The sequence below is a fragment of the Carya illinoinensis genome, chromosome 12 (genome assembly GCF_018687715.1).
Source record: "Carya illinoinensis cultivar Pawnee chromosome 12, C.illinoinensisPawnee_v1, whole genome shotgun sequence".
In the NCBI taxonomy this organism is placed as follows: Eukaryota; Viridiplantae; Streptophyta; class Magnoliopsida; order Fagales; family Juglandaceae; genus Carya; species Carya illinoinensis.
The window spans coordinates 17,559,212-17,631,300 of record NC_056763.1 but is presented as its reverse complement, the minus strand read 5'-3'; the positions used below and the strand labels follow the sequence as shown (position 1 = coordinate 17,631,300).

The following is a 72,089-nucleotide window of genomic DNA, read 5'->3' as shown; positions in this document are numbered from 1 at the left end:
CACCTTTGGCAATGTGTTCCCATTGATATTTGGCATCATCGCCTTGGTCATGCCTCCTATCACACAATTCAATCTATTATATCTAAGCATGCTCTACCTGTTTCCTCAAATAAAGTTAATGATGTTTGCACTTCATGCCAACAAGGAAAGTGTCATCACCTTCCATTTTGTCAATCGTCCACTATATCTAGTTTTCCTTTGGAACTTATATGTTCTGATCTTTGGGGTCCTGCTCCTATAATGTATTCTAATGGAAATAAATATTACGTTTCTTTTGTGGATCATTTTAGTAAGTATCATTGGCTAGATCCTATCACAAAAAAAAAAAAAAAAAATCTGATGTGTTCTCCATTTTTCTTGCCTTCCAAAAACTTGTTGAGAGACAATTTAATCGAAAAATTGTTGCAATTCAAACTAATTGGGGTGGTGAATTTCGTTCCCTACATACTTATTTCACCTCTCAAGGGATTCAACATAGACTTACTTGTCCTCATACCTCTCGGCAGAATGGTTCTATTGAAAGGACACATCGCACTATGGTTGAATCTGGTTTGTCTCTTTTGGCCCATAACTCAGTTCCACTTCATTACTGGGATCATGCTTTCCTCATGGCTACATATACTTTTAATTGCCTGCCTACCTCATCTCTGGGGTCTCTTACACCTTTTGAAAAAATATTCAATCAACCTCTAGACTTTTCTCTCTTTCGTGTGTTTGGGTGCACTTGCTACCCCTTCCTTCAACCTTTCAACAAACACAAATTTGATTTTAGATCTAAGCTTTGTGTCCTTTTTGGTATTACTAATATCCATAAAGAGTTAAAATGTCTTCCTCAAATTGGGCGTGTATTCATCTTGTGTCACGTTGTTTTTTATGAGACTTTTTTTCCCTTCAAAACAATGTCCTCCTTTTCATCTTCAACTCCTTTATGTAGTCATGTTTGTACTTCCTTCCTCTCTCACCACACCAACTTCACTCCCTTCAGATACTTTAAATCCGACCCTTAGCCCTTCTGAGACTCTTACATCTCATCACCATCTTGCCTCACATGCCCCTATGGATACTATTAGTAATCTCTACATTTGCTTCAATAGTTACAGCACTGTTGCCTCATCAACACACCATGCAAACTTGCTCTCAGCATAACATCTTCAAGCCAAAGCAGCGCTTTGATGGTACAGTTCGATATCCACTTCCAAAGGCCTTACTTGCTACTACTTCATGTCCAAAAGAACCTACCTATTTCATCCAAGCTCATAAGCATCTTGAATGGTGCCATGCCATGGATGCTAAATTTTCAGCTCTTATGAAAAATGGGACATGGACATTGGTTCCCTTCACTGATCAAATGAATGTAGTTGGGTGTCGTTGGGTTTATAAACTCAAACATCGAGCAGATGGTTCTCTTGAGCACTATAAAGCATGGCTAGTGGCTAAGGGGTATCACCAACAACCTAGCCTTGATTTTGAGGACACTTTCAGTCCTGTTGTGAAGCCTACAATAATCCGTGTTGTCCTCAGCTATGCCATCTCTCAGAATTGGAGTCTTCGTCAGATTGATGTCCAGAATGCTTTCTTACATGGCTCTCTTAAAGAACCAGTCTATATGCAGCAGCCGCAAGGATACATTCACCCTTAATTTCCTCAGCGTGTTTGCAAGTTACAGAAAGCATTATATGGCCTCAATCACCTTGTGCCTAGTACTCTCAGTTTAGTGAAAAACTTCTCACTCTTCGTTTTCAAAATTCTCGTAATGACACCTCGCTAATCTTTATGCATACTACCAACACTCAAATCTTCGTTTTAGTCTATGTTGATGATATTATAATAACTGGTTCACATGACCAAGCCACTGCCTCTGTTATTGCCTCATTAAGCTTGGATTTTGCTATTAAAGAGCTTGGCAATCTTCATTATTTTCTAGGTGTGGAAACATGCCCTACACCTGATGGCCTTCTTCTTTCACAGAGTCGTTACATTGTTACTTTATTGAAACACACTAAGATGGATATTGTGAAACCAATAACTTCTCCAATGTCCTCCTCCACACAGCTCTCCCTATATTCTGGTGCGTCATTTTCTAATCCTTCTTTGTATAGCAGTGTTGTAGAACGCTTACAATATTTATTATTTATATGCCCAAATTGTTGTGCCTAAACTTTGACTCAAACTAGAGAACAAAAAATTTAGTGCAGTTTTACCTGCAAGTATACATGTGTTGTAGTACCTAACATGGTCGAATCCACAGGGATTGACTTATGTGGTGAAGAAAATAAACTCAAACAAAAAAAATAAATTACTAAAATGAACATGCACTCAAATAGATAAGAAAATTAATGAGATGAAGATTTTTAAAGTAATAGAATAAAACTAAAATGATAAAGTAAATCGATATGGAGAATGACTAAGGTTTTCAGGATCCATAAAATAATTTAGAATATTGTTTACGATCGATTTATTTCAATTAAACTATAATAATGATTCCATTTAATTGGAAGATTTAACATTTAAGGTCGAGAAAAATAGTCACTAATGATTAAACATGAACGATTGATGACTATAACATTTACAAACTCATTTGAATATCACAGACATTTTTTCAAGTACACTCTGTATTGAACCCAAGATTTTAAATTTCGTGTAATTATATATCTACACATGGATTTTGATGATAACAAATAAATTCAAAGAATAAAGGAGTTTCAAGCTCAAGTTGTCTACACAATGGAGTCAAGCACATCAAGGAACCAAGCATGAGTAAGAAGAGAACAAATTTACATTAAAGTCATAGCGTAATGTTATAAATCTCTTAAAAATTTGAAATTAGGATTAAGGCTCAAAATTAATATATTATCATAAAGCATTAAAATACATTTTCCACATGTGTATGAATATTTTGAAAATTAAATCTGAAAATTTTGAAAGATGATTGATTGTCATCTTTCACATGTGCATGACATGATTAAATATTTGAATTTTGAAAATATTAAAGATGATTGATTGTCATCTTTCACATGTGCATGTTTTATTTGAATATTTTCAAAAATGATTGATGCTCTTTTTGACTTATGCAAAAAGTAGATGATTTTGTTTGAAAATCTTGAAAATATTAAAGATGATTGATTGTCATCTTTCACATGTGCATGTTTTATTTGAATATTTTTAAAAGTGATTGATGCTCTTTTTGACTTATTCAAAAGGTAGATGATTTTGTTTGAAAATTTTGAAAAGTAAAGTACTTTTGTCATACGCAAAAAGTAAAAAGATTAGGTTTGAAATGTTTGAAAAATGAATGATGTTGTCTTTGACATGAGAATCTTTTTAAATTTGAATATGAAGTCTTATATGCTTATAAATATATCATTTGAGAGCTTCACATTTACAATACCAAGAGTATATAACATTCATTAAAAACTTTCATTCTCTCTTCTCTAAGCATTAAGCCTTAAACCTTATTCATTTTGAGAGAGATATAGTTTGCGTTGTATTGTTCTTATTTCACTCATTGAGGAGTGTTTTCTGATAACCTACCCACTATCAGTTCTTGTATCAGTAAAAGGGTATGTATAACCCTCATACTTGTAGAAAGTGTTGTACACAGGGAATAGTTGAATCACCACGTATAAGGTGATTGCAAGTATATAGGGTGTTCTATACGGATCCTTTGTAGCGGTATTATTCAAAGGTATAATAGATTTCTATCTCCACCTAAAGGAGGTTGAATAGTGAATTTGGAGATCCTCAAATGGTAGCTTAAGGCGAGGACGTAGGCAGTGGGACCAAACCTCGTTAACATACTGAGTTTGCTTCTCTCTTACCCTTACACTTTATATTTATTGTTGTTTTATATTTTATTTATATTTTATATTGTGTATTTGATTGATAATTGTTAATTTTTTAATACAACTCAATTCACCTCCTTCTTGTGTTAGTCATTTGGGCAACAATTGGAATCAGAGCAAGTGCTCTGTTATAAAATTAATGAGATTAACGATCTTTTGAGTTAAGATCGTATGACTAACATCGCAGTTTCATTCGGTGAAGATTAATATAGCAACCGGCCACCACTCTTTTGTGGAGATAATTACTCATTCTTGAAAGTTAAAATGAGAATATTCCTTCAGGCTCAAGGTTAAGAAATCTGGAAATGTATTATAAATTGACCTTATATTCTAACAAAAGTTGTTGATGGAGTAAAGGTCAAAAAAGAAGAAGAAGAGTTTGATCGTGAAGACGATAGACTCTATAGTTTGAATTTAACTACTATGAATTTATTATATAATGCTCTCAATAGAAATGAGTTTAATAGAATAATGACTTGCACTACGGCAAAAGAAATTTGGGATAACTTGAAAGTTACTTATGAAGGAACTTCACAAGTCAAGAAATAAAAAATTTATATTCTTACTCATGAATATGAAATGTTTAAGATGCATGATGATGAATCTATTTCTAGTATGTATACTCATTTTACTAACATCATAAATAGCTTGATAGCTCTTGGCAATGTTTATTCTAATGTGGAGATAGTAAGAAAAATTCTAAACTCTTTATCAAAATGCTGAGAATCAAAAGTGACAACGATTCTTGAAGCTAGAGATCTTAAGAAACTCAAAGTAAATGAACTCATTGGGTCACTTATCACCCGTGAGTACCCGTGAGTACACATTGAAAATAGGAGAAGAAGAAGGAAAGCCAAAGAAGAGATTGACACTTAAAGCTGTTCCCCATGAAAGTGAAAGTGATGAAGATGAGGAAAATGACGACAAAAATAAAGAAGTTGCGATGATAACAAGAAGAATTAAGAGGTTCTTAAAAAAAAATAAAGCACCTCTGAGAAAATCATTCAAAAAGTTTTCCAAGAAATATTCAGGTAAAAATAACACTTTAATTTGTTATAAATGTAATAAGCATGATCATATCAAGCTAGATTGTCCTCTACTAAAGAAAGATTGAAATAAGGGCAAGAAAGCAATGAAAGCTACATGAGATGATAATTCAAGTAGCTCAGATAGTGAAACAAGTAATGAAGAATCAGCAAATCTTTATCTTATGGCTAATGATAATATTAAGGTAACAAATCTTGATAATATTGAAGATCCTTCATATGAAGAATTGCAAAATATTTTAGAAGAGATATATGAGGAATTTGAAAAATTGGATATCAAGTATACTGCTTTAAAAAGAAAATTCTTTTTTAACAAATGAAATTAATATTTTAAGAAAAGAAAACATCATTTTGAAAGATAAAAATCTTGAGTTAAAGAAGAAGAAAACTGATTTAAAAAATATTGTTGAAAACTTTACAAATGGAAAAAGAAATTGTGAAAAATTTATTCGTAGTCAAAGATGTGTTTTTGACAAGGCAGACTTGGGATATATGCCAAAACAAAAATATAAATCTTATAAAAACTTCTTTGATAATTTTTCTACATCAAAGTCCAATATTCAAATTTTTTTTCATAAAAATAATTTTGTTAAAAAAAGATACTATTATAATTACTCAAGTTTTTCATATATGCCACATGCTATTTGCAATTTTTATAATAGGAATGGTCATAATTATCATGTTTGTCCTATTAAGAAAAGCATATAATGACTATTAGGACCATATGGATATCTAAAACTCTTATTTCTTCTAATACTAATAAATGAAGGACCTAAAAAACTTGAGTACCAAGAAAAATTATTTTAATTATTTTTATAGGTATGCATGAAGTTCTCCACAAGTAAAAACAATGATTTTTAGATAGTGGATATTAAAGACATATGACGGGAGATAAGACTGAGTTCTTTGATATTAAATCTAAAGAAGAAGGACACGTGACATTTGGAGACAACTCGAAATTGAAGATTGTGGGAATAAGTAAAATTGGTATTGAATCTTCGCTTATAATTGAAGATGTTTTACTTGTTAAAAGTCTAAAACATAATCTTTTGAGCAGAAGTCAATTATATGATAAAAGATTTACAGTTACTTTCAAAATAGATAAGTGCATTATTTTGAATGATTATGATTGCAATGTTTGTTTTATTGCTTCTAGAAGTAATAATGTTTATACACTTGATTTTGAAGAAATTACGTCACAAGATACTATTTGTTTTTTCAGCAATGCTACATATAGTCGTGGAATTACAAACGCCGCACAATCGCTTTGAAAAAGAGTGGGGTCCAGGATTGAAAAGTTAGTTTTTTTTCATGTAAATCCCATATTAATTCATTTTTTTCAAAACGACTGCACGCCGCTTGCATAACCACGACTGCAAATATCATTTCTCTTGTTTTTTAGCTCAAAATGAAACTAGTTGGCTATGGCATAGAAGACTAGGTCATGCTAATATGGAACTTATTTTCAAACTTTCAAAAAATGATCTTGTGAGAGGTTTACCAAAGATAAATTTTCTTAAAGACAAAATTTGTTATGCATGCCAATTTGGTAAACAAACAAAAATTTCTTTTAAAACCAATAAACATATTTCCACTACTAGACCATTGCAACTGATACACATAGATCTTTTTGGACCAAATAGAGTTGCAAGTCTAGGAGGAAAATATTATGCATTTGTTATTGTTGATGATTTCTCTAGATTTACTTTGGTCATTTTTCTTACTCATAAAGATGAGACACATAATGCACTTATCAAGTTATGCAAGAGAATTCAAAATGAAAAGGGTTATACTATTTCAAGTATCTGGTGTGATAGGAGAAAATAGTTTGTTAATAAAAATATTGAAACTTTTTGTGATGAAAATGGTTTTGTGCATAATTTTTCTGCTCCTCGAACTCCTCAACAAAATGGGATAGTAGAGAGGAAAAATAGATCACTTCAAGAGTTGACAAAAAGAATGCATGAGAACAACTTGCCTAGTTATTTTTTGACCGAAGTGGTAAGTATTGCATGTTATGTTATAAATACAGTTATGCTAAGGTCTAAGTTAGATAAAACCCCATATGAGTTTTGGAATGAGAAAAAGTCCAACATTGGTTACTTTCATGTATTTGGATGCAAATATTTTATTTTGAATGACAGGGATAATTTAGATAAGTTTGATGCAAAATCTGATGAAAGTATCTTTTTCGGGTATTCTACTAATAATAAAGCTTATAAAGTATTCAATAAAAAGATTTTGACTGTACAAAAATCTATGCATGTAGTATTTGATGAATCTAATTCTCTACTCTCCAAGAAATCCATTGATGAAGAAACAGGAGGTATAAATAACACAGAAAGTCTCAATCTCAATAAACAGAACACAATAGAGGAAGTCCAACATAGTGACATCAGGAAAGATCATCAAAATTTAATATAAGATGCAATCAAATAGTGGAAATTTGTGAAAAATCATCTAGTGGAATAAATTCTGGGAGAACCTTTATGAGGTGTAAGAACTCAATTATCTCTTAGAAATATTTCCAATCATACTGCTTTTCTATCTCAAATTGAACCCCAAAATATTGATGATGCACTTCTTGTTGAATCTTGGATTCTAGCTATCCAATAAGAGTTGAATCAATTTGAAAGAAATGATGTTTGAATACTTGTTCCTAAATCCAAAAATCATACTATTATTAGAGCAAAATGGGTTTTTAGAAACAAGAAAGATTAGTCCGGAATTATTACTAGAAATAAGGTTCGACTTGTAGCTCAAGGTTTCAATCAATAAGAAGGAATTGATTATAATAAAATATATGCACTTGTCGCAAGATTAAAAGTTATTCGAATGCTACTTGCATATGCTTGTTATAAAGATTTCAAATTTTTTCAAATGGATGTTAAAAGTGCTTTCTTAAATGGTTTTATAAATGAAAAGGTATATGTTAAGCAACCTCCAAGTTTTGAAAATCATATTTTTCCAAATCATGTTTTCAAACTCATAAAAGTACTATATGGACTCAAACAAGCTCCTAAAGTTTGGTAGGAGAGACTCTGTAGTTTTTTGATTGAAAGAGGTTTTTCAAGAGGAAAAATCGACACAACTCTTTTCATTAAACACAAAAATAATAATATTCTTTCAATTCAAATTTATGTTGATGATATAATATTCGATGCTACTAATGAAAATATGTGTCACGTTTTTACTAAGACGATGCAGGAAAAATTTGAAATGAGCATGATGGAAGAACTTACATTCTTTCTCGAATTGCAAATTAAGCAAGTAAAAAGTGAAACATTCATCAATTAATCAAAATATATTAAGGAATTACAGAAGAAGCTTGGGATGGAAGGAAATTAGAATACCAATGACCTCATCCACTAAACTTGATAAAGATGAATCCATTAAGTCAGTTGACTCGAAGATATATCGAGATATAATTGGTAGTTTATTATATTTGATAGCTAATAGACCAGATATTATGTTTAGTGTGTGCTTATGTACACGCTTTCAATTATCTCCAAAAGAATCATATTTAATTGCAGTTAAGCGCATTCTTAGATATCTTAGTGGTACAATTGACCTAAGGTTATGGTATCCTAAGCACATATCTTTCGATCTAATCAGTTACACAGATGCAAATTATGTTGGTTGTAAATAGATCGAAAAGGCACAAGTGGAGCATGTCATTTCTTAAGTCATGCACTAGTTTCCTGGTTTAGTAAAAAGTAAAATTCTGTTGTATTATCTATTGCTGAGGCAAAATATGTTACTATGGGTAGTTGTTGTACTTAAGTTCTTTACATGAAGCAACAACTTGAAGATTTTAAACTCATGTATAATCACATTCCAATTAAATATGATAATACAAGTACTATAAATCTTTCAAAGAACCTAATACAACATTCTAGAATTAAGCATATTAAAATAAGATATCATTTTCTTCGAGATCATGTGCAGAAAGGCGATATAGTACTAGAGTTCACAAACACACACAATCAGTTAGCAAATATTTTCACAAAACCTTTGTCAGAAGATAGATTATGTATGATTAGAAGAGAAATGGGTATGATACATGCTATGAATATCTCTTAAATGACAGACCAAAATTAATAAAAATAGAGAGAATTTTTGTAAATTTTTCTACATAAACTTGAGATTCTTAGCCTTATGTTTGAGACGCTCATTCTCTTTATATAATATCATGTCATTCTTATTCATGGGAACTGACAAGCGGAATGAAGAATCCAATATGGACTTCAACTGTTTATTCTTTTTGCTGAAGGATTTCATCCCTTGTGTGAGACTCTTGAACAATTTACTGAAGTACAACAATTTGTTCTTTAAGATTTTCAACCTCATGGTTTCTAACTTGTAGCCGCTGAGAAAAAACAACTATAGAGGAGGAGTAACGAGTCCCGAGACTCGCCAAGTCGTAGATAGCATAGGAATCTGACTTATTAACCAAATTATTATTTTCTTATTGTAACATGGCATCAATGGCAACTGCAGAAAGGATAGGACGTTGAGGTGCATAATACTTCATGGATGGATCTAGAGAAATGTTAGAAGAATGAGCCATTGAAAAAAGAATTGAAAGTTTAAAGCGAGAATGTTGAAAGAATACAAATGAGTTATAGATATAAGAATAAGATTTGATACAAATTGGATGAACTTTAAAACTGATTTTATAGAAACTCAGAACCCTCAATCTTGTTTGTCAACAACATCAGGTGATTGTTTAAATCTCCAGCCACACTTGTCGGGTCACTGACAGCTCTAACTTTTTAACTATCTATAGTTTTTTTTTTTACTAACACTTTTTTTTTCTTCTTCAGTCCATTTACTTGCTGCAGATCGTTTTTAATGATGTCAAAAGGGGGAGAAGTTTTAGATTAGAACATTAACATTGTCTAAATTGTTAAACTTGTTATATATGCTTGGAATTATATTTATACTTTTACTTGAAAAACTAACGCACATTCTCAGGGGGAGATTGTTGAACCCAAGGTTTTAAGATTCGTGTAATTATATATCTATACATGGATTTTGATGATAACAAATAAATTCAAAGAATAAAAGGGTCTCAAGTTGTCTATACAATGGAGTCAAACACATCAATAAATCAAGCATGAGCAAGAAGGGAACAAGTTCACATTAAAGTTATAGATTAATGTTGTAAATCTCTTAAAAATTTAAAATTAGGATTAATACTTAAAATTAATATTTTATCATAAAACATTAAAATACATTTCCCACATATGCATGAATATTCGGAAAATTAAATTTGAAAATTTTGAAAGCTGATTGATTGTCATCTTTCACATGTGCATGACATAGCTAAAGATTTGAATTTTGAAAATATTAAAGATGATTGATTGTCATCTTTCACATGTGCATGTTATATTTGAATATTTGCAAAAGTGATTGATACTCTTTTTGATTTATGCAAAAAGTAGATAATTTTGTTTGAAAATCTTGAAAATATTAAAAATGATTGATTGTTATCTTTCACATGTGCATACTTTATTTGAATATTTTCAAAAGTAATTGATACTCTTTTTGACTTATGCAAAAGGTAGATGATTTTGTTTAAAAATTTTAAAAAATAAAGTTTGCTCCTTTTGTCATATGAAAAAAGTAAAAAGATTAGGTTTGATATTTTTGAAAAGTAAATGATGTTGTCTTTCACATGTGAATTTTTTTAGATTTAAATATGAAGTCTTATGCCTATAAATAGATTATTTGAGAGCTTCACATTTACAACACCAAGGGTATACAATATTTATTCAAAGCTTTCATTCTCTCTTATCTAAACATTGAGTCTTATGCCTATAAATGGATTGGAAGAGAAGCCGTTTGAAGTGTGAAGACATGCTTGAGTTTTCAACCAAGTGTGAATTGAAGATGGAATTCGGCTGGTTAATTTGATTGGAGGAAGAGGGAATTTGAGTGGAGTAGATAGATGTCGTGCATTACTTGACTTGGAGGAAGAGCAGCACCAACTTGAGGCAGCCATCTAAAGATATATATATATATATATATGTGTGTGTGTGTGTGTGTGTGTGTGGCTGGACGGCAGAAATTGAAAAGGTGAAGAGAAGAAAGAAAAGAAGTCAGCTGGAGTGCCATAAATATATTGCTGGATGAAGAAAAGAAATGCCATGCTTGACTTGTGAAGAGAAGAGATAGGAGAAGTGTCGTGCTGAAATAGAGTGCCATATTCAACAAGAGAAGTCGGCTGAAGTGAATTGTGGTTGGGGGAAGTTTGGTGCCAACTTAATATATAAATATATTGCTGGACGAAAAGAGAAAAGGGAGGGAGTTTGGATGACTAGAAGCAGCTATATATATATGTTGTTGGACGTAAAAAATGAAAGGGGGAGCAATCGGTAGGTGAGGATTTGAGGGGCAGGTTACATAAGAGGTAGAAGGGAGTTGAGGTGTGTTGGTCATGAGTAGAGAGGGAGAGAAGAGAACCAGTCGGTGGGTGCAAGAGTTGAGAGAAAAATGTAGGAGAGTTGAGGTGTAATGTACGTGGTTGGAATTGTGAGAAGAGGGGGGTACGTGGAGAGATATTGAGAGAATTAGAGTTGGATGTGAGTAGAGTCGGTCGGTGCATGATTAAATGGGGTTGAGAGAGGTGTCGGTCAGGTGAGGTTTATTTTGCTTGATAGTTGAGAGACAATGAGAGAGTATGGACGTGGAAGTCTATGGTGTGGCATTAATGTACGTGGAAGGGAATTACTCAGTGGAGGAATTTTATTTTTCTGCAGTTCATTTTCTTTTTTTATGAATGGAAGGAAGTTAGGTGGGGACGTTTGAAGTGTTGTGTTGTGCTGGAAGTGAAAGAAGGCAGTCGGTGGGTTTATTCTCTTGAAAGAGTTGGTGCATGAGCTGGAGTTTATTATTGAAGAGGGAAGAGCAAGTCAGTTTCTTAGTGAGAGTGTCGGTTATTTTTATTGGATGGAATAAATTCGTTGTGTTGTAAAAAGAAAGAGACTCTCTCTTTCGGACTTCATTTTCTTTTTATTCTTACTTGCGTATAGTTATTTCTTGATATTTCTTATGTTTTAGTTTTTTTTAATGAATAATATTTATGTGATTTTTATAAGACTTGTAATAAATATGTTTGGTTAAATTTTAATACTAAGGTGAGAGGTAAAGTTTAATGATTTAAATATTATTTTCAGATCCACGTAAAATTTATTCTGCGAGCTTGATCGATTGAAGGATTTTATTATTAGATATTTTGATTATCTATATACTCATCTTGATTCATTGTGATTTCCGAATACAGTGAATGCTTGAGGAATCCCTGTGGTATTCAAATAGATTTGTAAATGTTTTAATCATCAATCGTTCACGCTCAATCATAAGCAATTATTTTTCTTGATCTTAAATGTTAAATCTTCCAATTAAACGGAATCATTATTCTAGTTTAATTGAAGTGATCGGAAACAAAATCATAAATTATTAGACGGATCCTCAAAACCTTAGTCTTTCTCCATATCAATTCATTCTATCATTTTAGTTTGATTCAATTATTTTATCAATTTTCATTTGATTGCACGTTTCTTTTAGTAACTTCGTTTCATTGTCTGAATTTATTTTCTTTATCACAAAAGTCAATCCCTGTGGATTCGATCCTGTAAGATACTACAACACCTGTATACTTGCAGGTAAAACTGCACTAACTTTTTGGTTCATTAATTTGAGTCAAAGTTTAGACACAACAAGTTTTTGGCGCCATTGCCGGGGATCAAAACTATCAATGATGATGTTGTTAGATTAAAGTTGTTTCCATTCTCTTTGAAAGAAAAAGCTAAAAATTGGTTGAACTCCTTGAGACCAAGATCTATTGGCACATGGCAAGAAATGCAAAGAGAATTTCTAAAAAAAAATTTTCCTACTCATAGGACTAACACTCTTCACAGAAATATTATGAATTTTTCTCAAAAGGAAAATGAAACATTTTTTCAGTGTTGGAAACGTTTTAAAGAATTGTTGCTAACTTGCCCACATCATGGCTACGAGACTTGGCGCACCATTAGTTTCTTCTATGAAGATTTAACATCTCAAATGCGTCAGTTTGTAGAAATGATGTGTAATGGTGATTTTCTAAATAAAGATCCTAATGACGCTTGGGACTATTTTGACCAGTTAGCTTAAAATGCGCAATCTTAGGATAACACAGATCATTCTGATCAGTCAAATAAGCCCAAACTCGGTGCCATGTCTCAAGAAGGTATGTATGTTCTTAAAGGAAATGATGATGTGAATGCTAGGATAGCAAGTCTGACAAGAAAAGTCGAAGCCATGGAGGTTAGGAAGGTAAATCCGGTTAAGGCCAGTGAAAAAGAAGAAGAAAATTGTGGCATTTGTGAGATTAGTGGACACCTAACTCAGGATTGTCCAACAATCCCTGCTTTTAAAGAGGTGTTGCACGAACAAGCAAATGTCATGAATTCCTATAGGAGACCATTTTCTTCTCCTTATTTGGAAACATATAATCCTGGATGGAGAAATCACCCCAATTTTAGTTAGAGGAATGAGTCCAATTCAAATCAAAATCCTCAAGGGCCATCTTCTTCTAGTCCTTATGTGCCTCCACATAAGAAAACCCTTGAGGAAACATTACAGGCTTTTTATGCAGGGACAAGCAAATATCAACACTCAGACAATGCAGGCCATTACTGAGATGAGAAGTTCTATTAGCGACTTGACCTCTGCATTGCATGCTCAAGAGAAGGGTAAGTTTCCTACTCAAGCTCAGCCGAATCCCAAAGGTAAATTTGAGGTAAGAAATTCAAATCCCTCTGATTCAAAATTTGAACATACCAAGTCCATCACCACTTTACGCAGTGGAAAAATAATTGATAAGAATATTTCAACAACGAAAGTTGATGAGACCAACAACTCTTTAAATTCCAAGAGTGATGGTGAACTTGAGAAGGTTGAATTAGATATGCCTGTGAAAGCCCCAATACCTGCTTCATTTCCCCAAATATTGCAACATTCTCACAAGTTGGTTCAAAATGCTGATATTCTTGAAATTTTCAAATAGGTAAAAATCAACATTCCTTTGTTGGATGCAATCAAACAAATTCCATCGTATGCTAAGTTTTTGAAAGATTTATGCACAGTGAAGCGTACGATGAAGGTGCAGAAGAAGGCTTTTCTCACTAAGCAGGTAAGCACCATCCTCCAGAACAATTCTCTTCCTAAGTACAAAGACCCGGGTTGTCCAACAATTTCCTGCGTGATTGGAAATTTTAAAATTGAAAAAACTTTACTTGACCTTGGAGCTAGTGTTAACCTCCTACCCTACTCGGTATATGAGCAGTTAGGTCTTGGTGAACTTAAACCCACCAAGGTAACACTCCAACTTGCTGACCGTTTAATTAAAATACCGAGAGGGATAGTTGAGGATGTGCTAGTTCAAGTAGGCAAATTTTATTTCCCAGTGGATTTCATTGTTTTGGACACAGAACCTGTTTTTGATATTTGCACTCAAATTTCTATCATTTTGGGTAGGCCATTCCTTGAGACCTCAAATGCTTTAATAAATTGTAGGAGTTGTGTGATGATAATATCTTTTGGCAACATGACTTTGGAGTTGAATATTTTCAATATTTGTAAACAACCTGGTGATGATGATGATGTACATGAAGTAAATCTGATCCAAACTCTTGTTCAAAATAAATTTGATTTGTCAAGTTTTTCTGACCCACTTGAGGCTTGTTTGGTTCATGGTATAAATTTTGATGATGATTCTGTGCTTGCATCTATGAATTTTTTGCTAGAATCTACTCCTTTAATGGACACTGATAAATAGAGAACACGTTTTGAGGAATTACCACATCATGATGTCGCGTCTCTCCCCTCAAGTGTGCAAACACCAAAACTCGACTTGAAACCTCTATCTGCTGATCTTAAATATGCATTTTTAGGCCAAGCAGAGACATTACCAGTGGTCATTTCATCAAGACTGGATGAAATTCAGAAGAGAAAATTGATTGGTCTTCTCATTGAACACAAAGAGGCAATAGGATGGACCATAGCTGATATCAAAGGTATCAGTCCTTTGATTTGTACCCACAGGATTTATCTAGAGGACAATTCTAAACCCTCTAGAGAAATGCAGCGTAGACTGAACCCCAACATGAAAGAGGTTGTCAGAGCAGAGGTGTTAAAACTTCTGGATGTAGGGATCATTTGTGACACCCCCAAATTCTGTTTGGGATCGGACGGACATTTGAAGCGTCGAGACATGCAACACAAGGTTACCTGCCCCCGTTCATGACATATAAGATGCAATATTCCTAACATGCAGCTAGCAATATGCAATATTCGCAGTGGATAAATTTTTTCTTTAGCAATACTATGCACCAAATTGAAAATATCCCAAATGCTTAAAACATACTTCATACATAAAAATCTATTGAACAACTAAGATCACAACACTAGTCCAAAATGGTTATGATCTAAAAAGTACTAGAGATGCAACACAATCATACAAGTAGTAATTTACGTTAATTACTATATTAACATTTATGTCGCACCATCACTTAGTCAACTGTGTCTAGTTGATCAGCTCCTGATTCTCCTTCAGGTCCTGTAACAAGATCTACCATTCGGGAGGAATGGTAGTTGGGACTACCAAAGTGAGATTTGATTACAAATCTCAATAAGTTAACAAAAAAACTTCCACACAAGCTAATGATGCATGGATGACAGTAAAAGCATAAATGCATAATCAAATTCATAAGTAATTAAAGCATAACTTGGAGTACAACATAGCATAATTGACATAACTTAAATTGAAACATGAACTGAACTTGACTTGACATGAACTTGATCTGAAACTTGACTTAGCATGAACTTACTTTGAAACTTGAATTAACATGAAAATACATACTCTACAGTTGTTGTGGCCCTATGTATTCTACGTGTAAATACATACTCCACAGTTGTTGTGGCCCCATGTATTCTACGCAAACTTGACTTAACATGAAAAATACATACTCCACAGTTGTTGTGGCCCCATGTATTCTACACATCACAATGCAGTTAAATACATACTCCACAGTTGTTGTGGCCCCATGTATTCTACACAAACTGAATGTACTCAAGATGAAACGTGACTGGAATATGAAAGGACTGGAGCCCTGACATAACATAACGTGATTTAAACATAACTTAAAATACATGACCAACTTGAGATAGAAACATTTCGTAACATGGCATAACATATAATAGACAACATATTTAACATGACATATTTGTAATGTACAGTAATACATGACAGAATATATTATGTAACAGATAAAAATTGATGACAGAATAAATTCTATATAATAGACAATTACGTGATAACTTGGCATGGCATGACATATATGATAACATACATACATACATTGTAATTCTTTTACTTAGCACACATACACAGTAAACTGCTAGTAAGTTAAAAGCTAACTTACCTCGATCTCTGCGTTTCTTATAAAACTTCTAGTGCGATCACGAGTAACTGTAATTAGTGATTCTAAAAGTTAGAACTAAATCACTAATAATTTGAAATATGAAAAATACTAACTTAAATAGTAAAATTTTCATTTTACTCTCTACATGTGGGAAAATGACCGTTTTACCTATAACTTAAGGATTTTGCATACTAACTCCAAAAGTTTCCAAAATTTACATTTCTCATGTAAATTTTGTCCTAAACTTAAATATCAACTTAGAAAAATTTAAAACAAAACACAACTATGGAAAACATACTATGGCCGAAACATCCATAGGCCATTTCCCTTGATTTTTGTTGCAATTCCTTCCAACTTCAAAACTCGTACTTAAACCAAAATTTTGTAACAAACATCTTCCAATCCTAAGTTCAAAACCATACTTAAAACATCCATTTAGAAAAAGCTAATAATCAACACCAAACTTTTTTTGTAAAAAGATCCAAGCACTTGAATCACAAGTTTTGACTTTAAATCAAAACATCTCCAAGAATTTCAAAAATCAAATCTTACTTCTAACATATTCATAATATCATCTTAACATCAACCATGCTTTAAATCATCAAACTAAAGTCACCAAAATCACAAAATAACATTTGGAGTTTTTGGTTTTACACTTAGTCCAAAAGCAGAAACTTTTCCTCAACTAGTTTTGATAAATCTCTTGATCTATGACTTATAAATATATGATCTTCAAACCAAACCATCACATGGTTTAAAAATATGTCCTAAAACATATATAAGCTTCTAATTCAAGATCACATGGTTAGAAATTAACCAAAACATAAATTTAGCCAAGAATATCCACACTTTGGCTTATCTGAATATCTCTTTGCATAAAATTTCATATCTTTGAAACTAACATCAAATATCTTCAAAATAGTAATATAACATGTATATAAGATGCTTACGATCCTCCAATAAAATTATCAAAATCATTGGAATAGGTTTAGACCACCAAAGAGTTAAACTTTCTCAAAACAGGAACTGTTTTTCTTCTTCCAGTTTCTAAGTTTTTAAATCTAAGAAAATCTTTCATCAAAACCTTTAATCATGCCAAAATCCTCAACCAATAGTCACATATACATGTTAACAATACTCCATAAAAATTTTGGATCAATATCTATCCATTAGCTTGGTCAAAAACTCCAAGCTATAACATATTCTCCAGTTTATCTTCCAGAATGACCTTTCTATAGTTTATATAATATTTGACTAACCCAATGATCTTCAAATGGGACAAATAAGATATCCATGTAAACTAAACTCAAAAGGGAACAACTTATATGAAGGAGACTTTATGATAAAACACTTACAAAAGCTTCGAAATGGGCATGCAAAAGAACTCCTAAAAGCTGTCCGAGAGAGAGTGTTTGATATTCTTTTAATTGAAAGTATAAATGAAAATAATTTCGTGGGGAGAGGTGGCTGGAGATACTTAAGAATGAGATGTGGAAGAGATGAGGTTGGAGTGAGAGTTAAGTGTAGGACTCTCTTACCTAAAGTGAGAGTTAAGTGTAGGACTCTCTTACCCGGAGTGAGAATGGAGTGTAGGACTCTCTTACCTAATAATATCTACAAAAATCAATTCAAGATATTTTTACCCAATAATATCCACGAAATTAGCTTAAAATATTTTTATCTAATAATATCCACAAAATTAGTTTAAGATATTTTTATCCAATAATATCTACAGTTTTTAACAGACGTTTTGTCCGAAAATATGAAAAAATATTATTGAGCCATAAGACCTTAAATAACCCTCCGAGTCTAATGGAACAAACCATAATACATTTTGACACTTCTAACTATCTCCAATAATCAAAAACACACTTCTGATACCATAGTAAATAATAACACTAACTATGTAGTTTAGACAAAAACCTATACGATTAATGGATTCGTGAAAAATTATGGGGTCTTCACGAGGTTCCTAAAGTTAATAGAAATTTCACAATTGAATTTCTAGCGGGCTGTTACATCATTTACCCTATTTCTGACAGCAAATGGGTTAGTCCTACGCAGGTGGTACCCAAGAAATCTGGTGTGACTGTAGTTAAGAATGCTGATAATGAATTGATCCCAACTAGAGTTACTACTGGTTGGCGTATGTCCATTGACTACAGAAAACAAAATTCTGTCACCAGAAAGGATCATTTTTCCCTACCATTCATGGATCAAATCATTGAACGTGTAGCGGGCCATAAGTTCTATTGCTTCCTAGATGGTTATTCTGGATATAACCAAATTGAGATTGCTCCTGAAGATCAAGAAAAGACCACTTTTACATGTCCATTTGGTACCTTTGCATATCGAAGGATGCCATTCGGACTTTGTAATGCTCCTGCTACTTTTCAACGATGCATGATGAGCATATTCAATGACATGGTAGAGCGTTTCGTTGAAATATTCATGGATTTTTTTTCTATTTTTGGTGACTCATTTGATGAATGTTTAACTCATTTGGAAAAAGTGCTGATTAGATGCAAAGAAAAGAATTTGATTTTAAACTGGGAGAAGTGTCATTTTATGGTCACTAAAGGGATTGTTCTTGGTCACATTGTTTCTTCTCAAGGTTTTGAAGTGGACAAGGCCAAAATTAAATTAATTTCTAAATTGTCCATCCCAAAGAACATCAGGGATATCAGATCTTTTCTAGGTCATGCAGATTTTTACAGGAGGTTCATCAAAGGCTTCAGCACAATGTTTAGACCTTTGTGCAATTTATTGTCAAAGGAAAATTCTTTTGTGTGGACTGATGATTGTGAGTTAGCTTTTACAAAGCTAAAAGGTATGTTGATCTCAGCCCCAATTATGCGATCACCTGATTAGAATTTACCATTTGAAATTATGTGTGATGCTAGTGATTATGTTGTTGGAGCTGTGTTGGGTCAATGTAAGGACAAAAAGCCTTGTGTTATTTATTATGCAAGTAGAACTTTAAACAGTGCTCAAATGAATTATTCAACAACTGAAAAAGAGCTACTTGCAATAATTTTTGCACTTGACAAATTTTGCTCTTATTTGATCAGATCTCAAATTGTCATCTTTACTGATCATGCTGCGTTAAAGTACCTTTTAGCGAAAAAAGATGCAAAGCCCAGGTTGCTTAGATGGATCTTTTTGCTGCAAGAATTTGATCTGATAATCAAAGATAAAAAAAGGAGTTGAGAATGTTGTTGCTGATCATCTGTCTAGACTTGTTCTTTCAGATTCCATAGAGACAGTTCCTATTAAAGACACATTTCCAGATGAGCAACTTTTTGGTATATCTCAAGTGCCATGGTACGCTGACATTGCTAATTTTCTTGCTACAGGTGAAATTCCTCACATTTGGACTCAACAAGATAAGAGGAAATTTTTTGTGGAGGTAAGAAAATTCTTTTGGGATGATCCATATCTGTTCAAGTATTGCCCAGATCAGATAATTAGACGATGTGTTCCCAATAACGAATTTCAAAGTGTGATATCTTTTTGTCACTCTGGGGCATGTGGTGGCCATTTTTCTGGAAAGAAACTGCTTTTAAAATTTTGTAATGTGATTTCTATTGGCCTACCATTTTCAAGGACACCCATGAATTTTGTAAAACTTGTGAGCGTTGTCAAAAGTTGGGAGGTATTACCCGCCGGAGTATGATGCCATTAAATCCAATTTTGGTTGTTGAAATATTTGATTGTTGGGGCATCGACTTCATGGGACCCTTCCTAGTTTCTTTTGGCAATCTCTACATTTTGGTAGCTATGGATTATGTGTCCAAATGGATTGAAGTTGTTCCATGCAAAAACAATGATCACAAAGTGGTACTGAAATTTTTGAAAGAAAATATTTCATCAAGGTTTGGAACACCTCGAGCCATTATCAGTGATGGGGGTAAACATTTTTGTAATAAGCCTTTCAAGGCCTTAACGTGAAAATATGGTATTACTCATAAGGTTACTACCCCTTATCATCCACAAACAAGTGGCCAAGTTGAGGTATCTAATCGAGAGATCAAAAAATTTTTAGAAAAGATGGTTAACCCAAGTCGCAAAGATTGGTCTTTACGACTAACCGACGCACTTTGGGCATACCGTACTGCTTTTAAAACCCCGATTGGTATGTCCCCATATCGACTCATTTTTGGAAAGGCATGTCACTTACCTGTAGAATTGGAACACAAAACTTATTGGGCAATCAAGCGATTTAATTTTGATGTGGATAAAGCTTGCTCTCTTCATAAGTTTCAGCTTAATGAGTTAGAGGAAATCAGGAATGAAGCTTACGAAACTCTCGCATTGCCAATGAGAGAATGAAAATTTTTCATGACAAAAATATTTTTCGAAAATCTTTTGAGCCTTCCCAAAAAGTTTTGTTGTATAATTCAAGGCTCCATTTATTTCCTGTCAAGCTTCGATCCAGATGGATCGGCCCCTTTGTTGTAAAAACTGTTTATCCTTTTGAGGCCATTGAGATAGAAAATCTAGAGAATGGTAATGCTTTCAAAGTTAATGGACAAAGGTTGAAATCATTTTTGGATGATTTTACTCCAGAGGTTGAGTCCACTACTCTGGAGGATCTTACTTATCAGAATTAGTTTCTGATTCCTCATTGTATATACCGTATTTGTTTGTTTTATTTTTTCTTTCTTTTACTTTTTGTGTTTTTAACTTTGACAGAAATCTACTCCTTATGTGTGCTCAAATATCTCAGGTGAATTCTTTCCTCTTTGTTTAATCATTTTTGTCTCAATATATGTTCTACAGTGTTTATCTTGCTCCAATTCATACCTGTATAGCATACATCATCGAACATTCAATTGCTGAACATTGAGGACAATGTCACATTTAGTTGGGGGGAGGGTTTTCTGTTGAAAATTTATTAGTACCTAAAAAATAATAATAATAATAATAATAATAATCAATCAATCAAATAAAAATAAATAACATAAATAAAAAAAAATCATTTGTGAGGTGCATTGAAACATAAATGATTAACACACACTTCTGGCATTTTTTGTGAAATTTGAGTATCTTGGTGGAGTAGTTGAGTAGAATTATTTTGTAAAGATTTATTTTCAACTTTAAGCATAGAACATGGCTTATGATGCATCATATTTTGTTGAGGAGTGACTTGAAACACCGGGATGCGATATTTACAAAAATGAGAATTAGTTTGATTTGTATAGAATGAAGGGCAAGCTTTGAAAGAACATTTTGCACATGCTTACACTTGTAGTGTTCCTCATTAATGTTCATTGATTTAAAACAGGAGAAGTAAACTGCAGGACTACCGAGTCTTATAAAAATAAATAAAATAAAATAAAATAAAATAAAAAAAGAAAGAAAGAAAAAATCATGTAATTTTTCCTGAATAAAGGGCTAAAAACAGTTACCCAAAACTTTGGGGGTTGAATGTTCAACCTTTAAACAGAGTTGGCGTGAAAACTGCTAGTCCCTTAGGCTTTGAGGTAGTTAGAATCAATAATGATTAATCTTAAGGTTGAAAAATCCTATAATAAATCATGTTTATTAGTGAGGAACATACAAAGGTTTAGCCACACACACATATCCGAGTTCTAAGACATTTGCCCCAATTCTATGTGAACAATTGTTGAGACTTTCCTTGTGGATACAACTCCTGGTGTTGAGTAGTCACGAATCAATTTTTTGTGAGAATTCAGAATTATGTTTGATTGTTTTTGTTTGAATTTCGAGCTTTATGCAATGTTCATCTCAATTAATTTTCACTATTTTACTCAAGGATTAGCAAAAAGCTAGTTGGGGGTGTGATTGAGCTGAAATATTGCATAGTTTAGATATTTAAAACCAATGTATTTTAAATTCTTCATGACACTATTATTGGTTTTAGATAGAAAAACAGTTAATAAGCATAAATACAAGTTGTGATTTTTAATTGATTGATATCATGTTTATGTTTAATTTTATAACTATGATTTAATGGGACAATATTTCCTCACATATATAGTCTATTTTTGATAATCTATTTTTCTTTTAATTTATTTTTGAGTGTTATTTCTTTCTTCTTATTTTCAGTTTAAATAAAATTTAAATGAAATCCGGTTGGAACTTTTGACTAAAAGTGCATATTAATTGAGAGGAATGAAGAGAAGGAATGACGTAATTGGGCAGCTGATTGTTTGGCTTAACTTTTATCGATTGGTGCAGCTAAATTAAGGTAAGGAACATGTGATGGATTGGAAGAGAAGCCGTTTGAAGTGTGAAGACATGCGTGAGTTTTCAACCAAGTGTGAATTGAAGATGGAATTCGGCTGGTTAATTTGATTGGAGGAAGAGGGAATTTGAGTGGAGTAGATAGATGTCGTGCATTACTTGACTTGGAGGAAGAGCAGCACCAACTTGAGGCAGCCATCTAATGATATATATATATATATATATGTGTGTGTGTGTGTGTGTGTGTGTGTGTGTGTGGCTGGACGGCAGAAATTGAAAAGGTGAAGAGAAGAAATAAGAGAAGTCGGCTGGAGTGCCATAAATATATTGCTGGATGAAGAAAAGAAATGTCGTGCTTGACTTGTGAAGAGAAGAGATAAGAGAAGTACCGTGCTGAAGTAGAGTGCCATATTCAACAAGAGAAGTCGGCTGAAGTGAATTGTGGTTGGGGGAAGTTTGGTGCCGACTTAATATATAAATATATTGCTGGACGAAAAGAGAAAAGGGAGGGAGTTTGGACGACTAGAAGCAGCTATATATATATATATATATATATGTTGCTGGACGTAAAAAATGAAAGGGGGAGCAATCGGTAGGTGAGGATTTGAGGGGCAAGTTACGTAAGAGATAGAAGGGAGTTGAGGTGTGTTGGTCATGAGTAAAGAGGGAGAGAAGAGAACCAGTCGGTGGGTCGAAGAGTTGAAAGAAAAATGTAGGAGAGTTGAGATGTAATGTACGTGGTTGGAATTGTGAGAAGAGAGGGGTACGTGGAGAGATATTGAGAGAATTAGAGTTGGATGTGAGTAGAGTCGGTCGGTGCATGATTAAATGGGGTTGAGAGAGGTGTCGGTCAGGTGAGGTTTATTTTGCTTGATAGTTGAGAGACAATGAGAGAGTATGGACATGGAAGTCTATGGTGTGGGATTAATGTACGTAGAAGGGAATTACTCAGTGGAGGAATTTTATTTTTCTGCAGTTCATTTTCTTTTTTTATGAATGGAAGGAAGTTAGGTGGGGACGTTTGAAGTGTTGTGTTGTGCTGGAAGTGAAAGAAGGCAGTCAGTGGATTTATTCTCTTGAAAGAGTCGGCGCATGAGCTGGAGTTTATTATTGAAGAGGGAAGAGCAAGTTGGTTTCTTAGTGAGAGTGTCGGTTATTTTAATTGGATGGAATAAATTCGTTGTGTTGTAAAAAGAAAGAGACTCTCTCTTTCGGACTTCATTTTCTTTCATTTTCTTATGTTTTAGTTTTTTTTAATGAATAATATTTATGTGATTTTTATAATACTTGTAATAAATATGTTTGGTTAAATTTTAATACTAAGGTGAGAGGTGAAGTTTAATGATTTAAATATTATTTTCAGATCCACGTAAAATTTATTCTGCGAGCTTGATCGATTGAAGGATTTTATTATTGGATATTTTGATTATCTATATACTCATCTTGATTCATTGTGATTTTTGAATACAGTGAATGCTTGAGGAATCCCTGTGGTATTCAAATAGATTTGTAAATGTTTTAAGCATCAATCGCTCACGCTCAATCATAAGCAATTATTTTTTTTTATCTTAAATGCTAAATCTTCCAATCAAACGGAATCATTATTCTAGTTTAATTGAAGTAAATCGATCGGAAACAAAATCATAAATTATTAGACGGATCCTCGAAACCTTAGTCTTTCTCCATATCAATTCATTCTATCATTTTAGTTTGATTCAATTATTTTATCAATCTTCATTTGATTGCACGTTTCTTTTAGTAACTTCGTTTCATTGTCTGAATTTATTTTCTTTATCACAAAAGTCAATCCCTGTGGATTCGATCCTGTAAGATATTACAACATCTGTATACTTGCAGGTAAAACTCCACTAACTTTTTGGTTCATTAATTTGAGTCAAAGTTTAGACGCAACAACCATTGTGCTTGTAGAAAGTGTTCTACACAGGGAATATTTGAATCACTACATGTAAGGTAATTGCAAATGTAGAGGGTGTTCTACACGGTTCCTTTGTAGCGGTGTTGTTCAAAAGTAGAATAGGTTTTTATCTCCATCTGAAGGAGGTTGAATAGTGAATTTGAGGATCCTTAAGGGATAGCTTGAGGCGAGGACGTAGGCAGTGGGGTCGAACCTCGTTAATATACTGAGCTTGCTTCTCTCTTACCCTTACTCTTTATATTTATTGTTGTTTTATATTTATTTATATTTTATATTGTGTATTTTATTTATAATTGTTAATTTTTAAATACAACTCAATTCACCCCCTCTTGTATTAGTCATCTGGGCAACACACTGTATTCAGAAATCACAATGAATCAAGATAAATATATAGACAATCAAAATATCCAATAATAAAATCCTTCAATTGATCAAACTCACAAAATAAATTCTACGTTGATCCGAAAATAATATTTAAATCATTAAACTTCACCTTTAACTTTAGTATAAAAATTTAGCCAACCATATTCAACACAAGAGTTTTGAAAATCACAAAAATATTGTCCATAAAACAAACTAAAATAAAATAGAAGAATTAATACTAGAAAAATAATCTAGACCATAGAGTCAGAGTAGAGAGAAGATATAAGAGTCGCAGACGAAAAAGTTCCCAACCTTTCATCTTCCTTAACGTCAAACTTCTTCCCTTTTTTGTCTTCTCGCCCAGAAAAATGAAAACCTAACCCCTTCTATTTGCCATGAACCCATCTTTTTTTTTTCTTCTCTCACTCGTTAAACGCCCCAGCCAGCCGCCCCAATCCCTCTTTGCAATCAAAAAAATAAATACCTGTCTCTCCGTCTGTTGTCAACCCAGAAAAAAATAGAGCGTTCGTTCTCCTCTTTTTCTTCAGATTTTCTCTAAACAGATTTTTTTTTCTCTCTCATTTCCAAGCCCTCTCTTCTCCCTTTGGGTCCCAGTTGTGCCTTCCACCTACATTCAAGTCCAGCTGAAGTCCCAGCTCTCCTTGCTTCCAGCGTCCCAAGCTCTTGCTCTATTTTTTTTCTTCTCACCAAGAAAAGTAATACCCAGAAACTGCTCTCTCTCCTTTCGTTCTCCTGAACCCAAAAACTAGAGGAGCGTGTGTTTTCCTCTGGGATTCACAAATGGCAGACATGCTTACCAAAGCCTTGGATTCCCAAAGTCTATAGTACTCTTGCATGATCAATTTGGGAGTAGCAGATATCTACTCTAGATCTTGCAGGGGGTTGTTGAAGAATAAGGACGCCACTGAGTTGGAAAGGCAATAGCATAGTCACCTTCCTGCTACATGGGATGGCAAGTCAGCAAAGGGAATGAAAGAATTTACAAAGGGAAATGAAAACAAAAAAAAGTAAAGAAAGCAATAAAGAATAAAGCGATTTTTTTTTGTATGCATGCAATGTCCTTTTGTCACCTGTGTAAAAGCAATGTTGGTTGAGTAGTGCGTATAGTAGGCTCTTTGTAGTGTAGTGACATGCACATAGATGCTATAAATAGCAGAGCTTTGTACAAACAGCAAGTAGTGAAATATACAGAGTAAAACAACTCTTTCTAAACCTCTTTCATCTTCTTTTCTAGTTCTTAGTATTTTTAATACATTGTTTTTATACTTCTTACAGATGGTGTGCTCTACACAACAACTTAGAATAGAGTAATTTAGAGCTTGATCCAATCCTTAAGAGACAATTGGTCAAATGCATGCACGAAGATTAAAGATCAAGAGATCATAAAATTTCCTTCTAAAGAGGGGTGCATTCTGAGTTTTTAGTATTTTTTCTTGTAAGTATCATTAGAATATTTTTTTTAATTATATTGAGTGGGTGGTTGCATCATTTAAAGGGTATTAAAAACTAATTATTAGTTTAGTTTAAGGAGTGTTGATATATTCCAATGCAAAGAATATAATACATTTTGTGTTTCTTAATGGATGAAATATATGGTTACCATGTGATTGTGTTCAATCTTTTTTAGATCAATTTGGAATTGGTAGCCTAGCTATTACATAGAGGAACAATAGGAAAAATTACATGCCTGATGCTTGAAGGAACTTTTTTTTTTAAAAGGGGAATACCCTTATGCCATTTCATTATAGTAGTGGATAAATCCAAGAAGGAGAGTCCTCCATGGTTACAATAAGTTCAAAAATGGTCAAAGCATTTTTTGCAAGTAAGTGGGCAATTTTGTTGCCATTTCTCCTAACATGAGAAACATCCCACTTAGCAAAGTATTTAAGACAAGTTCTAGTTTCAGACATGATCATGCTAGCACAACTCCAGGCTTCTCTCTCTTCTTGTAAGGTCTTGGTCACTTGCAATGAGTCCCCCTCTAGTACAATTCTGTGTAGTCCTAAATCCAGTGCTAGTTGAGCAGCTGCTAGTGCTCCATACGATTCTGCTAGCAAAGGGTCAGGGAACATCTGCTTCTTATCACGCATGGTAGCAATTACTTGGCCATTGCAGTCCCTGATGATGACACCTATTCTAATTTGGCCCTTAGCCTCATCCACAGCCCCATCCCAGTTAACTTTGAACCATGTCGATGGGGGAGCATTCCATGCATCTTCTGAGGTACATACTTGACTGTCTCTCCTGCTGCTCTGGTGAGTCTCCTCCCTTTCAGCCATCATTTCCATCATGATCCTGGTTTCTCTAACAATTACACTAGGGTGAGAGAATTTCTTATTGAAAATGAAAGAGTTCCTTCTCCACCACAGCTGCCTAGCAATTAGAATAAATTCTTGCAGTTCAGTTTCAGAAAAGGCCTTAGACACAGCTTCAAAAAACAGCAGCATGGGAGCTTGAGAGGAAGTGCACTTCTGGAGTTTCTTGGAGCATTGGCCCCACACATCCACTGCTGCTTCACAGCTCCACAGAGCATGGATCACAGTTTCTTCCTCTCTTTGGCATATGGGGCATAGAGGGTCCCTCACTATTTTCCTTTTGAAGAGATTGGATTGAGTAGGGAGAGCTTCATGGCAAGCTCTCCATAGGAAAACTCTGTCTGCCGGGGTGACATGGGTCTGCCAAATGGTGTTCCAAACTGCTTGGAATCTGTTGCTTGTTGAGGCTTGACCTACCTCTTGCAATACCCTTGTTTTCTCCAAATGATACGCACTCCTGACAGAGAATAAACCTTCCTTAGTCCCTTGCCATATTATTTTATCCTTTGATTCTCTAGAACTAATAGGTGTTTGCAGGATCAATTTGGCTTCTTCTTCCTCAAAAATTTCTTGCACTAGGTCTGTCTTCCATCCTTTTGTTGCTGAGTCAATTAATTCTGCTACTGTAGCCTTGGCCTCTAGGATCTTAACTGGGCTTTTGAGCTTGTTTTGTTTGGGATGGCCTAACCATTTGTCTTCCCAAATCTTAATGTTGGTTCCTGTCCCTACTCTCCACCCTGAACCTGCCTCTACAACATGCCTAGCTGCCAGAAGACTTCTCCATACAAATTGATGGCTTTGATCCTACCTTAGCTGTATAGAAGGTTGCTGTTGGGAAATACTTGGCCTTGAGGACTTTTGAGGCCAGTGAGTTAGGGTCTTGAATTAGGTGCCAGCATTGCTTAGAAAGCATTGCCTTGTTGAAGTCTTCAAGGTCCCTAAATCCCATGCCTCCTGCTGACTTTGCTTGCCCCATTTTTTCCAGAGAAATCCAGTGTATCTTGCGTTCCTTGTCTTGCTGGCCCCACCAAAACCTCTGAATGGCCTTATTAATAGACTGTAGTAGAGTGATGGGAAGCTTGAAAACACTCATGGTGTAGGTTGGAAGTGCTTGTATAACTGCTTTTAGGTAAACTTCCTTTCCTGCCTGAGATAGTGTCTTGACTCTCTGGTTACTCAATCTTGTTCTTATACTGTCCAAGATGCTATTGAAAGACTTAATCTTGCTACGACCCACTACAGAGGGCAGGCCAAGATACCTTTCATATGCCATGGCTGATCTCATCCCTGCAATAGAGAGAATGTAGTCTTGGGTTGGTCTTGCTGTGTTCTTACTGAAAATGATTGATGTCTTGTCCAGGTTTAGTCTTTGGCCTGATGCCATTTCATAAACCCTTAGTAGACCAATCAACCTACTCCACTCCTCTGCATTTGCCTTACAAAACAAGAGACTGTCGTCTGCAAAAAACAGGTGTGAGATTCTCATTTGACTTCTTGCAACTGGGACCCCATGTATGAGCCTTCCTTCCTCAGCTTTTTGAATCAAATTGCTCAAAGCTTCTGCACACAGTATAAATAGGTATGGTGACAAGGGGTCTCCTTGTCTAATACCTCTAGAGGGTTGAAAGGTAGCTTGAGGTTCTCCATTTACAAGGATGGCATATGATACAGTTTCAATACAGTTCATCACTAACTCTACCCATGTTTTGCTGAAGCCTAGCTTGTAGAGGACAGCTCTTAGGAAGCACCATTCCACCCTATCATAGGCTTTGCTCATATCTAATTTAAGAGCCATGTACCCTTCTTTGCCTGCCATTTTACACTTCATTGTATGCAAAGTCTCAAAAGCCACAATTATGTTGTCAGAAATTAATCTATTAGGAACAAAAGCAGATTGAGAGGGGGATATTATACTAGGCAACACTTTTTTCAGCCTGTTTGCAATAACTTTAGAGATAAGCTTGTAAGTAACATTGCAAAGGGATATAGGTATGAATTCTGTCACCTTAGTAGGTGCCTTCTTCTTTGGGATGAGTGCTATGTAGGTGCTGTTAATTGCTTCCATACTGCATTTTGAGTTCAGAACATCCAGAACAGCTTTGCACACTTGAGGACCCACGATTGACCAGTTCTTTTGGTAGAAAATTGCAGGAAAACCATCTGGTCCTGGGGAGCTGAGGCCATTCATATGGAAAAGGGCTTCTTCAACCTCTTGCTTGCAATATGGTTTGTTGAGAAACTCATTATGGAAGTCAGTCACACGAGTCTGCAAGGAAGAGAGGCATTCTGTGGGGTTGTTGGGATTTGATGAGGAAAAAAGTTCAGAAAAATGATCATTGAGTAGGGTACTGATCCCCCTCTTTTGAGGTTATAAGTTGTCCACTGCAATCCACCAATTTTTTAATGGTGTTGGTTTTCTTCCTGTTAGAGGCAGTTTGGTGGAAGAATTTTGTATTTCTATCTCCCTCCACCAACCATTTTTGTTTGGCCCTTTGCTTCCATTTGAGGTTTTCTTCATTTAGGATCCCATCCACCTTTCTTTGTACTTGTTTAATTTCCCCATTTAGTTGCCCGGTGCTCCTCTCTTGCAAAGAAGAGAGAAGTGCCATCTGTTCTTTAATCATTCTGTTTTGATGGCCAAAAACCTGCTTGCTCCACACTAGTAGCCTTTGTTTACAAGAGTTCAGGCCCTCTAACATACGTTGCATGATGCTTCCATTTAAACTGGGTGCATGCCAAGCTTCCTCTACCTTCTTAGCACACTCTTCATGTAGTAACCACCTAGCTTCAAACCTGAAAGGTTTGAGTTTCCTGTTGTCCATGGTCTGCAATTTATCAAAAGTAACCCAAATGGGACTATGGTCTGAGTTCATGGCAGGGAGTGTGTGCACCCTTGAGTCATTGAAGAGGTCTGACCATGCTGCATTACTGAAAGCTCTATCAAGTCTTTCCTTGGTGAAAGCCCCTCCTATTCTGCCATTTGACCATGTGAATTTGTTTCCTGAGAAGCCCATGTCACTGAGGCCACTCTTGTACACAGCTTCTCGAAAGAGTTCCATTTGGTTATAAGGTCTCAGAGGCCCTCCCCTTTTTTCTCCATAATTCAGGATCTCATTAAAGTCACCCACACACAACCAACCAGCAGCTGTAGTAGGTGTCAGGGCTTGTAGGATTTGCCAACTCTCATGTCTTTTTGATGTGACTGGATTCCCATAGAAACCAGTTAGATGCCATGTCACATTTTCCTTCACCTCCTTAACAAGGAGGGAGATGTGGGACTGAGTGTAGGATAAGATTTCTGCCTCTATTCCCTCTTTCCAGAAGAAAGCAAGGCCTCCACTGGCCCCTATTGAGTTTACTATAAAACTGTGTTCATATCTCAGCAGTTTCTTGATTGATTCCACTTTTGGTCTTGTGCATTTTGTTTCCATTAAGAAAACAAAAGATGGGGACTTATTTTGCACCATAAGGCACAAATTATTCACTGTCCGAGGGTTCCCAAGCCCTCGGCAGTTCCAGCTTAAACAACTCATTTAATTGGGTGGGGCTGAAAGTCAGCCTCCACCTCAGTTATGTTATGAGCTAGTGAGATGCATACCTGCTCAGTTTTTGGTTTCTTGAGTGTTTTGTGTTCTGTTTCTGTCATCCAGAGAGGTCCCTCTCTTTTAATCCCTTTAGGCCTGTTTTCTTTGTCCTCCCCCGGGCCAGCTAGTTGACATTCCATATGTTTATCCCTTGCCTTCCTTTTCCAGGTAGCCCTTTTCTGCATAGTCTCCAAGACCTGGACCTGATTTGAGACAAAATGGGCTAGAGATGAGGCCTGTGCCCTCAGATCATCATTTCTCTCGAGGCCCTTGGAGCCCACTTGGTCCCTTGAGTGCCTTGCTGTGTCTGCATTGAGGACTGAGGCCATAGTGTTGTCAGAGGGTTGTAACAGACCATTTCTTACAACATTAAAGTTACTTTCTGGTATGTCCATAAGTGGAACCCTCCCAGTTTCCTAAATAGGAAATTGAAAGGACTCTACAGTCTGAAATTTGGAAAGCATGTCTGCATTTTCTGTTTTTGTTTCTGCTTTGTCAACATCAGGTAACTTGGAGTGTTGGTTTTCCTTGGTTGGTTTCTCTTGACAGTTTTGCCCTTCATCCCTGACCTTCCCCTCCTCCATCCGTGGTTGCTCTTCCTCAGGTTGGTGGCAGGTTTCATTGCCATACCTCTTCCTTGTTACCTCATGCTCATTAACAGCTGGTGCACGCATCCATGAACCATACTGCAGCTTATCCTTGCTTGTGGATGCCTCATTGCACCCCTTCTGGTCATGTTTGATAACACCACACTTGAAACAAAAGTTGGGAAGTCGTTCATACTTGAAAAAAACCCAAGTTTTTTTCCCTTCAAAGGTTAGGAAGATCCCCCTTTGGAGTGCCTTGGAGATGTCAACTTCCACCCTCATCCTCATGCATTTCCCCCAACCTATTCCCCTCTCATCTGTTTGAACAGTTAAGACTCTCCCAAGGTGTTCAGCAATCTGAGTCCCTACCTCCTGTGTCATGCTAGCAAATGGCATGTTAAAAACTTGTACCCAAAACACCTCTGTATGGAATAGGACTTCATTAATCGACCTGTGGCCTTCAAAAGGCTGTAGACATACTAGCCATCTGTCGAAAGACCATGGTCTGCCACTGATAACCTGCTGCAGGTCTTGCTTATGGTTAAACTCTATCAGGAACTTATTGGTTCCTACTTCTGAAAACTGAATCCAGCTCTTGCATTTCCATACTTTGGACATAGTTGTTTTGAAAGCCTCTCGGTTGACTGGTCTTTCTGCTACTATCATGGCCAGTAGGCAAAACTTGCCTTGTTGCATGATTTTCTATGTTGCTTTGGATGGTGGGATTACCACACCTTTCTCCTTCTCAGTTAGGCTGAAATCCTCCCATTGTCTTGCAAGATCTGCATCCATGGCTCCACTTCAAACCAGCCAAGCTAGCTTAAGGGACACTACTCTTCCTAGAGAGACCAAACCTCACCCTGGAAGGAGAGGACCAAATCCGTAGATAGTGATGCTTGAAGGAACTTGAACTGCTAAAGAATATGTACAAATTCTCATGGCCTTTGATCTTTTATGCTTTGAATATTTTGCACAATAGTGAAACTTCATTATCTGTAAACCAAATTGACATATCATTGGTTTCTGATAGCGGATGTAAGCAGATATGTTACACCTTGAAACATACTTTTTTTTTCTCAAAGATGTTCTTAATTTCTCTTATCACCTGACAGTTGGAAGTGAGTGGCCAACACTTAAAGTACTAGCAACTCAGGTTTGCAAAGGATACAAAAATTGGCCTCTAGATATGGCATGGATCAAAAGGGCATATAATTGATTGAGAAATGATTAGTACAGTAGGAACCCATTTCATAAAGCAAACTCGAACTACTCAAAGAACTTTTATTGTTAATTATTGTGAGGACCACACTCTTCAAAGGAAGAAACTCTCCATGTGAGGGAAAAAGGGGACTAAGTAAAAGATTTGTCATCTCGGGAACAAGGTAAGGCTCTGTTGAGTGAGAAAGGTAAGCAAAAAGCCTAATACAAGTGAGACCCAAGCAAGCAAAGCCCTAGGTAAGGCAATGGACTAGGAAAAGAGTAACAAGTGAATGAAGTAAAGCATCACATTGGCCAAGCAAAAGGCTAGGCAACCAAAGGGTATGAAAAATTAACAATTGGCGAGTAAAGAATCAACAGGTGATATGCGGGTGTGCAAAGATAAATGAGCACAATATGGAATGGGCAATAGGAATGCAATGAGTGAGCAACATGTATCGTGCATGCTTTTTTAGGTGAGCAATAGACAACGTGGTAGTCAGGTGTCCATAAAACTGGAGTGCCCATAGACTACATAACAATGCTTATAGAGTAGTGGATAACCTTACAACAAATCAAACTCAAACAAAGACATTTCTACGAGAAGCATATCAATTCTTAAAGGAAGTTCACAGACTCAAATACGCTTGATCATGCACAAGAGCTTTCCACCATGTGGGCGACATTCGTAGGCGGCATACTAAGTTTACCTTTTCTTTGGCTGAATTTCTAAAACATGCAGAAAACACCCTTTCCATCCGATGTGCAACTGGATAGTGGAGGATCACTGATTTACCAACCAACCTACGTCAAGAATTGTGAGGCCCATGAGAGGTAAAACTCTCTATATAAGTAGCATCTATCATCAATCTTCATTCTCGCATATTGACATCTCCAAAAATCTAGTAATTTCTCTCTTCCTCTCTCTCACTCCTATCTCACTCACTCTCTCTCTCTCTCTAGCAAACTTTGAACACAGACTTAGATGTTTAAGTCTTCATTGAACCATGGGAGGCTAGAACCATCTACGATCAACTTAGTGAGAAATCATTACTAAGGTAGGTTCTTCTTTGCGACAATGCTAGCAATGTTGATTAATGACTGAGTATGTCGTGCTACTATCTACTACTTCATTACCATTATTTTGACACCTCACTATGATTTACTGGTTGTCTTCATTAAAAAGGTTGATGTTGTTTTGTAAAAAGTACATAATTTCTTATTTTAAGAGGAGTAAATGGGAGTGTGAGTAGATCAAAACCTTAAGCTGAGTCGGGGCATTATCTCGTTGTCCTTTTGTTAGTAGGGTGCGTTTAAGAATTGAGTGGTGCTTCATGGGTTGTCATTGGGCGACAATGGGCTCGGTCGAGATGGTAACACTCTTGGGTTGAAGCCATAGCCTCTTGGCTGGCAAAGGCTAGAGGAGATCATGGTCAAGAATGGGGCGCAAATCCAAGCGTCAATCGTTACAAAGTTGTATGCATGGTTGTTACCCATGCAATGGCAAAAGGAGTTAGGATGTGCACACGATCGCTCAAATAGGATATTGTGGTGCACATATTAATAAATATAAGTGGTTGGTAAGATGTTTTTCATGTTGCTGAATGGACTTGGGGTCTGGGATAAACATATTATCAGATGATTTGGTTATTGAATGCTCGATGAGCTTTCTGTGGTATATGAATACTTTATTTGCTCGGAGCTTGGTGCCTCGGTAAGTTTGATCTTCCTATTATTTACTTTGAAGTTCATATTATTACATTCATTGCCATTACTTATATTATTAGTTGTTATCTTGATTTTATAACTTATTGAAATATTTTCAAAATCTTACTATGGTAGTCCCACTACGGTTTAGTTTTGAAACCCTAAATTTTGATGTAGATGTAAGAAACGAGGTAGGTTATGAGGAAGAGGAACAAGTGTAGCCCAAGGTCTAGTTGGGGGCTTGTCCTCGATTTAAGTTACCATTGTATTGTGATAGTAGATGTTGGGTGATGAACACACATATGCTATATAATATTATTTTTTAACATGGATATAATTTTGGGTGAATTAAGTACATTTCTCTAGTACTGATGCTTTCTTTAGTTTCATTTTGTATTCTAAACCTTTCGCTGCATTTATCTTATACACTTATCCTGGGCATACGAGCACACAATGTTCCACAGAACATCAGGGGTGACGCTTGTGTCGTGTGCATCCCAACATTGTGGCCTTCTATCAAATCCCAAGTGGGGGCGACGGTTTCGTAGGTCAGAATAGTATCAAAGCTTTTGTGGCTCTAGGTAAATCCATAGGTCACCTAGGTACAATACCAGAGCTAGGTTTTAACCTTAGTTTGGTAGATTTGAATCTTGGTAGTTTCGAGAATGAGTAGAAGTGATGAGGCTTAGATTTATGGTAGGAAATGCATTATGGTGCGACCAAGACTTTTTCACAACGAGCGAGTAAAAGATGTGCCTAAGGAGGATTAAGCTTGTAACGATGGGAATTACGCTATGGTCCAAACAATTACTCGCATGATGGAGATAATGCAATGAAAACTAGTGTTTTTCCAACAACAGCTACAGCAGTAATAAGTTCACCACCAGCAGGTTGAGTAGAGTGGTTGTTCTTTAAAACTTAATTTTAGCTTACTGATATCTAGGATTTTTTTGACAATGAAGGGACCATGAAAGCAGGGAAGTGGATCAAGGATTTGAAATGAATTTTGAGATATGTGGGTGCACAGTATACCAGAAGGTACTTTACGCCAATTATTTATTGCAAGGAGAGGCTATTGTCCGGTGGGATACAAAGAGGCACTATTAATCATGGAGTTGGCATTGATGCAAGCTGAAAGTTGGCAAAGATTCAAGGAGTTTGACAAAGGATCCCCAACATCGTAAAGTAGTAGAAGGCTAGAGAATTCACCTCCTTGATTTAGGGTTATATGACAGTCAAACAGTATGCCATTAAATTTATGGAGTTAGGTAGGTTCACCCCACATCTCATCTCCTTGGAGGAAATGGCTCGGAGCATTTTCAACATGGGTTGCCATCGTAGATACATTCCTTCATGATCTGTCTACGGATACAAGACTTCAAGTCTAATGGAAGTAGCCTCTATTGTTGAATGGAAGCATGTCAAATTAACAACCAGGCAAGAAGCGAAGGACACTTGGTAGGGAAGGAGCAAATTCGGGTCCCTTGAATGTTTGTGTCTAGATCAGGGACACATCTGCAAGTAATTTTGAGTGTGCATGGGAGGACAAAAACTTGTGTGCAATTGGTGCAACAGGTCGTGTGATGGCAATTTCCATCAAACTACTAGCACGTGTTTTAGAATAGGTAAAACCAGACATTTTGCCATGGAGTGCCCTAGAGAAGCCAAGGGAGGTAGGACCGGCTCAACTGGAGGAACGATGGGTTCGAGGTAGTCAATGTAGGCATGGGTGTATACCTTGACGCCTTGAGAGATTGATGAGGAAAGCCCAAGAGACCCAAGAGGTTTGTGTCACTACAAGTTAAAGTTAAGCACGTATTAAAGGGTGAATTTTGGTCATAAACGTTGGAGGGTTTGATTATATCAGGAAGAGTCAAGTTATTTGGGTACCATGCATGTACCTTATTTGACTCAATCTCATCCCAATGATTTGTATCTACAACCTTCACGAGGATGTGTAGTTTACGAACAAACACCATGTAAGAAAGTGTGGTAGTGGCTTCGCCAATAAGGGAGGTAGTAGTATGCACTAGAATTACTTTGGGATATCCCTTGGAGTTTGAGGGAAAAGTTTTGGAAGTAGACCTCATAGTGTTCAGCTTGTTGGGGTTCGAAATCAGTTTAGGAATGGACTGGTTGTTTCAACACTATGCCAATATAAATTGTAGTTGGCTAGTAAGCTTTCAACTACCCAAAGGTGATGTAATTGACGTTGTCGAAGATGGTGTCCACCCTAAAGCTAAGAGAGATTTGGCCAAGAGAGCATAAACATATCTCATGTAGATTGTGGTTAAACCAATAGAGAAGAAACTAGTAAAAGGGATTTCCGTTGTCTAGGAAGTCTTAGAGGTATTCACCAATGATCTCCATGAATTGTCTTCACTTCAGGAGATTTGACTTGCCAATTGATTTGGAATCAGGAGCAGGTCCAGTGCATAAGGCACCGTATAAATAATGGCACCATCAAAGTTAAAAGAATTGAAGCCACACTTACAAGAACTTTTGGATAGGGGGTTTATTGGACCAAACTCTTCACCATGTGGAGTACCAGTACCGTTTATCAAAAAGAATGATGGAACCATTCTAATGTGCATAGGTTACCAAGAGTTGAATAAAATGACAATAAAGAATAAGTATCAATTGACGATTTGCTCGATCATCTACGAGTAGCAGTGATCTCTAAAATCGGCCTTAGGTCAGGGTACCACCAAGTAAGGATCAAGGAGAATGACATGCCTAAGACTGTCTTTAGGATGAGGAATGGGCACTACAAGTTCACGATGATGCCTTTCGAATTGGCCAAAGGCCCTACAATGTTCATGGATATCATGAACCAGGTGATAGACCTTTCTTGGATGTTTCAAGGTGGTTTTCACTGACAATATTTTGGTGTATTCACATGATTTAAGAGACCATATGAACCGCCTCCGAATATTATTAGGGAAACTGCAGGAGCATCAACTATACGCAAAGCTTAATAAGTATGAATTTTGGTTAGAGGAAGTGAAGTCCTTGTAATGCCCATCCTTATGGTGGGATTTAAGAAATAATTTTATATAAATGAGACAGGAATTACTAAACTCTTTAAAACTTTTCATTTCCTTCCTGGGATATAAAAGATTCTACAATTAAAACTTAAAACTTGTATTTATCAATCTAGAAGAGAGTTTTGCAGCAAAATTCATTTAATTAAATTACAAATTCCTTTTGAGTTCATTCAATTAAACCACAAAGTCATTTTACATAATGATTTCATATATTACATAAAATACCTAGGCTTCTACCACCTTCTCCTTGGGCCATGTCCGTCTTACTCTTCTTTGTCCTCATTTCATTTTTGGGTGAGACACACATTAAAACAAAATGAATCAAATACTCAATAAGCATTACTTCATACTATAAAAATATACTAACATAGGTTTTCATTTAGACATTTATCATTCATCGACATACTTTACATAAAACTTTTTCAAAAAAAAAAAATTACAAGGTGGGTTTTTCTTTAAAAAGGTTTGCGTTTCTCTTAAAAAAAAATTTTCCCACCTTGTATATTCCTTCATAAAGAACTAAAACATTACATACACCTAATAACTCTTATCACTTTTCCTAGGGCTGGTACACACAGATACACCTCGTGTGTTGGAATTAGCGATCGTTTTTACCAGATTTCACCCGTAGCTACTACTTAGGAATCCCTCAATCAAGGAATAACACTGGGTATACTACCAATACTACTTACCCAACATTGTAATTTGTCTCTCATTCAGTACCATCATTTACCAAGTCATGGCCGTTACATAGCTTCATACATTAAAATATTCAATTATTTCCTTTTCTTTCTTTCATTTCTTTCAGTCCTTTCATTTTCATTCTTTTCATTTATCGGTCCATTTCATTTCATAAAACATCATTTCATAACATAAAACATAAACATTATCATTTTATTTCATGGAACATAAAGACAATAACTCATATAACATATATTCACATGTATACAACTATTCTTGAGATGCATAAGAATGGGCTACCAAAGGTCATTACATATATATACGTCAAAACATTAATACTGACATACTTTCGTAAAACATCGTTTTATTTGTAAGAAAATATTTTCATTTTCTTTCATTGCATAAATATAACATTTTTCTTATAAAAGCATTTCATTCCATTTTCTAAAGAAAAATATTTCATTTTCATTTTCATAACATTTAGAAAAGTCTAGAAGAGCACCAAAATGATAGTTTGGAGTTGCTATTTTCATTTCATTTAACCGCACGTACATGTATGAATGTAGGTTGCTATTTTCATTTCATGTTGTCCATTCATATACATTTCAAACGGCAACCTACATTCATACACAATCTTATGTCATTTTCTTTTCAATTATATATGAAACTTAACTTAGAACTTCATAAAACTATCAATAACTTAAACTTCACATATTATTATCCAGTTAACCTCCTTGAACTATTTACTTGCATACTTCCTCATAATATTCCTAATTATGCAAACTTACACATCTAGGTATTCATAACATCCACTTCATTACACTTGTACGAATCGCATTTAATCCTTGAAGCTTAACTATTTTAAAAAACCTTACGCTTTAACTGTGAACCTAAAAACCTAACTTCATTTCTAACTAATAAAGTGAGCTCGTATGCTTCATTTAAATCTCCAAACCATCACTTAACATGCCTTGCAAAGTAGTCTCACTTCACCATGAGATCCAAACTACTAACATAATACATGTCCTCCATACACATACAATCCAATCCAACATCAACTCAAGTTCTCATTCACTTCTTAACATACAAACATATAACACAATCTAAAATAAGTGCACATACACAATCCACCAAACAAACACATGTACCATACCCCTTTTTCACTTAAGATCAATATAAAATCCATTTAAGTATCCACTTGTTCTTATAAGCTCCATCCATACATAATATATTCAAGGTAATACAAAGCTGTCGAATACATGCAATCAATCAAATTACACATGCATCCTACCATTATTATCACATAAGATCAACATACAATTCTTCCAAGCACCCACTTGTAAACTACAAGGTTTATCCATACTCAATACATTTAATATAGGAATCTGTCTAATTAAACTAACATCATTATCATCTTGTTCAAACTTCACCACAACTCCATCAATTAATCCCAACACTTCAAGACATGCTATCTCAATTCAAACTCCATATCAAACATCCTAATACAATTCAATTATAAAACATGGTCCAACTCAAGCATAATCATGCATTTAGAAATTACTTCCATTCTCAAACATCCAATATAAATGAAGCCAAAGATTAAAGATTAAATCTATCCATATGTTCAACTGACACAAATATACACATACTCCATAACAAATTCTACATCCATTCATCACTCCATATAAATTTATCATAACCAGAATATTGATATACAAAATCTGTCCAATCTTTCAAGAGTATCCTTATACATCTTTTTAACCTATTTAGTAGCATTTGCACATCTCCAAATACTACCATCTTACAACTATACGTCATATTTACTCACACAAGCATAAAATGCTTGAAAGATCACTTTAAACACAAATCTGAAAATTCTATTAAAATCCATACACCTACTTATACTCAATCCATATATCACTAAACTCAATATATGACTAACTAACACACTCACATCACAAGCTACACATTAATCTCCATCATTTCACCCAATATATAGGCACAACACAGACTGTATGGTAATCTCCATCACTTCATAGGACATACAACCACAACACAACTACACATTTAATTCCATCACTTTGTATAGCATACAACCACATCACAAACCACCCCCACTTCTTCTCAATCTATCACAACCAACACATTCAACACATACATAAAATCTATCCATATATTCAAACACAACACCATTCAATCACATAAACAGAATAATCTAGGAGAGAAAAGGAAATAGGGTTAGACCAAAAACTTAGGGGCAGAGTGTAATTTCCACTTCTTCTCTCTTCTTCTTCTTTATGAGCCTTGATCCACGTGTCAAAATTCGGTGTATGTACTGAACCTTGTTCTACGTGTCGAGAGTCAGTATATCTGACGAGCCTCGATCTACATGTTAAACCTTATCATACGTGTTGTATCTCGTTGGCGTGTTCTGAAAGTTATCCTGCGGATTTTAAAGTAAGATAGATATTTTAATGCTTACGGATATTTTAAATATTATGAAAATATCTATAGAAGATATTTTCAGTATTATTAGATAAGCTTGTTTTTAATGTAGCACAATTATAATATTTTAATGAGCTCTAAAAATATTATAATTGTGGATAATTACTTATATTAAATATTTTAGTTATTTTAATATATTAAGAGGTTTAACTTTACGTTGAAAACTCTTATTCAATTTAAATGATTTTATCATCTTTGAGTAATTAACGATACTTTATCATTTTAAATAATGATGAAGAAATATTATTTTATAAATTTTAGTTTATAAAATAATATTATATCTTAATTCCTCTCAGTGTTTTATTTAAGTGTTTTATTTTAAATAAAACACTTACGCGTTTTCAAATCAGTGTTTAAACTCATCGTTAGATCGTTTTGAGGATCCTGAAACGTAAGACTGAGATTAAATACCCAGGCTTTTTTCTTTTCTTCCTCACTTTTTCTCTTTTTCTTTCTTTTCTTTCTCTCTTCTCTCTTGCTCGTGCACTTCCAGGCGTGCTTCAGCACTGTGCATGGACTGCCTGCACCGTTCGGTTGAAGCTCCAGTCGGCGCCACCTCCAGCCGTCGTGCCTCACCTCCCACACCGGCGTGATCCTCCCTCACTGGCGAGCTCCACTGCACCGGTGGTGTGTTTCACCGGCCACCCAATCTCTCTCCTTCCTCCTTCAAACAAATGGGTATTCAAGCATTTTTCTCCTCTTTGGGCCACCATACATTGCCAAATCAGCCACCAAGCACCACCAATGGATTCACCACATCAAGGGCTTTCTCTCCATGTCTTTCTTTCCCCTAACTCTCTCTTTTTCTCGGATGGGTCTCCATGGATAGAGTTTCGGTTGCACCACCGTACGCCACCGTACACGGCTACTCATGGTGTTTCACCACCACCATCTTGTTCCTCTCATCACCATGACTTTTCCCAAGAAATTTCATGGCCAACGGAGTTGTGTGTAGCTCTCACTCTCCAAGGCCGAAACTAGCTTCAAATGGCCGATCCGCCGCCGTGAGCCACCGTATGGCCACCACCTCGCCACCACAGCTCCACCACATCTTCATCTACCTTTCTCTAGCTTCCCATGAAGTTCTATGGTCTTCCACCGCCTCAAGCAAACTCCTAGCATTCAGATTTACGATTCACGGCATGACGCCGCCGTGCTCTGCCACCTTTGACCACCACGAGGCCATCATGAGCCTTTTCAAGGCCACGTCTAGTTATCCTCAAACTTGAACTGCCACTTCACATGGTGGACAGCCACCGTACCCTGTGTTACCGCCACATACGCTCCTCCGACGCTTAATCATGACGTGCAGCGAGCAACGCACGGATTAGCCCGTCGATGGTATAACCCTCTATCTCTAGTTAAGCAAAAAGTAGTTGTGAAGCAAAAAGTAGTTGTGAAGTGATGGGCTTGAATTGTAGTATTGTGGATTGTACTATGAAGTGTGGACATGAGATGGATGCCGTAGTTGTGATATAGCGTGATGTGTGAAGAGAGTATGCGTGGAGCGTATTCTGTGTAGTGCAGCGACGCATCGTGTGTCGTGCGTTGTAGTAAGGTGTGGCGTAGAATGAAGGGAGTGCGCGTCGAGTGCACTCTGTGTTGTATGGCGATGCACCGTGTAGTGTGCATCGTATTAATAGAAGTTGTAGTGAAAGGAGTACCTGTACCGCATACTCCATGTGGTGTAGCGATGCACGGTGAGACGTGTATCGAAGTGATATTTGTCATAGTATGGATGGAAGAGAGTTCACATGAATGTACTCTGTATTAGGTCGTGATACACCGGATGACATATCACAGAGTGTCGAATGGCATAGCAGAGAAGCGTGGAGTGTATGGTGTAGTGTCGGGAACTGTGTAACAGTGTCCCGAAGCAATGGTGATATGGGCTGTAGTCTGAAGTGACGAGTGTCACCTTGTGGTTGACTATGGCTAAGAGTATAAGGAAGTAGTGGAAAAGTATCAGAGCATGCAGCGGAAGCATGATGGGTATCATGATGTGACTCGGGATTTATCTCGAATTACGTGACGTGACAGAGGTGCATTTATGGATGCAATCCTCTCTTATTAAGTGTTGGGATGAACTTATAAAGAGCCGAGAAGTAGGAAGAGTCCTATCAACCTGGTCTTAACAAGTTGGTATTGGAGTTTGGAACTTGTTTATACAAGCAAGCGTTTATTGGAATTATAAGTTGCTCTTAGGTGATAAAAAGGGAATGAGATACATGTGTCTTTGGTAAGACAAGTGTACAAGACAGATTTATCATATGTAATGAGTAATCTGTCTTGATCATAATTACATGGTATTTTAGCCCTAGAGTTGGCTTGAATTCATGTAGTCTAAGTGGATGGGAATGAAGATGTAGTATGGGCTAGAATACGTGAAAATAGTGACGAGTATATAGTTTAAGGTTAGGATGCATGACTCTGTCGGTCGGAATCATGTGTTGGATTGTGTAAATAGAAGAATAAAACGGAGGTCTTAGTGTCTTAACCCTAAGGTGAATCACAGAGGTTCACTTTAAGGAATTAGACCCCGAAGGTTTTAGTATAGTAAATAGCACGTAAGAGCCTAGGGATGGATACAGAATATTTCAAGCAAGGCATAGTTCTATTTTCTAGAATAGTTATTTATGCATTAGATAGATGATGACATAAAGTTATGTGTATGCATGTAGGTTGCCATCTGACACGCACATGAATGGATTGCATGGATTGAGTATGGCATGAGGTCTAGGTAAGTGTTACGTTCATACTCTTCTAGAGTTTTCTCTATAGAAATGGAAAAGAAGACGAAAGCTTTGCTGTAAAAAAGAAAAATGAAACCTAAGTTTTCAAGTATAAATACGTAGCGGCCTTCCTTGGCAGCCCCCTTTTTATGCACCCAAAATATGTACGTGTATGCATGTGAATGAATGCTATAAATGGTATTGTATATATGTTTATGAAAGGAAATGAAATGAAGCTTTAAAAGACATTAGAACTGTTAAGGATTGTAAGGATTGTTAAAGATTGTAAGGATTGTTAAAGAAAGAAAACTATTTTTTCTAAAATAAAATAACTCTTCCTAAAACATCTCTAATGGAAAAGAAAGAAAATCATTTTCCTCTTAAAGAAGCTTCTCTTAAAGCAACTTTTATGAAAAAATAAAGAAAATTATGTTTTAAACGACACGAATAAAAGTAAAGAACTATAAAGAAATGAACGGATTGAATGTATGATGTATGAAACTACGTAATGGCCATGATTGATAAATGAATGATGGTACCAAAGGATGGGGCAGATTGCAATACCAGGTAAGTAGTACTGGCGGTGCACCCAGTGCTACACCCTGACGGAAAGAGATTCCTAACCTGCGACCATGGGCGGAATCAGGTCCAAAAGACCACTAACCCCAACACACGGGGCGTAACAGTGTGCAATGACCAATGAAAGTGATAAGAATGAACGAATGCATGTTAAGAATAGATGCATGTATGTATGTATGAATGGACTGAATGCATAAATGTACGTAAGTAAGAAAAGATGATTTAATGAACGTGTGTATGCATGAATGTACGTAGAAATATAAATGCATGAAAAGATTGTTTAAGAGATGAAGGCAGCGATGCGTGGGGAACTGCTTTAAAGAAGAAATCATGTTTTAAATAAAAAACCCCACCTCAAAACCTTTTCAAATGAAGAGAAAGACATATGCATGCTATGTAAAATATGTATGTATGGAATGATAACTGCATGACTGGAAAGCTATGTTATTATATTTTGACTGTATGAAGTAATGCTTACGAGTCATCGACTCATTTTAGTTTTTATGTGTGCCCTCTCAGGCACAAGATGAGCATGACAGGTCAGGACGGGTACAGCCCAAGGGGAGGAGCACGAAGGCCTACGCAAGATGTTTCATATTAAAAACTTTAATTATGAAATGTAATGTTTTCCGCTGAAGGCTTTAATTAAGAAAAAATGAAATTTATTTATGACATGGAGTCTTTTGTATCCTAGTATGAATGGAAAAGAAATTTAAAAGGAATCGTAATCCCCGTCGATTTGTTTTTATCAAAATCGATATGAAAAAGAACCCACCACAAGGACGGGCGTTACACAAAGAGTCACGGTTGTTGTGACAGTGAGGCTGGGTGTTTTCCGAACGTGACGTGGTGGTTGTTTGCAAGGCAATTCCATGGCTATCGGTTGGTAGCTATTTGCTTAGTGGCTACTGGTGGTTGTGGGTGGTGGCCAAGATGGGAGAAACAGAAAGGGAAAAGGGAGAGGGGGGACTAGAGAGAGAGAAAGGCATTGGGGGCTGGGCTCTGGTGTGGGGCCTATTTTCTTGGATTGTAAGGCGTGGTGGTTGGTCATGGATGGTGGCTGGGAGAAATAGAGAAATAGAGGAAAAGAGAGATGTGTTGGGGCTGAGCTAGGGTGTAAGATAGTGGCTTGTGGCTAAGGTGGTGCTTCTCTAGCCATGCACAATGGAGAGAGAGAGAGAGAGAGAGAGAGAGAGAGAGAGAGAGAGAGAGAGTGTGTGTGTGTGTGTGTGTGTGTGTGAGGTTGGTGTTTGCTATCATGATTGAAAAGATCAGGAGGGAGACGCAGAAATCGAGAGGGTGGAGGTGAGAGAGTTTTTGGACAATGGAAAGGATATAGACGTTGGTGGACAGGGTTGTGGAAGTGCATGGTGTCATTAGTGTCTACCAAGGGAGAGAAAGAGAGAAATAGAAGGAGTGATATACGGAGGGGAAGAGAGAGATATGAAGGAAGGTGGTGAGAGAGAGAGAGAGAGAGAGAGAGAGAGAGAGAGAGAGAGAGAGAGAGAGAAGGACGTGGAAGCAGAGGTATGAGGTTGTGCGTCGACAAAAGAGCAATGGAGAGAGGTGGCCAGAGTAAAAGAATGGAGGAAAAGAGAGTTCAGGGGTAGGAGTGGGAGAGGACGGCATTGGGCTGGGAGAAAGAAAGAGAAGAAGAGTTAGGGTTTTGGGCAACTAATCTTAGCCCAACATCTTGAGATTCCTAACTTAAATCCAACAATATAGATAAACCAAAGGGAAATAAAATAGAACTAAATAGATAATAAAGAGTTGAAAATAAATGGAAGGGAAATACACTAAGTGTTAAAACCAAACTTTTTATTCTTGATTTAGAAATTATATTCTTCATCATAAAATAAAATGATGAGTTTAGTAAATATTTCTAAGAGAAATAAATCCATCTAAATAAGTAGAGTTTTTAACATACAATAAAATGATGAATATTAAATAATATTCCTAAATAACCAAATGATTTAAATAAAATGATTTTCTAAAATGATATTACTTTTGGGGCTCCAAAATAAAGAGGCTAGTTTTAAAATTATGTTTGGTTCAATAACACTAAAAATACCCCATTTCAAATAATTTTGGGCTTTTAAAATATCTAGAATATTTTAAAATTCTTGTCTCAATTTAAAAATCATTAGCTATATTTAAAATAAAAATTTGAGATTTAAAATGATTAGCCTGAAAGGGAAAAAAAGCAGTTGGTTACACGTGGGACACGTGATTTCCAGTGTTGGAGTTACTGTAGACCCCAGCAAGATTGAAGCAGTGGTAGATTGGCAGCATCCCACGACAGTTCACGAGGTGAAAAGTTTCCTGGGGCTTGTCAAATACTACAAGAGATTCATCGAAGGTTTCTCCAAACTCCCAAGTCCACTCACAGCTTGGCCAAGAAGAAAGCTAAGTTTTCAAGAAAGGTAGGAAAACAATCTAGGTGACACCTCTAATGTAAGAAGACAGCAAGCACTATGGCCTATTTTATGAAAGCTGAAAATTTTCAACAAAGTCAAAGTTCTTGCATGGAGAGCCTACAGGGATGGACTTCCTACACTTGCAAATCTGAGTAAAAGACACATTGAGGTTAATGAAAAGTGTAGCTTCTGCAAGAACAACATGGAGGATCTCCCACTTGCCCTATTACACTACCCAAGCATTCATTATTCTTGGATTAGATATGTCTCGTTAATACAAGAAGTGGATCAGAATATGACCCTAAAGGAAGTGGCTCTAGGTATGAAGGAAAAGGGAACAAGAGAAGAGATGACAATGTTTGTTCTACTTACACAGGGATTTTGGTATAGAAGAAATAAGATGATGCATGAAAATGTTTGCATGGACCCAAATCAAATGATAGAGTATGTCTTATCAACACAAAACTTTCATACTGAAATGAGGCAGGCCCCAAGCTCACAACCAAAGACAAGCTATAGATAGCAACCTCCTCTCCCAAAATTCCTAAAGCTAAATGTAGATGGTGCAATATTTTTTTTATCATCATAAGGCAGGGATACGTATCATTCTTAGAGACACCAAAGGGGACATTGTTATTGTTGCTAGCAAGTTGGAGGCTGAGGCCTAAGATCCTGCAACTATCGAACTCCTAGCCATGTTTTGAGGCTTAGAACTATGTGCAAATATGGGGATTGCTAATCTCATTCTTGAAAGTGATTATTTGATGATGGTCAACGAGCTCTAAATGTTGCTGATTAACACTACCCACAAAGAGTCTTAGTTCAAGAAACAAAGAGACTTATGCAACTTTTCAAATAGTGTAAAATTCAACATGTTAATTGACTAGGGAATGAAGTAGCACATAGGCTTGCTCGTTATGCTTGGCTGATTCACACTACCCACAAAGAGTCCTAGCAATGTTAATTGCATGTTCCTATTGATGTATCTCATGCCTTGTGGCTGGACCAAATACACTTTGTAATGTTTACTTTAATAATCTTTCCCATAAAAAAATAATAAAATAAAATAAAAAAGAATGCTAAGTTTGTCTACGTGTATGGAGAAATGAGAGTTTTCAGGAGTTAATGTGCAGGTTAACCACGACTTTTGTATTGGCCTTACTAGAGCCTCACAAGCCAATGGTGGTTTTCAATGATGCATCCAAATATGGCCTTATATGCATTTCAATGCAAGAGGGACAAGTAGTGACATATGCATTGTGTCAATTGAAGGACCATGTAAATAACTACCTCACCCACAATTTGGAGTTAACAGTGGTGGTGCTTGCCTTAAAAAATCGGCGACATGATCTCTATGGCAACGCCTGTCAGATATATAAAGAACAAGATTTTGAAATATCTCTTCACCCAGAAGAACTTCAACATTAGGGACTACTAGTGTGAGATGAAGTATCATCTACGGATGGCCAACTTGGTCACCAATCATTGAGTTATAAATCTCAGATAGAATAGAGTCTTTAGAGATCGATTCCCTCCTCAGTGAAATGAGAAGACTACTGTTGGAAAGCTCTCAACAAGAGGAAGTAATATCCTCAATGCAGAAGACAAGGGTGATATACTATGATGAGCTGAAGGTGCAATAGAGAAGGAATTCAAGGTTATTGAATTTACCTCGAAGGGTTAGAAAAGAGAAAAGGCCCATGCATTTTAGCCTCAGCAAGAAGGGTAACTTGTTGTGTGAGGACCAAAGAGTAACCCTGTGAATTCAAGGATCAAAGAGAAGATACTCATCAAAGCCCATATAGCACCTTACTCGATGCATCTTGGGAGCATGAAGATGTACTAAGATCTAAATAATGATTTTTGGTAGAAAGGAATGAAGTGGGACATAGCTTACTTTGCCGATAAGTGTCCCATGTGTAGACAAGTGAAAACAAAACACCAAAGACCCACCGAGAACTTACAGTCCTTACTGATCCTAAAATGAAAATGGGATGATATAACAATGGGCTTTGTGGTTGGGTTGCCAAGGACTCCTAGTGGGAAGAATTCAATGTCAGTGATTGTGGACAGATTGACCAAGAGTGCTAATTTTCTTCCAGTTACTTAACACTGATATTCTAGGGAAGTTAACTCGATTATATGTTAAAGAGATAGTAAGACTACATGCGGTGTCTATGAATATTGTGGCAGATTGGGAGCTAAGGTTCACTTCCCATTTCTAGAAGAGTTTACAAGTAGCTATGGACACCTAATTAAGGTTCAAAGCACCTATAACCCACAAATTGATGGTCGAATAGACCATTCAAACACTGGAAGACATACTAAGGGCATGTGCTCTAGAAATCAGGGGTACTTAGGAGAGTCACATACCCCTTATTGAGCTCACCTACAACAATAGTTACCAAGGGACTATACAAATGGCACCATATGATGCCTTGTAGGAAGAAAGTGTAGGTCACCCATGTGTTGGAATGAAGTTAGAGAAGGCAAGCTCATTGGGCCAAAGCTAATTCAAGAAATGAAAGATCAAGTCAAGATCATATTAGAAAAGATGGTGGCACAAATTTGGTAGAAGAGTTAAGTTGACATGCGAAGAAGAAACTTAAGGCATACATTAAGAAGAAATTAACCTTTAAGGAAAGAGATTGGGTGTACATTAAGGCATCAACCTTGAAGGGCATAAGACGATTTGGGAAAAAGGGAAAGTTGAGTCTAAGGTATGTCAGACTTTACCAAGTGGTGCAAAAGATAGGCCCAATGGCATATAGAGTTGCACTACCATCTGAATTTAGAGATGTGCACAACATATTCCACATCTCCACCCTGAGGAAGAGTTTCGAGAAGAATCGAATGGTCAACTCTGGCAAGATTTAGCTTTAGCCAAATCTTACATATGAAGAAATGTTGGTAAAAACTCTTGATTGGGCAAAAGTTAAGGTCCAAGACAATACCCTTGGTAAAGGTATTGTGGGCAAATCCAAAAGCCCAAGAGATCACTTGGGAAAGCAAAACATTTATTGGGAACAATTTCCTTATTTGTTTGGATTCCAATAACTCAAACAGTCATTATGTAATAAAAATGACCATTATTGCAATTTTGATTTATTGGTAAATGAGACCTTTTATTCTTGATGAATTCATCTCTTCTTGTGATACGCCTATTTAAGAATTTTGAGTGGTAAAGCCAATGAAGAGTTGCAGTCATCATGGCGAGAGCAAAGCAAATCGCACATAAATTTATTCTCCTGCTGGAGGGGATAAACCAAAATCATCCAAAACAAGCGTGAAGCAGCAAGGCTATGGAAGGAACAACAATGTGCTGAGGAAGAACATCAATGAGCCATGGCAAGGATTACAAGACAACGATGCAAAGTTCTAGACTAATACAATGAAATCGAGTTTACCCAATCAACCAGGCCACAGGAGGTATGACTCATGGTGTTGGAATGAGAGCTCATTCAATAAAGTGGGTTAAGGCACATATGAGAGACTAATCAACAGGAAGTAGAATCTAGTAAAGCAGCCGTAGCCAAAATGGAATGAGCCAGAAGAAGGTGGCATATACAAGGAGAAAAAATTTTGGTAGAAGGGCCTCTGAACCATTCGAATGGAATATTGAATCTGGATGCATTCGTCAACACCTATTTTGATTTTGACGAGGAGCAATTTCATTACTACTCATAATAAACCATGTCCATGGAATCAAATGTACCCCTACCTTCATTTGCGTAACTGGCCAACAAAAAAAAAAAAAAAAAGAGGAAATAGATAAGGTATGATTTTGAATCACTAAAGTATAGAATTTACAACAATAAGTAGCAACACCCAATTTTGTGGATGAAATTTGCTCTTAAAGGAAGAAATTTGGCATGTGTGGGCAAGACGAGACTAAGCGAAAGATTCGTCACCACGGGACCAAGGGAAGGCCTTGTTGAGTGAGCAAGGCAAGGAAAAAACCTAATGGGAGTGAGACCCATGCAAGTACGGTCCTAGGCAAGCAATAGATTAGGAAAAAGAGTAACAAAAAAATGAAGTAAAGCGTCACATTGGGAGAGCAAAAGGTGAGGCAACCAAAGGGTATGCAAAATTAACACTGGGCAAACAAAGACTCTACGGGTGACACATAGGCGAGCAATAGACAACGTGGGGCAAGGTCAATAGGGTGTCCAGAAAACTAGAGTTTGCAAAGACAACATAAGAGTGCTCAGAGAGTAGTAGGTAAACTCACAAAAGATCATGCTTAAATGATGACATTTCTACAAGAAGCATGCATGGGAAAGGAGGATCACGGACTCAAATACACCCCGACCATGCTAGGAGCTTTCCACCACGTGTGCGACATTCACAAACGGCAGACTAATTTTACCATTTTCTTGGCCAAATTTCTAAAACGTGCAGAGAACATCCCTTCCATCTTTGTCACCCCTTCCATCTGACATGCACCTGGACAGTAGAGGCACTGATTTTCTAGCCAACCTACGTCAAGAACTATGAGGCCTATGATGGACTCTCCATATAGATAGCAGATATCGTCAGTCTTCATTCTTGCACATTGAGATCTCCAAAAATCCAATAAACTCTCTCTCTCTCTCTCTCTCTCTCTCTCTCTCTCTCTCTCTCTCTCTCTCTCTCTCTCTCTCTCTCTCTCTCTCTCTCTCTCTCTCTCTCTCTCTCTCTCTCTCTCTCTCTCTCTCTCTCTCTCTCTCTCTCTCTCTCTCTCCAAAGAAAAGGCGAGACCATAACTCCATAGTAGAGCTCACAATTTCACGGACTTATGCGTCGAAGTCCTCATTGAACCAAGGGAGGCTAAAACCATTTATGATCGACTTAGTAAGAATTCACTCCTAAGGTAGATTCTTATTTATGACAACATTAGCAATGTTGGTTAATGATTATGACTATGTTGTGTTACGATATAATACATCTTTGTTCCCATTCTTTTTATATTTTTTGCATACATAATACCTCACTTTGATTTACTGGCTATCTTTGTTAAAGGGTTGATGTTATTTTATAAAAAGTACATACTTTTCTATTTTAAGAGGGGTATATGGTTGTGTGAGTGGATCACGACCGCAAGGCAAGATAGGCCATTATCTTGGTGGAACTTCTCTGCTTACACGAAAATATCTGAGAATTGAGTTACAGCCACTGAGTTGTTATTGGGTTACAACGGACTTGAATGAAATAGTAGCCCTCTAAGGTCAAAGTCCTAGCCTCTCGCTTGGTAGATGCTAGAGGACACCGTGGTGAAAGATAGGACATGAAGCCAAGTGTTGCTTAATTGTCCCGACAAAGGGAGTTAGAGTATGCGCATGACCACTCCAAGAGGAGTATGTAGTGCACATGTTAATAAACAAAAGTGGTTGGTAAGATGCTTTCACTACAACAAATTTCGGTTTTTTTCACAAGGCAATTTGGTGGCCATATCTGGGGGTTATGTGAGAAAAACAGCTTTTCCCACCAAATCCGTTCGTGACTCGTTGGTGGCATATAATTCATGAGCACTAACCTTTTCGCATGAATTCATTAGGTGGTGGCAAAAAATCATTTTTTGCCACGACAGCCAGGGGTGGAGAAACCTGCTTCCCTTCGTGGCAAAATGCTCTTCAATCTAGTCCTTTGTGGTGACAGGAACATCACTTGTCACCAGAGCCGCCGTCCGAAAAAACCTCTATAGCCATGAATTCCACCGTCACTCGTCTACTTGTATAAAAGTTTTAGCCACTCACTTCATCCTGAGTATAACTCGTTTGGGATTAGGCGATATAGTGATAAATAATATTTACTTACCAGCGTCCTTGTCAAAAGAAGGAATTCTGATACAAACCTTTCATTGCAAATAAGTATTTGCCATGATGTGAAGCATTGCTAATAATTATTCCCCTCCATTTAAGGTACTGGGTAAAGTTCTATAATCCATGAACATGTGCTGTGACAACAGTATAGTGCATCACTGCAGTTGTGATGGGTTACCCTGTTATTTCCATGAGTAACATAAGTCGGAAAAACATGACAGTTACGTGGGAATTAAGAAGTTTCCACCAATTGATGCCGTGAGAGGGTGGTGGCATATAATTCATGAACAATAACAGTTTACCACAAAAGCTGCATTTGGGTGGCTAAAAGTTATGTTTTTAGCACGAAGAATATGATCGGAAATACAAATTTCGTTTCCATTTGTTACTCCATTTAGCACCAATCGTTTATGGTGACAATAGGCTATATGGTCATAATATTCCGTGGTGGCTATTAGTGAATTCGGTTGGTTTCACTCGTGGATACCATTTCAATAGCCATCAGTCCAATAATTACGGTTGTTGCAGAAAATGGAATTTTGCCATGACAACCTTCGTGCTGTCTATCTTAATTGGGAGTCCATATAGCTCATCTAATTTTTTCCATGACATTCCATTTCCTGGGCAGTAGACTTTGTACCACGAAGCTAACCATGCAAATTAAATATATATGGGCACAACAAGTGTTTCCTTTATACACTGCCACCTTACCTCACATTTTTGTTCCTTATCAATGATCATTGCAAAAAAGAATAGAATTCACAATCATTGACACAAAGAACCAAATCATCAACATGCTGGGTAAATCAGTGTAAAATCCATTCCTGATTGTTGTGCATCCAATTTATCTGCTCAATTTCAAAACCAATCACTAAAAACCCCACCAATCTGATACCAATGATAATTAATAACCTGTTAAGCAAAAATCATATCCATACCATAAAGTATCAATAATCTTCCAACATCCTTAGAATTAGCATTTAATAACCAAATCTGCCAACATATATATTAAACTGCTAATTACATAACTTGTAGCATACAACAAGGGAAAGACAGAATTCAGGTTACATATAGCAGGTGATAACACAACTCTCTCTCCAGCAGCATCTATTGTGAACATGAAGAATGTCCATCTATACAGCTTGTGTAGTGTGGGTATGATGTTGCTGACATCTCTCTCCACAACAATCTGAATTCCTGATGAACACAAAGTCCTTGCTAAATGTTACCTTAACATTTACAAAAAGTTAAGTGCAAAACTAAGAGTAAACTTCTTAATGAATGACATGGCATGGAGTGGGAATGTACTATACTAATCGTTGATAATACCCTTGTGTTTATTTTTAGATAATTATACTCTAGCCCTTATAGCATATACAGATTTAATAAGGTGATTAGCTGTATCTTGATTAATATGCTTGTGTTTGGAAAATTAAATATTCACCTATAGTTGGCACATACAAAAGACCATCATTCAATGAGCATGTACACCTACCATTAGAACTAAGCTATTGTGTTCCTGCATGCATATCCTACAAGTTGTCATAGCTATAGCAGGTCTGCCATTCACATGCTTGCAATACATTAATACATGCTTAAATATATCCCTTATTTAAGAACAGCCCAATTGCTATTCGGAATTGTTGTAGTGTTGCAAGAAAACAACCGACCCATATTTATACTGGAAACATCATCTTCCCATAACTCTGGTAGATTAGAGAGTATCTTGAATCTCCCATATACTATCTGACACGAATCCCATTTAATCACATGACCCACAATCTGTTGTAACAATTTACCATCAACCAATATACATATGTCAAATATCCCCTCCTCTAATTTATGACCAAATCTCATTTAAATGCACAATCCAATATTTATATCAAAAAATTCATATGCTGAAAACTACGAAAATCTAATCATTTAAAGCTACATTATTTTCGCACTATCCATAAAGTGTTGGTCAATCAGCTTGTCCAGATATACATGAAGGCATTATTATCCACACATAGATGATTACGGTAGTCCATTTAAGTGGGTTTCCTTATATATCCGACATACTTAGATAAGAGAGGGTTTCCTTATCTTATCTAACTACCAGAGTGTGAATATTTAACTATATCATATAAACTAACCCCTTGGGCTGTTAAATCAAACCTCAAACAGATTACTGGGTGCTTTCGATGGATATTAGTGAGAAAATAGCAAATAAGTGTGTAGAAATATAGAAAAAAACATACCCAAATTACAGCCCAGCTAATTACCTCCCGCTCTGAAAATGTATATCATCAGATGAGCAAACCCTGCATCTACTTTCCATGACAAATATGATGACTGAAATAGCTGGACAGTATTCTTCTAACCTGCAATGTTGAAAACAGTTAAATCAGCCTTCTGATTTGGAGTTTTTCTGTCAATTTAATCAAATCTGATTTGGAGCAATTAATCATATCTTTACTATATGAGAGAGAGAGAACTTACCCTTGCATAACAACAACATAGCTACAACTCAAAAAGCCTAACCCTTCAGCTTTACATTTCCTGCACTATTAATAGACATGCACCCTAACTATAATACTAAAGTACCAAAATACATGTGATTAACTATAGTCTTTGGCCATTGGGTTGTTACAAATGTTATAAACAACCCACAAAAAATTAGCAGTCCCACAAAATATTTCCAATGGCCAAAAATCCTGGATATCAAGTGAGATGCCTACGCATCTCGCTGAGTCTCTCCATGAGACTCACTACCATTAAGTTGCTGATCAGTGCTCCTATAGCTCATTAAGACCTTCTCATGCTCTGAAAAATTCCTTCTCAACTCCGCAATATCGCCCATCATTGCATTGAGTTTGCTCTTATACATTTCCGCTTCACTTTTGTTCCGTTCATTCTCCTCCGATAGCCGGATAAATGCCCTACTGTTCTTCATTGAAGGAGAGGGGTCTGGAATCACCATGTGCCCTAAGCCTACTGCATATCCAGGTCTGTTTCCCAAAACTTCTTTGAAGACTGTGTCAGCAGCTTCTTCTACATCGTCTTCAGTATCTTTTTCAGCTAACCTTTCAATCATCAGATTCTGAAAATGTTATCAACCATTAATATCTGGGGGTTGTTAAAGTTAGCTTCAAACCTGTTAAAAGATATAAAATTAAATGTAACACTCTTACGTAATTGTGTTCGGTCGCTGCATTGATCCATTTACCCTTCCGTGTTGACCAATGTGTTTCCTTGTAGAATTCTACCATATTAGAAGCTTTCTCCCGCTGAAACATGAATGTTATCAGTAACTTTATTGTCTGATATACCCATAATCTGACTTATATTATACCATATGCATATGACAAACCTTTTCCTCAAGTATCCGTATGAAGGATTTTCGGCCACCGGTGTGTTTGACCTTTAGTTTCTGCCTGTTTGAACTGTTCCTCCTGGATTTCTCCTGCATACGGATCCAATTTATTAATGCCCCTTTATAAATTACATATGGATATATTATTTAACATGTTTGATCAAAACAGGAATATGAAACCTAATTAAATGGGAGGTGCCTTCAGCTATGTTGCTACAATAAATAACAGAATTTTGAGAAATCTTGTTATAAAGGTCTATACAAAGCCCAACGGTAATGTCCACAGGATATACCTTGAAAGCTGCACTTGCCCACCGTTCACATAGCTTTTCCCATACAGCTTTCTCCACCTTGTCCGTCCCACCACGTAGGGCCTCTTCATGTGAAGCATATTTTAAATACACTTTGTGTAATGCATAATGATATGTATTATACTTGTCGGCCAAATGTGTCTCAACCATCTCACGATGGTTGTCTCTATTCCAATCTAGAACAAAATCTGCCTGTAAGTTAAAAGAAGCAAATCTGTTACATAAAGTAATGGGGGCATGAGCCAGCTTGTGGGTTGGATGTGTACGAATGGAGCTTATGAAACATAAAAAAAATCACATCATCCTACCCTAACACGGTCAATCAATTCTTGCTTTTCATCATCAGGTACACAACTCCAACTGGCATGCCTCATGTCGGCATGTACTTTAATGATCTCCGTTAGTCGCCCAGTGAATATTGCTGCATTCTCGCAAGATGGCCCTCTATGTCCATCTTGTATAACAAGTGGTATTTTCCCCACTTTTCTCATCCTTTCAAATAGAGTGCCCTTCGCTGGCCCTCTTCCCCTTTTCTTAGGGGGTGGATCTACATCAATACAAACAAATATTCACAACTGAAGTCTCATATATATATAGCTACCATTAGTATAGACTGCATTCTGTACTATTTGATTGTGTATAGCAATTGAGAAATACTTAGTAAATGCTAAAGCTTGGTTTATTGACACGAATGACATACCTGTATTAGTGATTGAATCTCCAACCTCGTGTCCACCCAAAACCTCTATTGCGCCCGCTGCTCCTACATCCTGAGTTGAATCATTTGAGTTCGGCTCATCCTGCAACACGGTGCTCGGAGGCAACGTGTCCCGTACTTGACTACTACATAGCTGAACTCTACCTTGTCGGACTCGACCCCCCCGAAACTTTATACTTCTCATCATCCTTGGCTTTGCTATTGGGTGGATATCAATACTGTTTTTGCTGCATCCAACCAGGTAATAGTTTTACCACATTAAGTACATATTTGCCAAACAAAACAGTAGAGTTCTAGTAAAATAATGATAAATAAGCCTCGAATTGTGGGATTTGCCACATTATAGTATTGATTTCCTATCATACTAACAGGATATCCAAGACCCATGAAATATTTGGTTTATTTTTTGAATACCCTTTGACCCCATACGACAAATATTGCCCTCTGTTTTTTATGTAAAAAACACTAAGTAGCAGGCCAGCTGGTTTCAACAATGTTCCGAGGCATGTATTTATCTTCTAAGTTAGTGGGTTGGCAGACTAACCATTCTCCATGTAACACTTGTATATGTCTTCTTGAAGTCCTAACTCTTGGATTGCCATTTTAACAAAATGTGGAGAATGGCAACAATCAGCTCAATTTTACCAAACTGCCTAGCCATAATGTCTTCATCGGCGAGAAGTCATTAAATACTTTTTGACTTTTATTTTCATTATTCTACTTTTTATAACTAAATTGTAATACTAACATGATACAAGCAGCCAACCTACCCTATTACTGGTGCTAGAATTGAAGTGGTGTGCTAATCTTCAACCTCCCTGTGCACATGTCTTGGGCGCTATTATGTTTTAGAAAAGTAAAACATAATAGCTTTTACTCCACCCAGAAACTACATAGAATCATGTGTAAAAACAGCTCCAACCTATTTCACCTGTTCTGTAAATTGAGTCAGGTAATAGCTAACAAAACACCCATAGTGTAGCTTTGTTCGAAGCATGAAGCTGGTGTAAAAAACAGCATGGTTTTTTGAGAAATATAACATGCTTGTGATGTATACTGCATGAACTAGCTTTGCTGCAATTATAGATTAGCACACAAAATATGTTCTTAACTTTAACCTACCACAATTTATTTTTTGCCTTAGAAGAAGAAAAATCTATGCAATACATGAACAGGTATTTGTAAAGTGATATTACACTCTTAAAAAACATAGTACTTTCGGGAATGTATAACCTCAAATCATTCAGAAGGAGTTGCAGTACTATAATACCTAGTAAAGTAGCAATGTGTACCTGATTTTTCCTTCCACTTTGGCTTGCCTGGCAGATGTGAAGAGGATAGAGAAGCTGTGGGGTTGTGAATGGATATAGAGGAAATGGACAGCAGCTCAGAAGGGAGACTAGGTGAACCTGTGCAGTGAAGGAAAAGGTTGAGAAAAACTCTGTGGTAGTTTCTCAACTCGAAGTGTTGCTTTACGTGAACTGAGGAACCCAATATGTAATGTATGACTCTACTTCAAACCTCTCAACTTGAAGTACGATGCCACCAACTCCCCTGCTGTCAATCCCTCATCAATCCCCCCTGCAGTTCAGCTTTGCTGTGGACCCCATCACTGGCGCCATTTCCCAGCCAACAGACATCATCACAATTAAAATATCCCGCCCTTAATTTTACAATTCCCCCGCTCTGTATTTTGACTTAAACTGGCGCCATGTCCACCAATTTTCTCAGTTTTATATTTTGGGTAATTAATCTGTGTTGGATGCCTTGTAAAATGTTATAATTTACGTGAAGTTGCAAATATGCAATCTTGCTATACAGACTGTGCAATATACGAATGGAGTGCACTTGTATATGCGCTGAATTCACCATTGCTTCCTATGGAAACTAGAAATTAATATATATAGGTAGCTAGGTGAGCAATAATTAATGATTCCTCATACACCAATTCTTTGTTATAATTTATTCTGCAGTAGTTAACATTTATATTGCTTGCATTCTGATTTTATACTCACTTATGTTTGACCTTTATTAATCAGGCATAAAAGCCTCTCCAAGATTTGGTTTGATTATGGAAATACACCCGATACATGCCCTCCACAATATATATGCTGACATTGCAATGTAAATAAGTATACATGTATATCCAAATATTATTAAACTGAAAGCTGATTTTGATGAAATAGCAAATATTGCTTGTTAAAGGAAAACCTGATCATCAAAAATAGCTAGGGGATCAATAACTACTTAGTTATTGATCCCACTGCCCTGTTATAGTTATATATTGCTTGTGTAATTTGGGTTTAAAGTTGGTTTCATATTCCAACCATAAGTGATGCCTGCTAGTCATTTCTGAATCTTGTGCCAGCAGAATTGGTAGAGCATCCTCTTTTCTTTCCTGGCCTCATTAATTTAGTACCTTGTGGAACCCAGATCATTTGTAATAATCATCCCGGGATCTTAGCTAGCTTGTGGATGATGGGAACAATGCTAAACCTTTATTATACTTAATCAATTAATAAATTGTGCATTTGCACCTAGTCAAATGCATAAGCTAGCTGGACATTGTTTAAGACAATTCAATCATATAGAAACACATTGCTGAAAACTTTAATGCAACTAACTGTTAAAGGATTGTGGTCTTTTAACTTGCACAACTGAAGGTCATAATATTCTCGAAGGGAGACCCCTCAATAAAATCAGCCAACAATTGGTCATCATTTTGATATTCATAAATACCTAGTAAATCCCAACACACTATCACAAAATATACTAACTTTCCATCGACATTTGATGTAGGTGGACCAAGCACAACGTTAGCTTTAACGTGCAATCCCCGAAATCTGCACAAAATATGTAATGACCATCTATGAGTAACTGAGCAACTTATATTTCTAAGTTAACAAAGATTATGCTAACTTAGCATGTATAATTTGCTTTGTATGTAAACACACATACAAGTGGTCAGCACATACATTAGCTTAACTAATCACCTATAGTTTATATTGCAACAGCTACAGGTGAGCATGTGATCTGAACAAAACAAGTACCTATATTAGATTGTTAGTCTTGGTAAAACTACTAGACAGGCAATATTAGACGTACGAAAATAAAAAGTTTCGTTTGCACATTCCTCTTAAATAAACATGCTATAATCAAATCTTACTGCACTAATCATCATCCTCCCTAGTCAGAGGATGGCCGGACTCGTTGTCCGAGTTGTCATCGACACTTATGTCCTCCATTCCCATTTCATCGTCACCTGGGTCAGGAGCATCATCGAAATCATCGGCGACTGGTTGGGCCGGGTCTGGAAGCGCGATATTTGTTGTCTCAACTAGCAAATGCTCTTCGTCGAGTCGGTTCAATGGATCGGGCATGGCTTCATCGACATGAAGAGTAGGGGGATAGTTGTCCAGATTATTACGATCGTCATTGTCCGAGTCATCCCATGATGACTCACCATCATCAAGCGCATCCCCAACAGGCGTCATTGCGCGAAGGTTGTAAACATTTCTACTTGTTACCTTATGGACGACCTGCCAACTTCCACCCAAAATTGGATCGGGCAAATAAAATACTTGACTTGCTTGGCACGCAAGGGCAAAAGGCTCATCTTTATACCACTGCCTAGCAGTATTCACCAACGTTAAGTGGTCCCTGAGACGTATCCCCCTTCTCGGGTCGCCGACATCATACCAAATGCATTGAAATAGATAAACCTTACGCCAACCCATGTAGCGTATTTCTATAATATCATGCAACACCCCGTAGAAGTCAACAGGGGATCCCCGATGCTCGCCATGCACGGCAACCCCGCTGTTTTGAGTGCGGCGACACCTTTCACGCTCCATTGTATGGAATCGAACACCATTCATTATGCATCCGGCATAAGATGCGACACATGGATCTGGACCACATGCTAATGCATATATGTCGTCGGATACCTCTGTTGGCCTAACTGCACGCAGCTCTCGAATCTACATGATAGTCAGAAAGAAAAAGTGTAAATGATAAGTCCATTTATGGAAAATCGACGTTAACTTAACTATATGCGGCCGGAAGGAAACATTCTCTTACCCGTGCCCTGAACCACGATGGAAATTGACTCTGGTGCCTACGATCGATGTTATCAGGGTTCTCTTCTTTCAGCTTCTTATAGTGCTCCCTGTCAATACAAGTATTTTGTTAGAAGGTATCAGCAATTGCTGTTGATAACCTAAAGTGTTAAACAGTAGAATGATGGACGTACTCAATGTATTGCTCAACCTCCACGCAATTGTTAAGAACATACCATCGGGCCTTGACCATTAGTATGTCGGCTAATTTGTGGGAGTGCCCTGTCCCCAATGGTCTAACTTTCTGTGAGAAAACCGATAAACTTGGCCTATTCCCCTCCTCAGCGGAACCCGTAAGTACATCACTATTGCGTTCCTCTCGATTAAACTTAGTTTCTATATCATGGAGGTACATAGAGCAGAAGGTAAGGCACTCCAGATGCACATATGCCTCAGCAATTGAGCCTTCAGGACGGGCTCTGTTCCGGACGTACCGCTTGAACTTTCCTAAGTATCTCTCAAAAGGATACATCCATCTATATTGCACGGGTCCTGCAAGTAGAGCCTCCTCTGGCAAGTGAATAGAAAGGTGCACCATAATATCAAAAAAAGCTGGAGGGAATATCATTTCTAGTTTGCATAGAATCAAGGGAATATTAGCTTGAAGACGATGCAACACTGGTAAGTTCAAAGTTCGGGAACATAATTCTTTGAAGAACCAAGACAACTCTAGTAAGGCTTGACGCACGTCGGCCCGTAAGAACCCACCAATCACGACCGGCAACAGTGCTTGCATAAATACGTGACAATCATGGCTTTTCATTCCACTGATCTTTCCCTCACGAACATTGACACACCGGGCAATATTCGATGCGAACCCATCAGGGAATTTAACTTTTGACAACCACTCACAAAAAGCCCTTCGCTCATTTAAATTTAACATGTAGCATCCAAGACCCATGGTTATTCTCTCGCCTTGTTGTTGTAAATGCAATTCTTTCCTTATTCCAAGATTGGCCAAATCTTTACGTGCATTGGCAGAGTCCTTACTTTTACCTTCAATATTCAACAATGTTCCGACAACGTTATCGCATATGTTTTTCTCTATATGCATGACGTCCAGATTATGTCTCAAACCTAAGGATAACCAGTAAGGAAGCTCAAAAAATATTGATTTTTTCGTCCAATTAAGATGATTGTCCAGAGTTCGTTTCCTTTTCGTAGAAGATTTACCAAACTGAACATGTGACACTTGAGTTAATTGTTGTAGCAATTGCTCTTCCGGGACCCTTGATGGTTGGAGATTGTGCTCTTCATGTCCATTAAAAGCATTTTTTTTCTGTCTCCAACTGTGACCTGGGGCCAACCATCGTCGATGACCCAAATAGCAATGCTTGCGGCCATATACCAACCATTGTGAATTTGTGTCAATCATGCAATGGGGGCATGCCTTCTTGCCCTTTGTACTCCACCCAGAAAGATTGGCATATGCGGGGAAGTCATTGATTGTCCAGAGTAGCGCTGCATGCAACATAAAGTGTTGCTTGCTGTATGCATCATAGGTATGAATACCCTCTTCCCATAACTCCTTCAACTCATCGAGTAGAGGACGCAGAAAGACATCAATATCATTACCTGGTGACTTTGGGCCAGGTATTAACAACGAGAGCATAGTGTATGGTTCTTTCATGCATAGCCAGGGAGGCAAGTTGTACGGCACAAGCAGTACTGGCCAAATGCTATACAGTCTACTCATATTGTTGAATGGGTTAAACCCATCACTGGCCAAACCAAGTCTAACATTGCGAACATCTGTGGAAAATGACATATGTTTCTTATCAAAGTCCTTCCAAGCCTTCGAATCTGATGGGTGTCGCATGCACATCGGATCATCAACATGTCCATCTACATGCCATCTCATGTCTTGGGCTGTCTTCTTTGACATATATAGCCTCTGCAAGCGCGGCTTAAGCGGAAAATGTCGAAGTACTTTTTGTGGTATCCTTCGTCCCTGAATTGTGCTCTGCTCCCACCTAGATGCTCCACATTTAGGGCATTCATTGTACGATGCATTTTCCTTCCAAAACAAGGCACAATCATTTGGGCAGACATGAATCTTTTCGTAACTAAAGCCCAATCCCCGCTCTAAGCGACGGGCATCATTATATGAGTCAGGGAATAAGGCATCAGGAAATGCCTCTTGCAAGAGCTTTATGACCATATCAAAGGACTTCACGGTCCACCCACCTATGCTCTTGATGTGAAGTAGCTTAACGATGAAGGATAGCTTTGAGAACTTAGTACATGAAGGATAAAGTGGTCGTCGTGCATCAGCTACCAAGTCCTTGAAATTAGAGTTGACCGGAGGATTAGAGGTGGAGGGTTGATCGCCACCATAAGATTCACCGGCATTTCTGTTCTCACCATCCATAAACGACCCATGATGGATATCATCTAAAAGCTCATCGAGATCATCAATATAATCACTATGAGACAATGTATCATCTTGTTCATCGTCGGAAAAAGTCGCATTCCGGAATGGATCATCTTCTCCATGGAATATCCATGGAGTATAAGTTGGATCAATCCCTTTAAAGAACAAATGATCTTCAATTGTACAAATGGAGTGGAAAGCTCTATTCCGACATCTTCTACATGGACACCTAATCTGATCAGTATTAGCGGTGTGGGAAATGGCCATAGCGACGAATTGTCTAACCCCTTCAGCATACTCACTGGAATGCAATCTATCTTCAATATGCATCCAAGACTTATCCATAGTATGAAGCTGACCAAATGGAAGCAAACATCATATTAGGATATGGGAAATTGGCACAGAGAATTTCATAATGCAATTCGCTATGAAACTGAAAGCTGGATATTGTCTAAATACTTGGAGCATCACAAGTTTTTAGATGGGTTGTCTAATCTGATCAGTATTAGCAGTGTGGGAAATGGTTCCAAATCGTGGTATATCATATGGATACCACGATTCCTTTTTTTAGCATCTATGTATATAGATTATCAGAAATACCATTTTTTTTTTCCGGATATAGTTGTTGGATCATTCAAGCAGCTTTGGTGGTGAGGGAATGCTGGGAAGGTTGAGGCAATCTGTTGACCATAATGGTCCAACAGGTGTATATTTGAGAAATATACACCTCAATTAAAATTAATCACTATGTAAGGCACATCGCACAGGAATGTATACGTGGAGATGTCAAACCAACTCTAAATAAATGAGGAAACCTGGGCTGTTAGAGAAAATAGTATTGGCATGTTTTGTAATATTATTACAAAGTCATAATATTACAAAACAATTCGACTTTTGAATTAATAAGATGATGCATAACTCAAGGGTAAAAGTCAGTATGTGGGAAGAAAGCAGAAAAAAAAAAAAAAACACAAAAAAGAAACTAATTCCTTCGGGTGAAGTATGTTTAAGGATAGGATAGAGAAACTGGTCGGGGTGCTCTACATGCATGATTAATCCACAAGAAATCCCATATTTATCCAATCCGATGCTTCATGAATATCAATTGAAACACATAAAACTTTTGCCCTCTGTTTTTCCATTTAATATGGATATATAGGTAGAGCAGTTGGTAACTATGTGTGTGTGTGTGGTGATTGGATGACCATTCCCCAATTATAGATTAGGTAGCAGGTTCAGATTATACTAACCATAAAGTGTAAAAAAAAAAAAATTGTTTAGGGTAATGCAGAAATGATACAGCAACGTAATTGAGACATGAGCCGGCATAGTAATGCAGAAAAACAGATGAGCTTCACTTAATCCTTCATGAACATGTAGAGTAAAGAATCTCTCCATTCCCATGATATATGGGGGGAGAAATAGCTCTTTATATATTATAAGAGCATTTGGTAATCTGGGCTAGTCCACATTAAGTACATATATTTTGTATAACAGGCCTGTGTATGAAGTACGTGCTGGAGGAATTTTCTTAAAGGGAGTACATGCTACAATACATGTGTTGAGAAGTCGGGAGAGGTGCTTTCGATGAATACAAGAAGGGTAATATTCCATATCAACCACATGCTCAGCTTTTCCAATAAGAGTTCCTACCCTAGTGTATGAGCAGCCCCAATTAGAATATATATCTATAGCTGACTTAACATACCAACATACAAAAGCAGAGAGATGTTGTCCAATATGCAATGTTGTCCAATATGCAGTCTTCTCAACCCTGCACTATTAAGCTGATTCCAAATTTTGACCAACAATAATCAGAACTTGGAGGGACTGCAACGTATCAGAAAAATTGTCTGATACCAAGTTCCTACCGAGGAAAATACCATTTAAAGAAATGATCCACTATTAGATGTTATCGTGGATCATTGCAGCAAATCCCACTATAAATGTGATTATAGTGGAGATGTGAGTCTAGAAAATCAAAGCACATCAACTCAATGTGAATTACAGATTATTGAGCTTCCAACAATAAGGGACATCTTTGCTCCAGAGAACCAGCCTTAGAAGATTGCTCAAATTAAAGAATTCTAAGCCCATCTCCTAAATTCTAAGATCTCATCACTGATTCATATCCTTTAGGAGTTAAAGATGTAAATCATGGGAATGGTCAAGTGAAAATTGACCATTAGCAGTGCACCTTCATGACAACAATCAGTGCATTGGGAATACAAGTTGGGAATGGGCTATTTGAACTGATTTCAGCTTTACTACATCATGAGAACAAACACTAAAAACCAATTCCACCTTGGTCAATCAATAGAGTATGGGTTAAAGGAAATTCTGCCAGAGTCTGGACTTCACCCATTACCATTATAACAGCACCAGAGTAATTTCTGTTAAGGGTTGATGCAACCATTCATTACAAAGAATGTCCAAAAAAAAAAAAGAAGTTTTATTCATTGAAGGCAGAAAATGATGATTAATATTGCAATTGTTCAATACTGTTTATAAATTCCATACAAACCCATTAAAATTCATGAATTAATGGCATTTTGATTTATAATATCATTTTATTATAAATCAAAATGTTAAATCTTCTACACGGGTATTTCCAGAACAGGGGGCTGTTCTACCATCTCGTTAAAACTAAAAAACAGTGCACCAAAATCAGAGGTAGCTCTTCAGCTTATTTCCATGACAAATAGCGGGCATATGCAGAAAATTAATTCTAGAAATCTAGATTCGAAGCAGCTAATTACCACTCAAAGCTGTTGTGACAACCTTGAACTTATATTTTCTCACCAATCTATTCAGTTTCATATCACGTTCTTGATATGATTGGTTGTGAAATTTTTTTAGATTAGAGATTTGGAAATTGGTCTCAAGGAGCATGAAAAGTTTTCGATGCAAGCATCACTGCACTATGAATGTTGTAAGTAGTTATCTTCATGTGATTCTACTTATCCAAAAGAAGTTATCTACAAGTGATTCCAATTTTCTTACTGATCTGTGGAGTGCAATGATAAATGATGTGTAAATTTTTTCTTCAGTCCTGGTGAATGACTTGATTTCCACGAGTTCTTTACCGGATACACTTGAAGAACTTAATTTGCAAATCCATTGAAGAGATTGAATAATCTTTAAGTTAAACTCTTCAACTAGGACAAAACTTAATTGAAAGTCATGTTTTCTGATAGTTTAATCTTTATATATACACCAGGATTCAGATGTCAGTCTGGTGTCTCACCCGAGTGTTTAAGGAACCATCTTCATTTAGATATTCGTACATCCAGATGTCAGCGCACTGTCCCACCTGGATTGTCTATATGAACATGTTTACCGACCTCCATTTATTAATTTCATGGGATTATGCACTATGCTGAGTTGTCTATTCTTGCATATGCATCTTTTACAATTCTACATTAGGACCTTGGGTCCATAGTTCTGTACTTCACAAAACTTTATTAAACTAATTTGATTAACTAAACATATCCTGATGTACTGCAACTGATGGCAACATTATGTTACAAGTTTTAACACTTCTTGCTACCTTCATTGAAATATGTGGTTTCTTCTCACTTTAACCTTTTCTTACTTTGGTCTCTCTCTTCTTCATGCAAGGCAATTAAGTTCTATAATATTGCTAGGCAAACCAATTTTAATGATGCTCCTCATTAGTGAACTGTGATTCTTTTTCTGGAGACAATCCATTTTGAGAAAATATCCTTGAAGTTGTAATGGATTATGTTACTTTTCAACTTCAGAGGGAATTATAAAGGTTTTTTATCCTTTCTTTTCTTGACACTTAGCATCCCTATTTGACTTTTTTACTAATGTGGAATTCATATATATATATATATATATATAACCTGGTTTGTTGACCTGAAATGTATGGTAAAATCAAATTGGTTCCTATTTTAAGCACTGGATCTTTGTCTCAGTTAAGGGGGGAGAATTTGATGTCTTCGTCAGGTATTGGTGAGTTGGTATCATTTAGCATCTCAGAATTGCTAGCAACACTACCAGAAAATGGTTGAGCCAAACTATATCTTGGCAAAGATGTTTTCCTCTCGATTGGAGTACCAACAGCTTCTATTCTCCTTGGAGGATGAGGAGATTTAGGAGATACAGGATTTTATATATGTGAAATATTTGTTCATGTATTTTTGTTGTACTTATCAAAAAAATATTTGTTCGTGTGAAGCCGACCATAAACCATTTTGTTTAAAGTGAAGGTAAGAAGGATGTAGAGGGTTGTAGACAGCAGCTGTCAGTTGCCAAGAGGCATGCAGAATCAATTGCCATTATCACTCCAGAACTCGAAAAGGAATTTCTTGAGGTTGGTATTATGGTGGAAACACCAAAAAAAAAAAAAAAAAGGTTTAAAAAAAGCAGGATAGTCATATATTTAGCCTATATTGTATCTGAGGGGGTTGATTTTAATGACTTGTATGCTTCTTTCTTTGCTCGTAGGCTGTAATTAGGTATTTCTCTCTTGTATATTGTTAAGAGTATTATGATGACATGACAACCACATGATTGATTAATCTCACAGAAGTTAGGCTTAGCATTTTATATAATTCTCTTGTGCTTTACGAAATATTCACAACCATGTATTTGATGGCCACAACCAAAATAAAGGGCATGATTTAATCAAAATTTACCAAAAGGCAATGACCAGAAAATCATTAAATTTGTAAGTATCGACTTCTATGCTAACATAAGCAATACAATGCAATCCTAAATTATATAATCATTCTCATCATTAAGCATTTGAGCATCAGCATTGTCATCATAAAATTTGTAGCCCTAACCATCTTCCTCATCTACTTCATCTAAATTAATGATCAAGAAAAACAGTAATAGCGAAAACTGATATATATACACACCATTTATTTAACTACAAGTTCACATTTTGCCCTTTAAGCTCACTCAAAAAGGGCCAAAAAGTGCAAATTGGGTTTTGGTAAGCAAAGTGCTTTGGACTTGGGGCTTTTACCAACACCATGCGTGATACTAGCTTTTGTGTTCCTACCCTAGTGTATGAGCAGCCCCAATTAGAATATATATCTATAGCTGACTTAACATACCAACATACAAAAGCAGAGAGATGTTGTCCAATATGCAATGTTGTCCAATATGCAGTCTTCTCAACCCTGCACTATTAAGCTGATTCCTAATTTTGACCAACAATAATCAGAACTTGGAGGGACTGCAACGTATCAGAAAAATTGTCTGATACCAAGTTCCTACCGAAGAAAATACCATTTAAAGAAATGATCCACTATTAGATGTTATCGTGGATCATTGCAGCAAATCCCACTATAAATGTGATTATAGTGGAGATGTGAGTCTAGAAAATCAAAGCACATCAACTCAATGTGAATTACAGATTATTGAGCTTCCAACAATAAGGGCAATCTTTGCTCCAGAGAACCAGCCTTAGAAGATTGCTCAAATTAAAGAATTCTAAGCCCATCTCCTAAATTCTAAGATCTCATCACTGATTTATATCCTTTAGGAGTTAAAGATGTAAATCATGGGAATGGTCAAGTGAAAATTGACCATTAGCAGTGCACCTTCATGACAACAATCAGTGCATTGGGAATACAAGTTGGGAATGGGCTATTTGAACTGATTTCAGCTTTACTACATCATGAGAACAAACACTAAAAACCAATTCCACCTTGGTCAATCAATAGAGTATGGGTTAAAGGAAATTCTGCCAGAGTCTGGACTTCACCCATTACCATTATAACAGCACCAGAGTAATTTCTGTTAAGGGTTGATGCAACCATTCATTACAAAGAATGTCCAAAAAAAAAAAAAAAGTTTTATTCATTGAAGGCAGAAAATGATGATTAATATTGCAATTGTTCAATACTGTTTATAAATTCCATACAAACCCATTAAAATTCATGAATTAATGGCATTTTGATTTATAATATCATTTTATTATAAATCAAAATGTTAAATCTTCTACACGGGTATTTCCAGAATAGGGGGCTGTTCTACCATCTCGTTAAAACTAAAAAACAGTGCACCAAAATCAGAGGTAGCTCTTCAGCTTATTTCCATGACAAATAGCGGGCATATGCAGAAAATTAATTCTAGAAATCTAGATTCGAAGCAGCTAATTACCACTCAAAGCTGTTGTGACAACCTTGAACTTATATTTTCCCACCAATCTTATACAATCATACAAAAGTTTCTATAATGATACACAATCATACAACCAATAGATAGAGAACACGGAGGGAGAAGAGAGAGAGGCTTACTGTGAAAATGGAATTGAGAGAGAGAGGGGACGCACCCACTGATTTCCTTTTGAAGAGAGGGTTCTGGAGTCTAGGGCAATATCACGGATTTAATAGGCAAGGTCGGTGAGGTTGCGAGGTGGGGCGGATCCTATGCTCCTTGCGAAGTCGCCGCCGTCTATAGGGAGGGGGCCATGGTGATTATCGCAGGAAAGTTGGGTGGGGGGATGGTTGGGGAAGAAAGGAAAGGGCTGGCGGGATGAACCAAGAAAGGGAAAAAGGGGCTCGCGGGGTAACGCGGGGATTATACCAGGTGTTTCTTTTATTTTCTATCAATACCGGCCACTTTCAGTCGTCGCAAAAAGTGTACATCATCGTGGCAAATAAATGTCTACCGACGGATACATTAATGTGAGACAAAATAATCTTTTGCGATTAAGTCCAAATCATGGCAAAAAAAAAAAGTTCTACGTTAAAAGATATAACCCATGAGGACCAAGGGGTTACTTTAGTTTTTTTCCCTACTAATGCAAGTGGTGGCAAAAAATATATTTGCTAGTGACAAAAATTCCTTTTCCCACTAAATTATTCCCACCGCACTAAACTCATGGTTAAAGGGTATGTTTCCTTCCCACGAATGGTTTTGGAGACAATTACTTGATGTTTGCCACCCTCTTATGTCATGGAAAAAGAATTCGTGGCAAAAACCTCTAATTGTTGTAGTGTTTTCATAGTGTTAAATATATTATGTGACAGGATGCTTGGTAACATTTCTATGGTTTATGAATACTTTATTTGCTTGGAGGCTAGCGCCTCAATATATATGTTTAATCTTCCTTCTATTTCCTTTGAAGTTCATATTATTACACTCATTGTCATTACCTGCATTATTAATTAGTTGTTGTCTTGTATTATAATTTACTGAAATTTGCTCGAAATCTCACCTCCGTATTTCCACTACAATTTTTATGTAGATGTAGGAAACAAAGAGGAACCAGTGTAGACTGAGGACTAGTATGTGGGTCTATCCTCGATTTAAGTTACTATAGTATTGGAGTATTCTGATGATCGTTTGAGTCAGGCGACGAGCCTTCTATTGTATTTATATTATTCACATGAGCTGGACATACCATACGAGCGTACAATTATGTATCATGAAAACATAAATGGGTGTCGGCCCTGTGGTAAGCACCCAACAACGCGGGCTTCTGCCAAGCCCCAAGCTGGGGCCGGCACGTCAAAATCACTGCGAGTAGTCGATCCGTATGTTTCTGTATGAATAGTGCAATATTGAGGATCCACTCGTGTGGATTCTAATCTCACCATTTCAATGATCCTTTTTCCAATTCGAGGATTGTTCATTTTGCATGCATTTCCTTGCCGAAAATGACGCACGGTCGCATAAAGGTCAGGCATACAACATGATGCGTTAAACCACCACGTGCTTAATAAAAACTTCAGCCGATAAAAATATATATATAGAAATAAAATTATATTTCTTAAGATTTCGGCCAGATCGAAGACTTTTGCACGAAATTTCAGCCACAATACACGATAATAATATCTGTGCAGTGTCTGTATGCTTATCGTTCTGCATTATTGGACAGACAATAACTACTGTATACTTATCATGTGTTTGCAGCTGCATGCTTTGTACAATACCATCATTGTGGTATCTGCATATATATGCTTGTTTAATTGAGACATTTATTATCATGTTGACATATCGAAAGTGAGCTTGATTGATGGGATAGATCATATTCTGGGATGTTTCCGGCAGAAATGTTTTTGGCTGACTAAAATGGTAGGCATTAAATGCCGGTAGATTGCGGCATTGTGTCTGTATAAACAAATGCACTAGCCAAGTCTAATCAAACAAGTTAGATTCTGGGAAATTCAATATATAAACATTAATGCATGCTCTCTGGGATTAATAATAGAAAAATGATTTTAAAACTACATAACTTTATATAAATTTTTTGATCTTTATATTAATCTATATTGAAATATCTAACATTTATTTTATAATTCTCTTTATTAATAACAAATCACAATAACAAAATTTCTAATTAATGGCTAGTAAATTAAAAGTAATAAGTTGAGAATAAATTAGACAAATATAAAAGAGAATTACTTCAAATTGACATAGAAAAACAAGCATAGTTTGAAGCTATATTATATCGTCTCTCTAGAATAAAGAAAATTTAATTTATACTAAAAAGTAAATTCAACATAAACGAATTCAACATATTTTTATGAGACAAATAGAAAAAAATAAATACTGAAAGATTTTCTTGTCGTCCCAACCTCCCAGTCACAGAGTCTTCAAACGCAAGGAAAATAATAACTATCATTCTATCTCGTTTGTACGTCCAAGAGCCAATAAAACAAAAAATCAAATTTTTATATAAAATATAATAAGTAATTCAATTTTTTTAAATTTTAAAATAATAATAATATTTTATTTAATATTTATCTTTTATTTAAAATTATCTCATCTCTAAATTTCTACAACAGAACCCAGCGTTTCTAAAAAGAAATTAAAATCCCGTCCGTTTCGTGCGTATCCGTTCGTTCCAGCTACCAGGCTAAAACTCTAGTCACCTCTCTTGCCGTAACTCTCTCTTCGTTTTTCCAGATTTTTTGTTTAAGCCTCAAAGGCCAAGCCGAAAAACTAGAACAGAGGAACCGTGTTTCATTCCGCTCAGCTTCTAAAGCCTTTCGTCTGTTCCGTAAATTCACATGCCCCTCAGAACGAAAAGATCCAAAAACTGCTGCTGAGTCCAAATCAAAACCAAAGGGCCCCCACGTGAACGCCTTTCCTTTTGCCAAAAGACACGTCAAATCATCAAAGGGCCCGTTGCATGCATGTGCTTTTCAATAATCTATATCTATCCATTTCTTTAATTTGGTGT

General features: G+C 36.5%; 3 protein-coding genes and 1 non-coding gene across 4 annotated transcripts; all 4 read right to left on the bottom strand.

The window, feature by feature from the left end:
* Positions 1-12,805: 12,805 nt before the first annotated feature.
* Positions 12,806-12,909, bottom strand: LOC122290619. Its single transcript, XR_006236481.1, has one exon. It is a non-coding gene; the product is annotated as a small nucleolar RNA R71 (small nucleolar RNA).
* A 13,722-nt stretch (positions 12,910-26,631) lies between these two features.
* LOC122289300 lies at positions 26,632-31,117 on the bottom strand. Its single transcript, XM_043096286.1, has 4 exons — positions 30,803-31,117; positions 29,906-30,656; positions 28,013-29,490; positions 26,632-27,564 (listed from the first exon to the last, which is right to left on the bottom strand). Exons 1-4 carry the CDS (start codon positions 31,115-31,117, stop codon positions 26,632-26,634), a joined length of 3,477 nt encoding a protein of 1,158 aa, XP_042952220.1.
* An 87-nt stretch (positions 31,118-31,204) lies between these two features.
* Positions 31,205-32,041, bottom strand: LOC122289299. Its single transcript, XM_043096285.1, has one exon. It carries the CDS (start codon positions 32,039-32,041, stop codon positions 31,205-31,207), a length of 837 nt encoding a protein of 278 aa, XP_042952219.1.
* Positions 32,042-59,595: 27,554 nt separating this feature from the next.
* On the bottom strand, positions 59,596-63,262 carry LOC122289298. Its single transcript, XM_043096284.1, has 3 exons — positions 60,720-63,262; positions 60,506-60,593; positions 59,596-60,405 (listed from the first exon to the last, which is right to left on the bottom strand). Exons 1-3 carry the CDS (start codon positions 63,260-63,262, stop codon positions 59,596-59,598), a joined length of 3,441 nt encoding a protein of 1,146 aa, XP_042952218.1.
* Positions 63,263-72,089: the final 8,827 nt, after the last annotated feature.

Bases quoted from the DNA above. Each gene is read 5' to 3' on its own strand.
- LOC122289300 (XM_043096286.1), bottom strand. From the start codon at position 31,117: ATGGCCTCAGTCCTCAATGCAGACACAGCAAGGCACTCAAGGGACCAA. The intron at 30,657-30,802 runs GTATGCATCTCA...GTGCAAAATAAG, and splicing joins AGAAACCAAAAACTGAGCAG to TCCCCATCTTTTGTTTTCTT. The intron at 29,491-29,905 runs GTATGTTAGAGG...ACAACCCCACAG, and splicing joins AAATGGAAGCATCATGCAAC to AATGCCTCTCTTCCTTGCAG.
- LOC122289299 (XM_043096285.1), bottom strand. From the start codon at position 32,041: ATGATAGTAGCAGAAAGACCAGTCAACCGAGAGGCTTTCAAAACAACT.
- LOC122289298 (XM_043096284.1), bottom strand. From the start codon at position 63,262: ATGGATAAGTCTTGGATGCATATTGAAGATAGATTGCATTCCAGTGAG. The intron at 60,594-60,719 runs GTATGTTCTTAA...TTGTATTGACAG, and splicing joins CTAATGGTCAAGGCCCGATG to GGAGCACTATAAGAAGCTGA. The intron at 60,406-60,505 runs GTAAGAGAATGT...ACTATCATGTAG, and splicing joins CATCGTGGTTCAGGGCACGG to ATTCGAGAGCTGCGTGCAGT.